Source organism: Lathyrus oleraceus, chromosome 3, assembly GCF_024323335.1.
Source record: "Lathyrus oleraceus cultivar Zhongwan6 chromosome 3, CAAS_Psat_ZW6_1.0, whole genome shotgun sequence".
Classification (NCBI taxonomy): Eukaryota; Viridiplantae; Streptophyta; class Magnoliopsida; order Fabales; family Fabaceae; genus Lathyrus; species Lathyrus oleraceus.
In genome coordinates, this window is record NC_066581.1 from 436,999,050 (window position 1) to 437,071,138 (window position 72,089).

General features: G+C 39.3%; 2 protein-coding genes and 2 pseudogenes across 2 annotated transcripts; all 4 read left to right on the plus strand.

Moving 5' to 3' along the window:
• Positions 1–25,363: 25,363 nt before the first annotated feature.
• On the plus strand, positions 25,364–26,300 carry LOC127131600 (probable disease resistance protein At4g33300; annotated as a pseudogene).
• A 7,298-nt stretch (positions 26,301–33,598) lies between these two features.
• LOC127131601 (uncharacterized) lies at positions 33,599–34,729 on the plus strand. Its single transcript, XM_051060512.1, has one exon. The coding sequence runs from the start codon at positions 33,599–33,601 to the stop codon at positions 34,727–34,729; it is 1,131 nt and encodes a 376-aa protein (XP_050916469.1).
• A 92-nt stretch (positions 34,730–34,821) lies between these two features.
• Positions 34,822–35,223, plus strand: LOC127131602 (proline-rich protein 3-like). Its single transcript, XM_051060513.1, has one exon. It carries the CDS (start codon positions 34,822–34,824, stop codon positions 35,221–35,223), a length of 402 nt encoding a protein of 133 aa, XP_050916470.1.
• Positions 35,224–47,345: 12,122 nt separating this feature from the next.
• Positions 47,346–48,913, plus strand: LOC127131603 (probable disease resistance protein At4g33300; annotated as a pseudogene).
• Positions 48,914–72,089: the final 23,176 nt, after the last annotated feature.

A 72,089-nucleotide genomic window follows, 5' to 3' on the forward strand; every position in this document is an offset into this window, starting at 1 on the left:
TAACCCAACTTGGCCTATTTAGGACGTAGTGTGGAAACTGTTTAGTTGTGGACCTGATAACAGTTGTTACACGATAGTACACTCAGATGAGTTTCTCTTGAGAATATTATGGGTTGATGAGTCAGTCATCCTAACCTATAATATCCGATATATGGGATTAAGACTCTGGGAACTTCTTAGAACATGATCCATAGGTTTTTATCCTTAGTAAACTCCTTTAGGATGGTTCTTAACCTGATTCCATGCTCGTGACTCACAACAAACCCTTTGTTTCTCGGTTGATTCGATCAAGTCTTTTCAATATCAATGGAACTTAGGTGTTGATAAGGTGAAAACCATAATCCACCAAAATGGATGATTGGTCTTGATAATGACTTGATCCATCCCTTGACCTTTGTTTGTGTTTACCTTGTATGTGATCCTTTGTTTGTGATTGTTGCATTCATGCATAAATGCACATCATAACATTCATCACAGAAAAATAAATTTCAAGAAAAATGAGGTCTTGTTTGCAAATGTTTTCAGACCATGGATTATGGACGAAGGAACACTAAGAAGTACAGTTTCAGATGTCCTGATTTGAAAGAGCTAAGGAAGTTGTCATCCTTTGTACTAGATCCCTTAGACTTCAAGCAACGTCATGGGAAGCTTTTGTCAATATTATCTATTGATATGGTTAAAGGACTGCTGAGTGTTTTGGTTCAAGTCTATGACCCTCTCTACCGGTGTTTCACTTTTCCTGATTATCTGCTTGTACCTATGTTAGAGGAATATGTCCATCTCTTGGGAATACCCGTATCTGACAAGGTAGCTTTTAGTGGATTGGAGGAGATTCCAAGATCTCATGTCATAACTGAAGCTCTTCATCTGAAGAAGTCTGAGATTGATGCTCATTGGGTAAAGAAAGGAGGTATTCTTGGGTTGATTTCTGAGTTCCTCATTGGTAAAGCTACTGTTTTTGCTCAAGCCGATATCATGGATGCTTTTGAAGCCATCTTTGTATTGCTCATCTATATTTTAGCTTTGTTCCTAACATTGACGGTTTTATTGATGTTAACGCCATTACAATCTTCTTGATTGGGAATCCCGTTCCTACTCTGTTGGGTGACATGTATTTCTCTTTGCATTGGAGGAATTCTAAAGGTGGTGGGACTATTGTATGCTACGTTCCTCTTCTGTACAAGTGGTTTATTTCGCACTTGCTTTAGACGCCTGCTTTCTTGGAGAACAAGCAATGTCTACAGTGGTCTCAGAGACTTATGTCTCTCACTAATGATCATTCTCATTGGTATGATTCTCATTGGTACACAAGGAGGAATCAACTACAACCCTTCTTTGGCCCATCGTCAACTCGGGTTCCCCTTAAGAGATAAACCTAATAACACTCAGTTAGAAGGTATATTTTATTAAGAAGGTAAAGATCCCCAACATTTGAAGCAGAGGATGATACATGCCTGGCATAATGTGCATAGGAAGGGAAGATCCGAGCTTTGTCCATGCAACAGTGTAGCTTTGGAAGCTTACACTATTTAGGGGAAGAAGAGAGCTTTGGAGCTGAAGATGTCGTACGCTTGTGAAAGACCTATGTATTTGGTTGTGGCTGAGCCATCAACTCTCCTTAACCAAGATGTAGAGGAGTTGAAAGACGCACTTGCCAAGATGAAGCAAGAGAGAGATATGTGGGAAGAACGGTTCCATGCTTTGAGCTGAAAGCATGAAGAGTTGCAGCTTGAGTCGAAAGACAAGGATACGCTTATTGAGATTCTTGAAGACTGAGCAGTGAAGAGACAGAGAGAGCCAAATGGTCTATCTTCCTCTAGTATGCCTCAACCTTCTGGTGCTTGGAAGAAGATTGTTGATCAGCTAGTTCTTGAGAAGGCTCAGATGAAGATATCCTTTGACTCCGAAATTCAACGCATTCGAAGGATGTCTGCACCCACATCTAGATCATCTGATGTAGTCGCTAAGGGATCCTTAGGATAATAGTTTCCTTTTTTATTGTATTTATATTTTGGTTTCTGAAATTGTACTCAGTGTAATCCTTCCAAAATTTTATGAATAAAAAGAGATTTTTATCCAATTGTCATTATGGTTATTATTTAATATATATTTGCAAAGTGTACTTCGTATGTTCCTTGAAATAAAACAATCAAAAACATCGAATCTCATGCATCATTTGCATAACAAGTTTTTTTCCGCCAGATGTCTTATCGGTTCTTCTTCTGTGCATCAGCCAAGCTGACTCACCATTACAATACTCGTGCTAACCAACCAAGGATCATGGAGCATCTAGAGCAAGAGAACTGAGAGTTAAAGGACGAGATCACCAGATTAATAATTTTGATGGAATCTGTGATTGCTGCCCAAAACCAGTCATCACAAACTCCTGTAACTCCTCCCTAGAGGACTGTTATTTTTGAGGTTGCTACCTCAACTATTCCTGTTGCTGCTACCAGTCAATCTATTCCCTCTATGCCTGCTGGATTCCCTTAGGGGATGCCATCAAATTTTATGCCATAAGGGTATGCGCTCACATTTGTTTCTCTGTCGGCATGTAGCCCTGTCATGTTAGTGCCACCTCCAGGTGTTCACACTCTGCCTCGTGTTGAGGACACTATCTACCACTTTGAGCCGTCTAAGGGTCCATATGTGTATGATAAGATGGATGAGATGAAAGATCAATTCCTTAAGTTGCGTAAAGAGTTGAAGACTCTGAGATGGAAAGATTTGTTTGGGAAGAGTCTTGTCGAACTCTGCTTGGTCCCCAATGTTAAGATCTCGATGAAGTTCAAAGTCTCAAACTTTGAAAAGTACAAAGGGAATAGTTTCCCTCTAAGCCATCTTGTGATGTATGCTAGGAAGATGTCTACTCTGACTGATAATGATCAGTTGTGGATTCACTATTTCCTAGACAGTTTGACTGGAGTTGCCTTGAGGTGGTATATGGGTTTGGGCAGTGCAAGCATCCGTACCTTCAATGACTTAGGCAAGGCCTTTGTCAAGCAGTATAAGTATAACGTGGATATGGCACCTGAGAGAGACCAATTGAGGTCTATGTCTCAGAAGGATAAAGAGACATTCAAAGAGTTCGCCCATAGATGGAGAGAGCTGGCTGCCCAGCTAAGTCTACCTCTTGAAGAGAAGGAAATGACGAAGATCTTCTTGAAGACACTGAGTTTGTTTTATGATGAACACATGATTGTGAGTTCCCCCATGATTTTATATAAATGGTAAACATGGGGATGAGGCTAGAAGAAGGAGTCCGTGAAAGACGTTTGTCTAAGGAAGAAGCATCAGCCAACAAGAAATATGGTGGGAGTTTCTCCAAGAGGAAGGAGGGAGAAACTAATTCAATGTCAGTAGGGAGGCAGAAGAGGCCTCATGTCAGAAAGAGTTCTCAACCCCGTCAACATCAACATCCAGCCAAGAAATCCTCTACAAATTCCTGAGCCACTTTCATGGTGGTTCAAACCTGATTTAGACTGTGCTTTTCACGAGGGAGCCCCTGGCCATGACATAGAGAACTGATATCCATTGAAATACGGGGTTCAGAAGCTTGTGAAGACTGGTATGGTGTCCTTTGAGGATAGAGCGCCAAACGTAAAAGCCAATCCATTATCTGCTAATGGTACCGCTTCTGTCAACATGGTGGACGACTGTCCAGGGAATTTTAGATTTTTTGATGTGAGGCGTATTTAGACGTCTCTGGTAGAAATGCATAGAACTCTGTGTTTAATCAATGATTGTGAACATGACTATGATGGTTGTGTCATTTGCAGTGTGAACCCCCGTGGGTGTATGATTGTCAAAAGACATATCCAGAAGTTGATGGATGAGAATGTAATCCAGATTCAACAGTCAAGGGATATGGGATATGTGAATGTGATTGTGCCAGTGTTCAAGACCCCTGAGCGGGTAGTTGTTCAGTTTGATAGTAGTAGCAACAACAATGTTAACAGATCAGTATCAATGTTAGTTATACGGTTAGCGGGCCCTATCCCCTATTCATCCGATAAAGCTGTGCCATATCAATACAACGCCACTATAATTGAAGATGGTCAAGAGGTTCCTCTACCAGTCGCAAACTTAGTGGTGAATATTGCAGATATTACAAAGGTGACCCGTAGCGGTTGTGTGTTCGGTCCTGTATTCCCAACAGAAGTAGAAGATGTTTCCGTAAGTAAGAAGGCAAAGATTTTAGTAGTGAATCCGGTTTGTACTCCAATATGTCAGTCTGGTGAATCCAGTAAATTGAAGGCTAACGATGATGATGAGGTGTTAAGGTTAATCAAGAGAAGTGAAACAACGTTGTAGAGTAGTTGCTCTAGACTCCATCAAATATCTCCGTGCTGTTACTACTGATGAATTCTGAAGCACATAGGAAGGCATTGCAGAAAAATGCTACAACATGCTTATGTTGAGCATGATGTTACTGTGGATCAGTTTGACCATATTGTTGTCAACATTACTTCTTGTAATCATCTGAGCTTTTATGATGAAGAGCTTCCTGAGGAAGGCAAAAATCACAATTTGGCGTTACATATTTCTATGAATTGCAAGGAGGACGATTTGTCCAATATGTTGGTTGACACTGGTTCATCTTTGAATGTGCTTTCGAAATCAACTTTGTCAAGACTCTCTTACCAAGGCGCCCCCCAATGAGGTACATCGGCGTGATTGTCAAACGTTCGACGATTCTCGTAGGACTATCATTGGTGAAGTGGAACTTCCAGTGAAGATATGTCAGAGTGATTTCCAGATTACTTTCCAGGTAATGGATATCCACCCAACCTACAATTTCTAGTTTGGAAGGCCATGGATTCATGAAGCTGGAGCTGTGACGTCTACTCTACACCAGAAGCTGAAAATTGTGAAGAACGACAAGCTTTTCGTTGTTGGCGGAGAAAAGGCATTGTTAGTGAGCCATTTGTCATCTTTCACGTACGTTGATTCTGAGGAGGAGGTTGGAACGTTGTTCCAAGCCTTGTCTATTTTTGATGAGTTGGAGAAAACTGGGACACCCATGTCTTCTTTGAAAGATGCACAAGAGGCTATTCCGGCTGACAACACTGACAAATGGGGTCGTGTGGTAGAGATTGCCGAGAATAAGAATAGAGCTGGATTGAGATATCAATCAGGGCCATTCAGCGCCAGAGTCAAAGTTATACAACCAATTTTTCATAGTGGAGGGTTCATTCATGAGAATGATCAACATTCAGCTGCCATTATTGAAGACAATGATGATGAAGATGAAGCTTGCACCAGCTTTGTGACGCACAACCAGACTTGCAACAATTGGGTTGTTGTTGATGTTCCTGTTGTCATTCATCATTTTAAGTATTTTTTTTTTATTATTTTAGAAAAATCCTTGTCCTATGCCTAAGGGAGAAGTGAACATTGTTGGGCGTTTTTATTACTATCATCAATGAAATACAATTTTATTCATCCACATCTATGATGTTTATTTTTACTTTTGGATTTTCTTGAAAATGGTAATCACAAAAAACATAAATAAATAATAATCTTCCATTTGCATAATATGTGTTTGCACTGCACTTCTCTAAAATCAAAATATCAAATCATTATGTAGGTTGTCCTTAAACCCATTGAATATAATGATCCTACTCCCTCTCAAAGTTTCATTTCCCTGTATTTGAAGTTGAAGAAGAGGATGATGATGAAGAAGTATCTAATGAGTTATCTCATTTACTTAAGCACGAGGAAAAATCCATTCAGCCGTTTGAAGAGCAGATTGAATTAGTCAACTTAGGTTCCAAGGATGATGTGAATGAAGTCAAGATTGGGTCTCAACTGTGTCCAGAAGTTAAGAAGAGGTTGATTGATCTTTTTCGAGAATATTCTGATGTGTTTGATTGGTCCTATCAAGATATGCCTGTGTTAGATTCTGAGATTGTGGAGCATAGATTGCCGTTGAAGCCAGAATGCCCGCCAGTCAAGCATAAATTAAGGAGAACTGGTCCTGATATGGCAGTTCAGATCAAAGAGGAATTGCAGAAACAGATTGATGATGGTTTTCTTGTAACCTCCGAGTATCTGCAGTGGGTGGACAACATTATGCCTATTCCTAAGAAAGATGGAAAAGTCCGCATGTGTGTTGAGTATAGAGATTTGAGAAAATCTAGTCCGAAAGGTGATTTCCCTCTGTCACACATTGATATGTAGGTAGACAATACAGCTAAATTCAAAGCCTTTTCATTTATGGATGGATTTTCCGGTTATAATCAGATCAAGATGGCACCTGAAGATATGTAGAAGACCATTTTCATTACACCCTGGGGAACATTCTGTTATAGAGTGATGCCTTTCAGTTTAAATAATGTTGGTGCAGCTTACCAGAGAGTTATGACCACTCTTTTTCATAATATGATGCATAAAGAGATTGGAGTTTATGTTGATGATATGATTGCCAAATCAAGTGATGAAGAAGAACATGTTGAGCATTTGTTGAAGCTATTCCAGTGTTTGAGGAAGTATAAACTCCGCTTGAATCCCAATAGGTGTACTTTTGGTGTTCGTTCTGGTAGGTTATTGGGCTTTATTGTCAGCGAGAAGGGTATTGAAGTTGATCCTGCCAAGGTCAAAGCAATACAAGAAATGTCCACGCTCAAAACTGAGAAGCAAGTCAGAGGTTTTCTCGACCGCTTGAATTATATCTCAAGATTCATATCGCATATTGTCGCAACCTAAAAAAAGGAATGCGAAAAAACAACCGGCGAAGAAGGAAATGACAGAAGAGTCGCCACCGTGCATTATTTATCCCAAAGGAGGGAAAGGAAACGCTCGAAGTAAACCTGGAAAAAAAGGAAAGGAAAAGACAAGGTCTCGCAACCAAATCTCGGGTTCGAGAGTCGATTATGCGAAGGGAAGGTATTATCATCCCTACGCATCCATAGTACTCTACGGGATCCACTTTTGTTGTTCTTGTCTAAAGGGTGTGGGTTATCTAATGTACTATTTACTAAAAAAAAAGGTCAAAAGGAAATGACTCGCACGGATGTCGCATCCACTGCATACGTATCCCATCTGAATATAAGAATCAGAGTCTTCGTAGCTCGGCTACCTATGGGTTAGGGGGGAGTGTGTGCTCGCTAAGACGTCGTGTCTTATGCCTACGTATCTCATCTGGAATGAGAATCAGAGCAAGCCGTAGTTCGGCTAACTACGGGTTAAGGGTTGTGTTTTGGGCGAACGATGTTACTAGGCAATCTACCAGATGCTCGACCTTTGGAGACTTACTCACCTGTAGTAGAAGGAGTAAACATGTTCTTAGGAGAAGAAAAATCAATGAGTTGTTTGGGTTTTAGGGATGCTCATGCAAAAAGGCAGTCCTAGACGAAGGAACCGCGCTACCTTAATTGTCATGCAAACGGGAGACTATACGAAGCCTAACAATCCTATGGGGGGACGATCACATCACACAAAACATGTATCATAAAATAAACACACCAACAAGGGGCTCAAACATACATGGGTAGGGCTTTAGTCAAGAGGGGTCATATCAACCTCGACAAACAAGCCATGGAAGGGTAATCAAACAGGGCTCTTAACCACTGACATTGAACGTCAGGGTGAGCAGATTAGAAGGGTAATGAGGATAAGACCTCATAGCTCTTAACCCTGGACCGGGTGAGCTCATGACAAGGCGTGGGGTTCAAAAAGATGGAACCCTCTCCACTGACCGACCGGACAAAAGATCTTGGGCTTTTGTTCTGAAGCATCGACACGTAGTGTGATCTTAAAGAACGACGCACTGAATAACGGGGGATTGACTACTAATCTCTTTTATCCGCCAATTGCCTCTACATGGAGGTCTTTGGGCACAAAAGTAAACAAACAAAAGAAAACATTACCTCCTATTGAGGTCTTCCAGCTAAGAAAACGGTAAAATGCGGGAACAAATAAAGGGATCAGGAGATCTACCGCACAGATAAAGATCTGAAGCAACAACAATTAAGGAAATAAGAAACCCGGAGATCTCTCAAGCTAGCACCATCAAAGAAAGAAGGTTAATACAGGTAATCGGAATAAACCTCCAAATGGTATCCCATAAATAAAGTGGAACACCAAGCAAGCTATCTCTACAAGAGTCATATGAGCCCTCACAAAACAAAACTCAACAAACAGGTTAGAGAAACAAGATAGGGTAATCAAGAGTTGCCCCCAAATCAAAATGTAACCACATGAATCATGCCATTAAAATTCACAAAAAGCTCACAAAAAGCAACCAAGGGTAGGAGGCCTAAACCTCTTGTCAAACACATGCATCAAAAGGGTATCAAATTCACCCATAATACCTCATACATTCAGAGCATTCAAATTAAAAGCATAAAGTAATAGGAATAAGGAAAACCTGACTGGAGAGATCGAATGAAATTGAATTGCCCGGTTGGGTTTGCAAAGCAATCTGAGGGTTTATATGAGATGGAATTGGTTCTTTGCAGATGAGTTCCCTTCAGTCTCTGGAGGTTGCTTTGAACTCTGTTAGCTCTTCTCTCACTATCTTTTTCCCAGGGTTTTTTAGGAGATGGAAGTCTAGAATTTATAACCTGATTTTTGTGACTTTGTGGGCTCAAAAGAGAGAGGTCCAAGTCCAAGATTTTTCTATTTATTTATTTATTTATTTATTTATTTTTATTTTTTTTCGTTATTTTTTTTCTTTTTTCAAAACGTGTGGGCTTCGCCTAGCGAGCATGACAGTTCAAGAAATTCCTCTGAGCGTAGGTGATTCTGGTGGCTTTTCTTGGGACTCGCTAGGCGACCCATTCTGCTCGCCTAGCGAGCATGACAGCTCATGAATAAACTTTTGCTCCTTCAAGATTAATGTTTTGACTGACGAATAGACCCCTGTTGGACGTGTTGGAAGTATCTCAAGCCATTCCCTTGTGTTGATTGATCATCTAAATAGAACCCACAAAGTGTCCTGGATGATGTTCAAGGTTCTTGGAGCTAATCCCGATTGACATGATGAAATGCAATGTATATAATTCTGATTGATAATGATGAAATGCAATGTGAAATGTTAAATGACCTAAAAATGAATGCATTAATGAGGAGGGCAAATTTTGGGGTGTTACACATATGACAGCCACATATGCGCCTATTTTCAAGCTTCTTTGGAAAGATTAGTCTTGTGATTGGACCGAAGATTTCCATAAAGCTTTTGTCAATATCAAAGAATATCTACTTGAGCCTCCAATTTTGTCTACGCCTATTGAAGGAAGACCGTTGATCATGTATTTGATTGTGCTTGAAGAGAGTATGGGTTATGTTCTTGGTCAACAAGATGAACCTGGAAAGAAAGAGTATATAATTTCCTACCTTAGTAAGAAACTCACCGACTGTGAGACTCGGTATTCTATGCTTGAAAAGAAGTGTTGCGCATTGGCTTGGGCTGCTAAGCGTCTACGCCAGTATATGTTAAATCATACTACTTGGGTGATATCCAAAATGGATCCAATCAAGTACATCTTTGAGAAACCTACTTTAATTGGGAGAATTTCCCGTTGGTAGATGTTGTTGTCCGAATATGATATTGAATACTGATCTCGAAAAGCTATCAAGGGTAATGTCTTGGCTAACCATTTGGCTCACCAACCGATTGAAGATTATCAGTCAGTGCAATATGAGTTTCCTGATGAAGAGATTTTGTACTTGAAGATTAAAGATTGTGATGAATCATTGCTTGGAGAAGGGCCAGAACCTAGTTCCTGTTGGGGCATGGTATTTGACGGAGTTGTTAATTCATATGGTAATGGAATTGGTGCAGTGATTATTACTCCTCAAGGAATTCATTTTCTGTTTACAGCTAGATCTTCCTTCAAGGGTACGAACAATATGGATGAGTATGAAGCTTGTATTATGGGGCTTGAAGAGGCCATTGATCTCAGAATTAAATATCTTGACGTCTATGGAGATTCAGCTTTAGTTGTAAATCAAATCAAAGGTGAATGGGAGACGAATCAACCTGGTTTGAGACCATATAGAGATTATGAGATGAGGATATCAACTTTCTTTACAAAGGTTGAGTTTCATCATATCCCTCGAGATGAAAACCGGATGGAAGCCGCTCTTGCAACGTTTGCTTAAATGATTATGGTGAAATTTTAGAATGAAGTTCCCAATTTGACTTTGATGCGTCTTGATAGGCCATCTCATGTGTTTGCTGTTGAAGAAGTCAAAGATGAAAAGCCTTGGTATTTTGATATCAAATGTTTCCTCCAAAGTCAGATTTACCCGTCTGGGGCATCTTTGAAAGATAAGAAGACTTTAAGGAGATTAGCCGGCAACTTCTACCTGAATGGTGATGTGCTTTATAAGAGAAATTTCGATATGGTTTTGCTCAGATGCGTGGATAGACACAAAGTAGACCTGTGGATGACAGAAGTCCATAAAGGTTCCTTTGGTACTCATTCCAATGGACATGTGATGGCTAAGAAGATGTTGAGAGCAGGTTATTATTGGCTGACAATGCAATCTGACCGTTGCAAGTTTGCGAAGAAATACCACAAGTGTCAAATTTATGCACACAAGATTCATGTTCCTCCGACACTATTGAATGTCATTTCCTCTCCATTGCCCTTCTCCATGTGGGGAATTGATATAATTGGTATGATTGAGCCCAAAGCATCGAACAAACATCATTTCAATATGGTGGCTATTGATTACTTCACATAGTGGGTTAAAGTGACATCATATGAGAATGTAACCAAGCAAGTTATTGTAAGGTTTATCAATAATCAGATTATATGTCGTTATGGTGTGCTGTAAGACCCCAATTTTGATCCTAAGATCCCTCATGCAATCTCATCATATGCATTAGCATTGGGATCATACCTTGGCATCCTCCTTACCCCTCTTTCATTAGGTTTGTTTGGGGAGAGATCACCAAGCACCATGTGATTGTATCATACTTGTATATTATCATTTCACTAACCAAAATACCAAAAATATGTCTTTGCATTTTCCTAACTCTTTTGTAGGTAGGGCATGATCACCATTGATCTATCAAGTTCATATCTAGGGTTTAAGACCCTCATAGATAAGAGCACAACCAAGGAATTATCCATAATGTCTCTAAGCATAATATATGAGTCCTAATGATCTTTTCATGTTATTTTGATCAAGATTTCTTCAAGAGTTTGGAGTTGGTTTGCCTTGGAAACCCTAGTTTGTATGGGTATCTTGAGTAACTTCTTCAACAAGCTTCCACATCAATTGATCAAACTTCTCAAGGGGCACTTCAAAATTCATCATCTTATGCATATATGATCTACCATGAGCCTAAAAAGTCAAGAGAATTGCAAGTTAGCAAGTTGGTTGATGGTGGTTGGCCAGATGAATTCATCTGATCAAAACTGGGTCTCCCTAGACCTCATCTCCTACAACTTTTATGAGCATGTGATATGAGGATACATTATAGGTCATTTTGGACCAATACCATTGAACAAGTGATTTTCCTAAACTTCAAAAATGCATAACTCTCTCATTCTAAATCCAAATGATGTCAAATTGGTTACCATTTTGAAGGTCTTTGAAAGCACTACAACTTTGATGAAGGCACTTTTCACATTTGGAGCTCACATAAAAAGTTTAGTAAGATGGAACATTGAAGTATATGACTTGACACTTAGAAACTTTTCAACATGTTGAAATTTCAAAACTTCCACCTCAAAATTCACCATGATCCAAGTTCCAAATAGAAAAGTGTTCAACATACGAGTTGCTCCTCTTGATCTAAGCTTTCCAAAGAGTACTAATTCATTCATTTTGGATCAAGTTTTCTAGGTCTGTGCATGGTGTTAACAGACCTGCATCAATTGGTAAAATCAAAACTTCAAATGATCATTTCACATTGCCTTGCCAATCAAGCTTTATTCATACCTCATTTCAGTTGGTTTTGGACCATAGTGTATTGCTTCATGGGCCTGTATACGCCTATGCAAGCTTGAACATGACATTGCCAAATTTGGAAGAAAATGCAAGTGTGCAAATAACACTTGAATTTGCTATAAATATAGACCTTCTGAGCTCATTTGAGGGGATCCTTGCTGCCAACTTCGCCTCCACTCTTCAAACCCTCACAACTCAAAGGAAAAACTGATAATTTTCACTTGAAAATTGAGTTTGAATCTCACTGGTTGGAGATTCAAAAACTCCAGGATCCAAAGCTTCTTACCATTCCTAATCCACTTCTACAAGCTATTGGAGCAAGATCAAACAAGAATTGTAGCAAGAGAGATCAAGTTCTGCACAGCGTTGAAGGTATTTTCCAGATTTTTTCTTCTCTTCGATTCTCACTCAGTTCTCATCAATTCTCTTGGATCTTTGGTTGTCTGAAGTCCTACCAATGTAGGCAAGAAGATTGAGTTTCTTTGAGGTCAAATCGAAGCAACTCAGTTGACACACCTCAAAATTCAACTTCTCATATCTTTCTATATATTTGGAGTTAGTTAGAATTGAGGTCAGATTCGTGTTCTACGCCATTTTTTCTTTCAGATCATGTCCTCCTTTTTCATTTATGTCATGGTAATGATTGGACCAGTTCAGCCAAGGTCGCCTGAGAAGACGACCGACGCTTTGCTTCGGCAATGATGTGGCGTGGTCCTGAACCATTGATCCACTTTAAAATGTTTTAATCACAAGCGTTGGTTTGGATGACCAGTTGTGTGGCGCGCTGACTAAGTTCCATCATGGAACGCGCATTTGTGTCCACTTGATCTTCCACCTCAATTAATGAGGGAGATCAAGTGGTCCACGTTTTTTTGTATTTTCTGATTTTCATTTTATTTCTTTGATTTTTATTAATTCATATTAATTTTAATATTGATCCAAAAATTATGAAAGTTTCACCTAAAATTTTCAAATAAAATCCTCTTTCATATTTTGAATTAAAATTATTTTTTGGATCATTATTAATATTTTTTATAATTTAATTGATTTTATGATTATTTTTAATTGTTTAAAAATACTTTTAAGTTTCCCAAAATTCTGAAATTTTTTCTCAAAGGTCATTTGACCTTGTTTGGCCTATGATAAATCTCATGGCCATTTCTTTGGTGTTTTGATGAGGTTTTAGGAAATTGACCAACCATATTTAGTTTAATGCATTATTTTTGAGAATTTTTAAATTGAATAAATGCCAAATAATTGTGTTTAGTCATTTTGGTTGACTTTGTAAGTTTGACTTGTGTTGTTAGTCCTTGGTCAAGGTTGATTTGACTTTGCTAGGTTAAGATCATTGGATTTAGGGGATTGATGGAATGTACATTCCATCTCCCAAAATGAATGAATGATCTTAATTACGTAAAAGTCCTCCTTTGTCCAATTTGAGTTTGATCTATCTTCCCTCCCTCTTCATCTCATTCTCATTCTTTATGCATTCATGTCATGGACCTATGATATCTCTACTTCCTAAGGTTAGTTGATTGCAAAATCAACATAAGTATGGATGAGATTAGGACACCACTTTTGCATATTATTTTTGTGTGTGGTATGTTTCATGAGCATAGTCAATTATACTATGTCTCTAACATGCATTAACACCAAAATTCTATTGCCAGACTTTAAATAGTTCTGACTTCTACATAAGTCCAATTACGATTGCTTAACATAGCGCTAAATTTTGACACAAAAGGCATAAAATTCTAGTTAGTGAGATTGTAAGTCTCCCCTCTTTCATGGTATTGTGTGGAAACTTGACCTTTTTTTGCTTCCTTTGGAAGATGTCTTGGTTCAAGAATCCATGCTTGTGGTAAGTGGGTTGAGTGTTCTCAAAAGAATGACTTAAAAAAAAAGCAAAAGCAATACTAACTTCTGACTCATTAACAACTAACATTTAATTTCAAGTCATTTACTTTAATGCACTTTATTTTTTAAGCCTTATTCATTTGCCATTATTCATACCATTCTAATTGTTTATCTTCTGTCTATTTTTCAATTAACACAAACATAGTCATATATTCAACCTCGGGACCTAAAAAGTCAAGGGGGACCATTTTGACTTCTTAGTTCCTCTTAGGAGTTGATTTTAGTTTAGAGGTATTATTTAGACTTTTCAAAATAATATAATTTGTAGGATTATACTAAAAAAGGGTTTATAACTATTAAAATTAATTTTTAGAAAAAAATAGATATGATTAGTAATTATAATAGTATATCTTATTAAATTACAATATTTAAAAATATAAGTATTATATTAGGATGTTAATTATTTAATAAAATTGTAGATTAATAGTTTAGGAGGTTTTAAAAAAAGATAGGTTAAAAATATAGTTATTATTTGCTATGAAAATATTTTTGTTATCTAAGTATTTAAATAATTTATTTTTTATTTAAGTATTTAGAAGTGTTATTTTATTATGAACAAGTGTAATGGTCTAATGGAGGATAGTACAAGGGTAAGGAGTCATAAGTGTAAGAGGTCATGAGTTAAATTCTCAAGTTACTCACTTTTACAATTTTTCTCGCCTTTTATATTTTACTTTCACTAAACATATTTTAGAATTAAAAAATTCACTTTTTACTTTTTATTTATTATTTTCAATTTTTTTATTAATTTATTTTTAATAAATATTACAATATTCATTTTTATATTTTTAATGGAAAAATCAAAATTAAAATATTTTTTATCATTATTATTATTAATAGTCTATTTTATTATTTAAAATAAGTTATTTAATTTTTACTCTAATTCACCCAATCATGAATCCATCAAGATTCATTGACTTGGGCTTTAAGAAAGAGAAAAAAATCAGATTAAATTAACTCATTCCAAAAATAGATAATCTCATTCAATTTTTGACCTAATTTTTTATCTATAAAAAGTGCACATGTCCATACTTTTCATTTATCCATAATTTACAAACTTACTACCCTAAAGTTGGTGCTCTTCATATCGAAGGACAACAACAAATAAAAACCTTAATCCAATCTTCAACAGTCCCTTTAACTAAAGAAAAAAACAAGAAGAGGAGTCAAAAAAGAAGGAGAAAAACAGAGAAAGTGGAATTCTTCCCCCCGATAACTTTCGGGCTGATAATTTCTTAGCTTATTATCCTTGGTATTGTGGTGTACTGTATGATTTATTTTTTCTATAAAATTATAAAACTCTCATATTTATGCACAATCATAAATACTTTTTACTAGTATTATAGGACTTTTTAAAAAAAAAATTCAATGTTTCTTAAACGCAAATATTCAGCTTTTGTTTTAAATAGTTAATATTAATGAATACTTGTTGTAAAATTAATCATAGCCGCAAATTATTAAAAAAAATCATAATTCAAAAATTTGTTTTAGATTAAAAACATACTCAGGGTATCCCAATAAACCAGGAGTTTTTATGAAATACATGTGCACACAGTCAATACCATGTCCAAACAATATGAGTTCCAAACCAAATTCAAATTAAAATCTATAGATTTTTCGGTACAGAGAAGAGGTACAAATAAGTCAAACCATATTTAGAAAACCAGTATCATAGTAGTTCAGCAACATAACTAAGTTAGAGTCCAAAACAAAATGCTACAGTACCAAAATTAAAATTCATTCGAAATCCAATAGGATACAAACTGAAACCAAATATAAAAACATGACCAGATTCAGGAACTACAATTGAAACAAGGTCGGACATATTCAACCAAATACAAAGTCATAATAGAATTTAAATCGCGGCCAACATCATATCAAAATGCAACCTAATCGGAACTGAAGCAAAAAAGAATCAGAAAATCCCGACGAAACCAAAGCGAATCGAACCTTGCCTGAGTTCGTGAACCAGTTGAGATCGACCGTTCCCATCTCCATCTCCAGCCGCGGTGATTCTTGCTCCGACCGGGATGCGCCGTTGCACAGTCGTTTGAGCAGACCCTTCTGTCATCGTCGGATCCGCTGTCACCATGCATCACTGCCATTGTTGTTGTGTTGAGAGTGGAAGAGAAATATCAAATACCCATGTATGGAGAGATGAGGGTTTGAAGTAGGATATCTTTTTAGTATGCTTTTTAATTATTCATGTTGTTTATTTTCATTAGAAACATAATTAGAACATTTCAATTATGTTTGATTTTCCAAATTTCCACCTCAAAATTAATCATGATCAAAGCTTCAAATGGAAAGGTTTTCAACATGATATTTGTTCCCCTTGATCTTACCTTTCTAAAAAGTCCAAAATCACCTCATTTTGCCAAGGAGGAGTCGCCAATTGAATTAGGAAAATTTTACCCTATACCCCTACAATTGTACCCATACCCCTACATTAATTTTTTTTTGACCAAAATACCCTCATTTCTGTAAAAAAAAAAATTAAAAAAAAAATTAAAAAAAAAAACATACCGGAAGACTTTAGGAAAGACTTCCGGAACACACATAATGCATACCGGAACACTTCTCCAAAGAGTTCCGGTATGCAAATTTTTTTGAATTTTTTTTTATCTGAACCGGAACTCTTTCCTTAAGTGTTCCGGTTTCCAAATTTTTTTGAATTTTTTTTTATCTGAACCGGAAGTCTTTCCTTAAGTGTTCCGGTTTGCTTTTTTTGTGTTCCGGAAGTCTTTCCTAAAGTCTTCCGGTTTAGAAAAATACATACCGGAAGTCTTTTTGCAAGAGTTCCGGTGCGAGGGGTGTGAAAGTGTAATTTTTGCAATTTTCAACTGAATGGTAAAAATGAAATGGTAAATTAATTAAAACCAATTAAGGGTAAAATGGGAATTTTTAAATTTTTGTAGGGGTATGGGGTTAATTGTAGGGGTACAAGGTAAAATTTTCTTGAATTAGAGACTCCTCTTAAAACTTGAATGAAGGCGCCAATTGGATTGGCTAGGGCAGGTGCCCTAGCTAATCCAATTGGCTCCCTTGTGTAGGTTTTAAGAGGAGTCGCCAATTCAATTGGAGACTCCTCCTAAAATGAATTTTTTTTTGTTATATGGTATACGTGATAGATAAATTTGATATAGGACCACTTGATATTAATAAAATTTTCCGTTTACACAAATAAACCTAATGGTGATGACCGGGATCACCTAACCGACCTCCGGTCCCACATCCTCTAGCTACCCTAACCCGTGGCCCTAACCCATGTTGACGATTCAGTACCGGTGTTTGAGCATCTGAGGGGCCAGGATCGTCACAACCATCTACAGGAGAAGGTTTGTTGAGGTATTCAGACAAGTCGGCATAGTCTTCAGTATGCATCGATGGTGTACCGTCGTAGTTGAGCTCATGACCCATGTCAGAGAAGTTGGGATGTGGTTGACTCATTGATGGGCGACCAGGACGGTTGAAGGGAGACATGGGTGTGAACGATGCGTCGAGGAAAGGTTGGAAAGGTTGTTGGGGTGTTTGGTAGAGATAGGGTTGTTGGATGTTTTGGTTTTTTGATGTTTGGGCTTCTTGGCTACGGTAGGAGGAGGGGCGGTTGGTGTTGAATGACCGTTGGGTGTTCTGGCTTAGGTGACTTTGGTAGGGTGATGGGGTGGGTGCGAAGCGATGTTGAGTCTCAGGTTGATGGTCAATTTGTTGCTGGTGATATGGGGTATGCTCTTGGTATTGGGGTTAGGTGTATGTAATGTTTTGGTTATATGTTTATGTGTTGGTTGAACGGAACGTTTGGCGGACAGGGGGTTGTGTGTATCCGATCTAACACTGTTGTTGGGGATTTGATGTTGAGGTGTCAGGTGTGTAAGTCATCTGGCGTGGGTCGTACAAGTACATATCATCGACGATGAATTGAAAACCAACCGATCTGTACCAAGCCATATAAGTACGACTTGGTTTTTCTTCAGTTGGCATGACTGCGTCAGTTAACACATGGTCATGGCGGTGCTTCCATTTGCGACACTCCGATCTTGCGAAGCTTTGCCATGGATTGAAGTTCCATTGGTCGTTAACTTTACGCATATGCCATTCTCCTAGGCTAGCTGGGGGATCTGGGATATTTTGGAGCATACCGAACTGCAGCTTCACACAATCACTGTTGTGCATCTCCATAGTTGTGAACCGTATTATCGGTGTGCATGCAGTCCATACGGCCGCGTCTTCAGCATTGACCTCATGGTCATGATCCAAATTAAGGTATGGACGCCAAATGAACTGAAATATGAAAGAAGATAGGATTATAGTCAATGTAGAAGAAGTTAACAAAATATAACGAAATAATCAAGTTATTTTCCTTACGTCTGTTGGTCAAAGGTGATCCAACAGGTTGTGATATTGAGTAATACAATGTCTTGGACCTCTGTTGTAACTCATACCACGTGCAGACCATCTACACCAAAAAGTCAAAAAATATTAGTTAGAGGTAATAATCTTTAAAAAAGTAAGTAAAGATATAGCAATTTAAACAACTTACTTTTGTGCATATGGAAATGTGAAAGGGTTGTTATTGACGGGTGCTAGAGACGGTAGTCTTGACCAACCCCATGCTTGTAGCAAAACAGCACATCCAGAAAATGTAGATGTGTCTTTGTGCGATTTTTTGCACAAGGAGCTATAGAGATAGGCTAGACAAGCAGATACCCAACTGTAACTTCCTATTCTATCTATATGTCTAACTAGAGGTAAGTACATAATATGCATGCTAGAACCACTATCTTCGGGAAATAAAAATGAGCCAATTAACAGCATAATGTAACACCTAGTTTTTATTATTCGAGCATCTTCGGTAGAATGCTCATCTAAGTGTAAACTATTATAGTACGACTTAAGGCGTGAGAGCAGTATACTTTGACCTCTTGCATTATCATCTAACAAATCAGTCTCTAAGAGCTCCATGCAAATTGAATTTGCATAGTTGGTTTTACCATTAACAGCCTTACCTTTAATGGGTAGTCCCAAAAGCATGTAGATGTCTTCTAACGTCACAGTACATTCACCGGTTGGGAACAAAAATGTGTGTGTCTCTGGTTTCCATCTTTCGCATAAAGCTAGAATGAATTTGTTATCTATGGACCAAGACAAAATATTGCTTATATGACCAAAATTGGCGAGTTCAACATAAGGTTGAATCATCGGGTCCATATGGATATATTCGTGGACCCGAGTTCGGAACCTTGATACATCCTATAAAAGAAAGAATAAAAAACTTGACTAAGTTGGTATGTTAAAATAAAAGGGGGTTGGTGAAGATGAAAGATGAAAAGTTAACAAAAGAAAAAACTTACATATGTTGCGATGTTTGCAACCGTTCCTCTATGTGCTTCGCCCATTGTGAGGATAGACATTTTGTTGGGGGGTTGGTGTAGATGAAACTACAAGAAGTTGTTGCAGATGAAATTGTAGAAGAAGTATTATAGAAGAAGTAGTGAGAGTGATGGTGTGGAAGAAGTGTTGATGAAGTGGATGTATTTATAGGCAAATGGATGGGAGCATGAAAAGTTATGCTTTCATGGTGTCTCCACTTGAATTGGCGACAATGTACAACCTTTAAGAGGGGTCGCCATTCAAATTGGTGCCTCCATAGGGACATGCATGCAAGACCTAGGTCTGATTGCTTGGTTACGAGGTCTGAATGCATGGTGTCTCCACTTGAATTGGCGCCCATGTGCAAGGAATGAGTGGGGGTGCCAAATCATTTGGAGTGTGTGTCTGCATCTCTGACACGTGGCTGTCTTGTCTCTTACATGCTGAACATGTCACTTCTTAGTAGCTTGCATGGTTGACACATCATTTCGGAGTAGCTTGCATGTGCGACACGTCATTTCGGAGTAGCTTGCATGTGCGACACGTCACTTCGAACTAGCTAGCATGTGAGACACTTCACTCCTCTATTTAAGTGTCTTACTATCAACATCCAAGACACTTCACTCACATTCATCTGCAGTAAGAAAATATTTTTCATCTGCACAATGTCATCTTCATCATTATATAGAGTCAACGTTCACTGCAACGGTGAAACTTACAAGTCTGAGCTATATGGTTTTTGTTTTCGAAACACCGATACCATTAGACTCACGATCAAGAGAAACGCAACCTTCTTGCATTTGAAAAAAAGAATACAATCCGTTATAGGATCGGGTATTGTGTCAAAGATCACATATCAAAATCCAATATTTTTTGAGAATAGTCAATGCAAGTATTTCCCCCTTAAGGCACGAGACGATGAAGATGTTGAATACATGTTTGTTAGTCATGAACATTTAGGCTGCAACTGTATTGAGTTATACATTACTCTTCAACCATGTATACCATCTCAACAGTCTCAACTAACCGGTCAGGATGAATCTGGTGAAGATGATCCACAATGGTCAGATGAACTCAACCCAGAAGCAGAAGCAGAAGTGGACGTCGTTGATGAAGAAGAAGAGGAGACCGAGATACAGGTTGATCACATGCTGAACAACGACGATGAAGATGATGATCAACCACCACCAATACCTCCTAGTCATGTCTACAATCTGCCTCAACATATGACAAATATGGATCTTCACGACGATGAAACATCCAACACTGTTTTCTATAATCCGTATCCGAGATCAGAAGGAGAATTAAAGGTGGGAGACATGTTTTGTACCAAAGAAGAATGTGTTCTAGCTATCAAAAAATTCCACATGAACAACTATGCTGACTTTACAGTGAAACGCACTGATTCTAGAAGGTATGTTATCGAATGTCGTAACATGCTTTGTAAGTTTCATTTGGCTACGTTTTACAAGAAGAAAAACGACTCTTGGGAGATCGGTTCAATAGACCCACCTCACAGTTGCATTGCAACTAACGTTGAACAAGATCACCGTAAACTAAGTGCAACATTGATATGTTAAGACATTCTGCCATTGGTTAATAACGACCCATCAGTGAAGGTGATTATAATTATATCCCATATCAGATCAACATATAATTATACTCCATCTTACAAGAAAGCCTGGATTGCGAGGACAAAGGCTGTTGAACAAGTTTTCGGCAACTGGGAGGATTCATACAAGGAATTGCCATGGTTTTTATGGGCACTAAAAACATATGTCCCAAGAACTGTGGCAATTATGGAGACATTGCCAGCGATGATGCCAGACGGAACCTGTGCTACAGGTAATAGAATTTTTCACCGTCTCTTTTGGGCATTTGACCCGTGCATCAAAGGTTTCGCATTCTGCAAACCTATTATTCAAATTGATGGCACTTGGTTGTACGGAAAATACAAGGGTACTTTGCTCATGGCGGTTGCACAAGACGGAAACAACAATGTCTTTCCCATTGCCTTTGCTCTTGTTGAAGGTGAAACGGTTGGTGGATGGGGTTTCTTCCTTCGACATCTCAGAACGCATGTGGCTCCACAAGCCAATCTCTGTTTGATTTCTGATAGACATGTTGCCATTGAGAGTGCCTACAACAACCATGACAACGGATGGCATGATCCTCCTTCTACCCATGTCTACTGTATCAGACACATTGCACAAAAATTCATGCGTGCTATAAAAGATAAGAATCTTCGCAAGAAGTTGGTGAATGCTGGGTATGCTCTAACTCAGCCGTCATTTCAATATTATCGTGATGAAATTAGACTGTCTAATAAAGATGCAAGGAGATGGCTAAATAACATACCAATAGAGCAGTGGACAAGGGTATTTGGCAGAGGTTGTCGATGGGGCCAAATGACAACAAACATTGTGGAATGCATGAACGGGGTATTCAAAGGAATTCGAAATCTGCCGATAACCACCTTAGTAAGATCAACCTATTATAGGTTGGCTTCTATGTTTGCAACCAGAGCTGAAAGATGGAGTGTGGTGTTAATGTCCGGGCAAGTATTCGGTGAGTGTTGCATGAAGGTCATGAAAGAGGAGAGCATCAAAGCTAGCACACACGCTGTAACAGTCTTTGACTGTCATAGGCAAAAATTCAGGGTCCAGGAAACAATGGACCACAACGAGGGGAGACCAAATTTAGCCTACGCTGTTAGACTAAACAAAAGTTGGTGCGATTGCGAAAAATTCCAGGCCTTCCGCATACCTTGCTCCCATGTCATTAAAGAATGCTGTCACACCCCGATTTTGACCCTGATATTCATATCATTATTTCATTCATTATTTGTTCCTCATGATCTTGTTCCTCTAATATGGTACTCCTTTTTCATGAGCATCAAGTGGTCTCCTTTTTTGTTATGGGTGCACCTTGTTGTGTTGTGCGCATTCAAGGCGAGGTTCTACCGTCAACATGTTTAGATGCATAGGCGCATTCCGTGTCGGTGGTAATCAAGGAATTCGAGGATTAGTGTGCTTGCATTAGAGTATATGGTCAAAAATATTAGTCATGAAAAGCTTTGATGAACATTATTTGATTCAAGGAAATTCCAATGGTTTACCATGTTTTAAGGGAGAATCATTATCATGTGAGTTTTTCAAGAGGGACCAAGCATGGTTATCATCGGAATCAAGCTAGTGGACGAAGGCCATCCTTTATTTGCATGGATTTTAATAGATAATTGAAGGGAAACACAAAAGGAGTCTCAATCATGTTCTATAATTTGGTTTTGATATTGGGATTTAAATCTAAAGGGAACATTAGGGTTTTCTGCCATTGTCGACCATTGAATAAGGTTGAAATGTCAGTTGGATGTACAACATTTATGGATTTTGATGAGGCAAAGGATGGATGCCTTGGAATTTTGACAACTGACAGCTCTGCTAAAAAAACATTCAGATTTGACAGGGTTTATACACCAAAAGATGATCAAGTTGATGTTTTTGCTAATGCACCATCGATGGTAATCTCCGTGTTGGATGGCTACAATGTTTGTATCTTTGCCTACGGACAAACAGGAACAAAAAAAAACGTTTACAATGGAAGGAATATAGCAGAATCGAGGAGTCAATTACAGGACTCTTGAGCATTTGTTTAGAAGACCTATTGGCTATAGGACCAGCATCAAAAAGATTGGAGATAAAACAAAGTTCTGAAGGATATCATCATGTCCCTGGTGTCGTAGAAGCCAAGGTTGACAACATATGTGACGTGTGGAACGTACTGCAGACTGGGAGTGATGTCGGTTCCGTTAAAGCTTCTATTGATGGGCTGAAAATTACTCACAGTGCACATGATGAGAAACAGTTAATGAGCCCTACTAGGATGACACCACCAACAAGTGTTATATCTATAACGCAAGCATGCAAAGAGAGTCAGAACAATGATTTCATTACTTCTCCAGGTCTGTTGCATGGGCAGCAGTATACATATGTGAATTCACCTGCTCTTTGTCTTTCTTCATCTAACGTTCAGAAGCATGTTGAGGAACCCTCTAGAATATCTGTTAAACTAAATTCAGGGAATGCAACTCCCATTGTTAGATTGCCAAGTCTGACACGTACTGCTGGTGATGCAAATACTGCTAGTTTTAGGTTGGTAAAGCCAGAGCTAGTCGATGATAACTAAAAAAAAGAATTTGAAAGTAGTTAATGTTGTTCCTGTAGATTCATTGGACAGTGTTGCTGTCAAACAAGAATTTATTCAACATTCAATTATCAAGCCATCTAATTCAACTGTTAGCAATTCAAAGTTGGTTGATTCTACAGTCATTAAATTTGAACCGTGTCACGAGGGTAGTCAAGAAAGATCGAAAACAGCAAAGAGTACTGCTACAGCTCAGTTGAGTAAAGTGTTGCCACAAATATCATTAAGTTCTTCTGCTTCCATGACAGGGTCGATTGTGATGAATTCTACACAAATTTCTGCAAAGGGAACTCATCCTGCTGTGAAAGCTGTATGTACACCATTATTAACTTCCAGTAATATAATAGGTCAACCGGAAAATTGTAGTCGCGCAGGAGTTAATGTTGAGAAAGCATGTGAGAAAGTTTCGTCAAATCCTGAGCATGTTCCTCTGGTAACAGTTGCTTTTTCTATGGTTGGTACTGATTTTGAAATGGGGAGGGTCAGTTGGAAGTTAAAGTCTTTCGATAGTTAGTCGCATTGGTTACATGTCACTGTATGGATATAACTTGAATGAATTTATTGTTGCACTGCCGTAGGTGACGAAAGGTTTGATGCATACAAGTTCTGCAGGTTTTGCTGCCGTTGTTGGCCTGCTACATACGGCACTGTCGAGCTCGGTTGTGACAGCAGAGTTTGATGACTACAGGATAATTCAATATTTAATATCAGGTTGCCAGTTCTGTTATAGGGTGTTAACACATGACCTGCTTGTTGGATGGAAATGGATTGTGTTGGCTAGGCTGCAGACTAAGATTGGTTTTTGCAGGTGGATGTTATCTTGTCACGTATATTGCAGGTTGAATGTTTTGGTCCCATCGTACCCGCTATGATGCTATGTAGTGGCCTAACACAACACCGTTAGCAAATGTTTCCTTCGGTTTCCCACTGTTTGGTAGTGGGTAATGGTACCATCATTCAGCATGATAATAATAAGTACCATAAGGGGCGGAAAGTCGAACTTTCGTATCAGAGCCAACAACATGAAACCAAGCACGATACAAAGTGTAATTGAGACTGCATAAGTCACATAATTCTTTACTCTTTGAAAAGCAACACTTATGACAACCCTAAGGCCAGGTTTGGTTCAAATAATATCCGATGCACTTCGAGCTGCATCAGTAGCATCTGCAACAACTATCAATGTCAGCCTTCTTAAGAGCAGCGTTCAAAATTCATCCAAATCTGAATTCTGCTCCACCTATTTGTGATTTCGCGATGCACTTAATTTGTAGGTTGAGTTTGATTCATGCGAATCAATGGAGTGGAGTACATTGTAGCATCTAGATCTACGCCATATCGGGCGTGGCGTTAGGCCTTTGCAGCCTCACACTGCTTCCTTCCATCTTCATCAAGCTTTTGTTGCTGTCGCCATTGGAACCTACATTGTCGAATTTGATGCATTAACTGGAAGCAAGATTTCCGCTCTTGACATTGGTGCGCCTGCTGTTTGAATGTCTTACAGTCCAACGAGTGGACACACTGTGATTGCAATCCTCCAGGATTGTACAATAAGATTTTGTGATTTTGACTTGGAGCAAACTTCTGTACTGCATTCACCTGAGAAAAAGACTGAGCAAATTTCTTCTGACGCAGAAGTTCACATGGCTTTAACCCCACTCCAACCTGTTGTGTTTTTTGGGTTCCCTAAGAGAATGAGTGTGACAGTTGTTGGAACTGTTGAAGGCAATCGGACACCTACCAAAATCAATCCAGAGCTTTAAGCAGCATTGCAAATGATTTCCTGAGTTCTGTATAAGATCTAGTGAAAGATCCGGGATAGTGTAAAATATGTGAAGACATCAGATTTGCATGAGGAAAAATTCCTAGACCTCAAACAGCATGCCAGTTGGATCCGCTCGATCATGGTCCTGCAGTGGCCCTTTTCCATCATTTCGCGCAATTGAATCACAACAGCTCATACATGCCTGATAAAAATCCTGTTCGCGAGATAGTGAGAGGTTGTAAGGGTTCGCCGCTGGCGCTTCAGGTCATCGCTGGATCACTTTGTCAACAGCCTTTTGAGAAGTGCTTGGATATATTGGAGGATATCAATCAGAAGGGGTGCTTCATGGATATGGGACTTTTTCCTGAAGACCAAAGGATTCTTGTTACCGTCCTCGTCGATATGTGGGCAGAACTGCATGACTTAGACGAAGACGGTACAAAAGAAATGGCCATTGTCCATGATTTAATCACCAGGAATTTGATTAATCTCATAGCTACAAGGAAAGTTGCAACAGAAACAGACAAGTACTACAATAACCATTCTGGCATGATGCACAGAATTGGCAATTCATCAAAGCCAAGGGGAACCAATTGAAAATAGAAAAAGGCTGATCATCGACTTAAATGGAGATAGTCGTCCTGATTGGTGGGTAGGACAGAATCAGCAAGGAATCATTAGTCGTGCGTACTCGTTCATCTCCAGAATGTTTGTAAAAACCGAAACAACTAAAAGTTGATGCGCGTGTGTTGTCTATATCAACTGATGAAGCATTTTCTTCGGATTGGTGTGACATGCAACCTGATGAAGCTGAGATTCTGGTTTTAAATCTTCGATCTGACGAGTACTCATTACCAGATTTCACAAAGAAAATGAAATAAGGTTGGAGAAGGTTTCAGTCCCTTGTCTATGCAGACTGAAGAATCTGCGGAAATTATCCATTCATATGTGCAATACAAAGAATGCTTTTGAAAGCTGTTCTATTCAAGTTTCAGATGCTATGCCAAATCTAGTGGAGTTGAGCATTGACTATTGCAATGATTTGATTAAACTGCCCGATGGATTTTGTAACATTACCACATTGAAGAAGCTTAGTATCACAAACTGCCATCGATACCCAAGGCTAATTCGTTGATTAGCAGTCACTCAAATTTGTATGGTATGCAGTCGGCTACTCATATGAAATCTCAAGCAGTCAATCAATTGGAAAAGTTTCGGTCTTCATCGGCTTCAAGAGATGCCTTTCTGCATTCTCAACAACAGTATCAACAAAAACCCGATTAGTTCGTCGTATCTTCTTGGTACTGTTAAAACTATGTTGCCTTCAAAAGCATGGAATAGCCTATCTCCTGATCTTTATGCAACATTTTGGGGTCTAACATTATATGATCTGTACGTTCCAAAAATCGTTATGAGGCAGAAATAGCCAAGCTTCATGCTAGTCTTAAGTCTTTGGAAGAGATTTCTGACAATTCAAGCTCAGCAATCACCAAGAGGAAGAAAGAAAAGGAAAGAATTCAAGAATCTCTTGACCGCCTGATTAGTGAACTGCATAAACAAGAAGAAAATGCCGCATCTGTCAGCAGACAACTCTCTTATGCAAAAGACAAATGGTTAAGTTCCTGTCCTGATACCTTGAAGATTAACATGGAGTTTCTTCAGCGTTGTATATTTCCACGCTGTACTTTCCCCCCTCTTACTTCAGCGTCGATCTCTGGTTCTTGTCAATGCAGATGCACCCTACATTAAGATGGTCAGTGAACAGTTTGATAGATGCCATGGAACTCTTCTTCAATATGTCGATTTTCTATGCAATGCAAGTTCACTAGTGTCAGCATTGAATTTCTGCCTGGATACTCTACATCTGGCCGTTGGTGATGAAAGTGGTGTTGTTCGTCTATATGGGCTAATAAGGAGTTTAGATGACACAACTTTGCATTTTATGACAGAAAATGGAACTAATGTTCATAATGTGAATCAAGGGGACGAACTTTATTGCAAAGCAGTGTTTTCCCTTCAAAACTCAGCTGTATGTGGATTACAGTTTGCAAATCTTGGAGGGAATCTTGCAGTTGGATATGAACATGGGCAGGTGGCCATGCTTGACACATTACATCATCAATTCTGTTTCTTACAAATGATGCATCAGGAAGAGTTCTGCATGAGTCCAGTGCCTGCATTACAGTCATGTTGTCTAAGTTGCTCAGGGGCTTAAATCATCTCAAATTTCAATCTCAGAGACACTGAACGAAACAGCTAACAGAATTATAGAGCATGCAGAAACATTTGTTTTAATTGACCATTTGTGCTCGTGCTTAGCGACTTCAGGTTCGGGTCTTATTGCAGGTTTTTCCAATATGCTACGGGCTGCTTCTGAAGCATGCAGGGCTGCGTGGTTGTTGTTTAATGTTCTGAATGTCTTTATTAAGAGAAATAGTGCCATTTTCTTTCCCATCAGTGCATTGCGGAGGACAGAAATTATGGATCACCGACAAGATCCCTTGTTTGATGAAGAATCAACAAAAAATAACCGATGTAATCACAAGAGCATTCCTGAGATCCGAAGCTGTTCATGTTGTCGTTTACTATTGTTTTCACCAACGGATTGAGTCTGCAATGATTTGTGGTCTTCAGCTTTTGTCAAGTTCCTCTCTCAGCAAAGATGCACCCACATTGCAACCATACTTCAGATTATACTCACCTCCTTCCTGCAAGCATCAAACAATACATATCATAATCAAGTGAATTCGCGGCAGTGAATAGCTTTTTTACCGGCGGTAAAAATCCACAAGCAAAAGGGAATCAAAATATTTTCAGAAGAAGGTACAAGGTACATGTTACCTTTTTCAGAATAAACACCAAAACAGGGTAGACAAACTGGCGGCACCAAAAGCACTTCCAAGTTTGACATCCCTTTGATCTTAACGGCCAAGGAAAAACCCTAACAGTGGGACTATAAAAGGAGCGGATACTGTTCACTAAGGGGGGAGAAGATTAACGGCTACTGAGAGAGCTGAAAAACCCTAGTTTTTGGAGAGGATTGGTAGCTACCATTTAGAAAAGAAAAGGAGAGATTTGAAGGCAACGCTTACTCAGATTCGTCGGTCGAACTCGCCGCAACCGGTTAGCTTCCTTTCTGAACTTTATTTCCATGTTTCGATTATGCTTTGAACTTCATGTTTGATTTAGCAACACCGCTGCCTGTTTGATTGTGATGTTAACTTGCTGTTAAGACTTTGATTTTCAAAATGGAAAGAAGACTTAGCTTGGTCATTCGTTCGTTACTGTTTTCAACATGAGCTTTGGTTATTCGTAGTTACTGTTTTCAACTTTGTGTTTTATTTAAAAGGTTTGGTGTGTCTTTTGTTATATTATGTATTAGTGTTTGAAACTATATAACAAGGATGTCTATCTGGTTGAGTTGGTAAAGAGGTGCTTTGGTAAACTCTAGGTTCTGGGTTAAATCCCTGGTTTTCAACATTTCTCATTTTTAATATTTTTTACTAGTTTTTATTATTATTATTACCATTTTTTTTATTATTTTAAACCTTTTATTTATTTATTTTTATTTTTTTCTCCTTTTTTTTAACACTTGTTGATTTTAATGTTAAACATCGATTTTTAATTTATGGATTTGACAATTTTCTTGTTATTTATCCATGATTATTTTTATCGATATATTGATAGTATTTCGTCGCGTTTTGACTAATCGCATATGACATTTCAATTATTGTCAACATGCACAAACCGGCTTTGAGCACATTATTTAGGTTTTGTGTGTCCCTCAATTTCCATCTGTGCGAAATCCCGATTTTACTTTTTTTCGATTCAATTTTTAAGTGTGTTGGAAATATAATTTATTGTGTTATTTATTTTCTTCACATGGCTTACTCTTGGGCCTTCTTACAATGAGACAGTTCTCTTGCACTTACACTCATAAATTGCATTATTTGTTGTTTGGGCCCGATTTAATTATTCCAGTATTTTGAATTCCCATTTGACAAAATGTACCCCACTCCCCCGATGTGTAATAATTTTACTGTTTTATTTCTTTGACTGTTTAGTTAGCTACTAACACAAGAATAAAATCAACAATTTCCAAAAGATCAAAAATAAGACTCGATCCAACGTCGAATATTTTCTCAATAAACAAATCAATCCATTTCTCCCTCTTATTCTATTCCATTTCTTTCAAACTTTCATCAAACGCTTGATTCAACGTCAAGCCATTTTTCTAATAAAAACTCAAAAAATATTAATTCATAATTAAAACCTTTTCAATAAAGATGGAAGTGGAACGCGGTGTATACCACGCACTCCTGAGACTAGGATTCGAGATGTATATCTCGCCAATCCTAGCTCTCGCCATCATCCAAATTTATCCACTTTGTTTTCTCTCAAACACTCATTCAAATTTCTCTTAAACGTCCATCAATACTTGATCTAGTGTCAAGTCATTTTTCACAACAAAACTCAAAATACCTAATTCTTATTTAACACTTTTTTAATAAAGGTGGAAATGGAACATGGTGTATACCGTGCACTCCTGAGATTAAGATTCGAGACGTATGCCTCGCCTATCTTAGCTCTCGCCAATTGTCAATGCGATTTCTTCAAACCCTTTCTCAATCAAATTCCAAAATACTTAATTCCTATCTTAACCTCTTTCAATAAAGATGGAAGTGGAACATGGTGTATACCGTGCACTCCTGAGGCTAGGATTCGAGATGTATATCTCGCTCATCCAAGTTCTCGCCATCACTTAAAATACACCAAACCAATCAATTTCTTTTTTCTCGCCGCCGTGCGATTGACTCTTAAACCTTTTTCAAACGAAAGGTACTTTGTTTCAAAACAATGCATGGCAATGTTTCTCCACCTGTTTTGGATAGTCCAACAATGTTTTCGTCGATTTGACACAAAGTAGCTTTCGCTAAAATCGACCAACAAACAAACATTTTTCTACCCAGAACTACGTAAAACACTTAGGTTTAGTCCTTCGTTAAGAAATCCAAAAATATTCTCCTCTTTTCTTTTCTTTCCCACTTAATAACTTGAAAAGCCTAACATTTCAAACTAATATTAATGCACACAACTGACCTAATGGTTCCCGTTGAGTACAAAGGACGTGAGGGTACTAATACCTTCCCCTTGCGTAATCGACTCCCGAACCCTGATTTTGTTGCGACGACCAATAATCATTGTTGTTTTGTCTTGGGTTTTATTGATATTTTCCCTTTCCTTTTTAGGAATAAATAAAGTTCGGTGGCGACTCTGTTCAGTCCATCATTGCGAGCGTGCGATCGCGCTTCGCTTTGAAGTCGTATCCCCATTTTTCCATGAGGTGCGACAGATGGCGACTCTACTGGGGACATACCCAACTGTAACACCCCAAAATTTTCCCTCCTCATTCATGCATTCACTTTTTAGGTCATTTAGCATTTCATACCACATTGCATCATGTCAATCGGACTTAGCTCCAAGAAGCTCGGACATCATCCAGGACACTTTGTGGGTTCTATTTAGATGGTCAGTCAATACAAGGAAAAGACTTGAGGTACTACCAACAGGTCCAAATGGGGCCCATTCACCGTGCAAATCACCAAGTCTGAAGAAGCAAGAATCTGTTGCTGAGCTGTCATGCTCGCTAGGCGAGCAGATGTTTCGCCTAGCGAAGAGTACTGACTCGCTAGGCGAGCAAATCCTTCGCTAGGCGAAGGGCGCGTATTGCAGAACATAACAGAAAAGTTTTGGGCTTGAGCTGTCCTCATTCAAATCCCACAAGCTGCGAAATTTGGTCTATAAATACCAGAGTGGTCAATGAAATAAAGGGTGAACACTGGCTGAACAGAAAAGACCAGAGACTAGAGAAAGAGACCTAGGAACTACTCTGCAGCAACCTTCAGGCAACTCTGAGAAGTTCACTCCGCCTCACACAAACCCTAGTATTACTTTGCAGATCCAGCCGTACCATTCAATCTTAATCAGTCTCTCTCATCAGGTATGCCTTTGTTCCTATTACTTTACGCCTTGAATTTGAATATTATGAATGTATGAGGTAATATCAGGTTTTGCCCACGGTTCGAATAAGCATGAATGTGTAACAATACCTAGAATGTTTTAATCGTTTTCGTTTATGAGATGGATACCACAGGGTTTCGGATCATAGAGATCGAACTGTTATCAAGGAGGAATCCAAAACCCGCAGGCCTTCGCTAGCCGCTTCGCTAGGCGAGCCTGTAGCGAAGCTTCGCTAAGCCTTCGCTAGGCGAAGCATCGCTAAGCCTTCGCTAGGCGAAGCAGTCGCGAACGTGACAGTATTTGCTTTTTGTTCTGTTTTGTTCTAACCTATCTTGTGCTTCCATGGCATTGTTTTTCCTTGAATTTCATCTTGTTTGTCTAACCTTTCTGTTGAGTTTTCGTGAGGGCTCATATACTCTTGCAGGGATACCATCCGGAGGTTTATTCCGATTACTCGTATTGACTGATTTTCTTTGATGGTCTAGCTGGAGAGATCTCAGGGTTGCTAATCCTTTAATTGCTGTAACTTCGGATCTTTATCCGTGTGGTAATTTTTTCCCTTTCTCGTACTTTATCGCTTTCTTAGCTGGAAGAGCTCGATAGGAGGCAATGTTTGAGCCCCTTGGTGGCATTTTACTTTAAGATACATGTTTTGTGTGGTGTGATCGCTTCCCCATAGGACACGAGGCTTCAGATAGTCTCCCGTTTGCATGCCAATTAAGGTAGCACTGTTCCTTCGCCTAGGACTTCCTTTTTGCATGTGCGTTCCTACAATGCGAACAAACCCTAAAACCCAAAGCAACATGTTATCTCCTTCTACTACAGGCGAGTAAGTCTCCAAAGGTCGAGCATCCGGTAGATTGCGTAGTAACGTTCTTCGTCCAAAACTCAATCCATAACCCCGTAGTTAGCCGAACTACGACTTACTCTGATTCTCATTCCAGATGAGATACGTAGGCATAAGACGCGATGTCTTGGCGAGCACACATCCCCCCAACCCATAGGTCAGCCGAGCTACGAAGACTCTGATTCTCATATTCAGATGAGATACGTATACAGTGGATGCGACATCCGCGCGAGTCATTTCTCTTAACCTTTTTTAGTAGATAAACACATTAGGTAAACCCACACCCTTTAGACAAGAACCACAGAAGTGGATCCCGTAGAGTACTATGGATGCGTAGGGGTGCTAATACCTTCCCTTCGCATAACCGACTCCCGAACCCAAGATTTGGTTGCGAGACCCCGTCTTGTCCTTTCCTTTTTCAGGTTTACTTCGAGCGTTTCCTTTCCCTCCTTTGGGATGAATAACGCACGGTGGCAACTCTTCTGTCATTTTCGTTCGTCGGTTGTTTTTTTTTTCGCGCACTGTATTTTTCAGGTTGCGACACCAACCCCTAAGTGAGTCAAGCCTAGTTAGGACGTTTGTGTGCCTCTGTTTGTTTAATTGTGTGGCTTTTCCCTTATTTATTGCTTTTAATATCTTTATTGTTATATTGATATTTCTGTTATATATTGGTTCAACTGTGTTGGGTACTTGGATATTTGATTGCAAACCATGTGGGAAAGACTCTACACCCGAGTCTAGAGTGAAAAAAAACATAAGATAGGACGATGGTTGAGTAGTACGGACTCCCGAGGTGAATACTTCGTAAGAGTCAGTACGAGAACCTCACTTAGAGTAGATTCTTTTGCAAATATTATCGCCCGAGGTGTATACCTCGTAAGCTTCGATGTTTCAAAGGGGTCCATGACTCTAAGGACCTTTTAGAACATTGAACCTTTTGCCAACTAGAAATGATGGTTGCGTAGTATGGATTCCCGAGGTGAATACTTCGTAAGAATCGATACGAGAACCTCGCTCAGAATAGATTCTCTAGATGGAGTTGACGATCGGAAAGTATTTTCTGTAAGCGTCAAACAGTCTTTTGAATCCATGACTCTGAGTACCCTGTCTAGAACCCAGTCGATGGTTGCGTAGTACGGACTCCCGAGGTGAATAATTCATAAGAGTCGGTACGAGAACCTCACCCAGAATAGATTCCCTTGATGGAGTTGACGACCGGAAAGTATTTCCCGTAAGCGTCAAACATTCTTGTAAATCAATGACTCTGGCGATCCTTTGTAACAAAGCCCTGGATCACACCCGGTGAGAACCCCTGTTTTGGAAAGCAATCAAATTTATCCATACCTCGGACCTTTGAACCTGTACCAAAAAAAAAGAAAAAACATTGCATCCATCCATTCATTGCATATGCATAAAAAGCAAAACTCTTGGTTTTTATCAAACAAATGCATCCATACATGCATTCATACATTTTCAAAATAGAGTCTCATTCCGCCCTTTCTTCCTCCAGTTTCACGCTGAATCTTCAACACCGGTACAATACTCGTGCCAAAGCAAGACAGAGAATGGCTGAACAAGAACAAGAGAGCGTCCGAGTTAGAGCTGAACTAGACGAAATCAAGGGAGGCATGTCCCAGATGCGAGAGATGCTGCAAGCTTTAACCTTCAGGTTTGAGGTTCCACAAGCGACCGTTATTTCAGAGACCACGGGCCCAGCAGTAGAAGTCCCACCTCAGAGGACGTTACCCTCAACCCTTCCTCCATATGGGCTACCCTATGATTTCGTCCCCCGAGCGGAGGTGGTGCATGAAATGGGGCAATCTGTCCAACAAGCTGTGCCATTACCAGTTTACACCGACGCACGTCCATTGATCCATATTGTGGTTCCACCATCCGCCTATGCTAGGCATGTTCCTCATTATGAAGATCAAAACCACATGTATCAGACTGTTGACTCAACCGTTGCTGGTGACGAAGTAAGGTTTGAGGACTTCAGGGAGGTAAAGCAGAACATGCAGCTCCTTGAGAAGAAGTTCCGAGATCTAGAAGGAGACCACGTCTTTGGATCTGCCGCCAAAGAAATGTGCTTTGTATCCGGGTTGGTGGTTCCAGCAAAATTCAAAACCCCGGACTTCGACAAATACAAGGGGCATACTTGTCCAAAGAGCCATCTCATCATGTATTACCGCAAAATGGCTGCACACGTGGAGGACGACAAGCTGATGATTCACTGTTTTCAGGACAGCTTGAGTGGGGCTCCTTCCAAGTGGTATCTAAGTCTGGATCAGAACAGGATCAGGTGTTTCCAAGACCTGTCAGATGCGTTCATAAAACATTACAAATACAACATGGACATGGCGCCTGACAGAAGACAGTTGCAGAGCATGTTCCAGCATGACAAAGAGTCCTTCAAAGAATATGCTCAGAGATGGAGGGAGCTGGCTTCTCAAGTTGAACCACCTCTTGCTGAAAAGGAATTGGCTGAACTGTTCATCGACACTGTCCAACCCCAATTCTACGAGAAGATGGTTGGAAGTGCTTCTTTGGGATTCTCCGAGCTTGTTGCTATAGGAGCTCGCGTGGAATATGGTGTAAGGAATGGCAAACTGGCGGTTGTAGCTGGAATTTCAAGTGCTAATCCAAAGAAGTTCTCTGGAGGGTTTCCCAGGAAGAAAGAGGGGGAACAAATACCGTGACTGCTGGTCAAGGAAGAGCTCCTCCAAGAAGGATACCACAACAATATCCACCTCAACAATATGTTCAACAACCAATTCCCTATCAACAACCCATGTATCCCGTCCAGTATGCTCCGCAACCATATGTGGCTGCTGTGACGCCTGCATTCAATCAACAACCTGCTCAGGCTTATCAAGCGCCTCCGGTTTATCGACCAGCTCCAGTTCAACAACGTGCTGCGGCTCCTCCAGCTTATCAACAAGCACCAGCAGCTCCTGTTTATCAACAACCGAGAGCTCAAGCGCCAAGGCAAAATGCTCAAAACCAAAACAGAAGGCAAGGGGAAAGGACGACCTTCAATCCAATCCCAATGTCGTACACTGAGTTGTATCCCTCCCTATTGCAAAAGGGGCTGGTGGTTCCCAGACCTTTGGGACCTCCACCTGATCGTCTTCCTCCATGGTACAACCCTAATGCACACTGTCCTTTCCATGAAGGTGCCCCCCGGGCATGACCTAGAGGGTTGCTACGCTCTGAAGCATAGGGTCCGTGAATTGATTGAGAGCAAGGTCTTCTCTTTTAAGGACATGGGACCGAATGTGAAGAGCAATCCTCTTCCTCCCCATGGAGATCCTGCGGTGAACGCCATTGAAGATGCATCTACTGTTGTTATGGTTGAGAAGGTGGATGATGTAAAGACTCATTTGGCAGCATTCCATGCCCGATTGGTGGAAGTTGGCCTGGTTAATGTTGATCATGACAATTGTGAAGAGTGTGCCACATACCCAAAGGAATGTCAGGTGGTACGGGACAACATTCAAGATTTGATGGATAAAGGAGTGCTTCAAATATCCAGTGCTATGAAGAATGAAGATGCGTTGGTAATTGAACCTTGTTTCAATTTACCTGAACCAGTTGAAATCCCTTACTATAGCAGAAGGGTGGCGCTTGAGAATAGTCATCCGTCGCATGTGGAAATATGTATGCCCACGTCTTTTCCATATGAGAGCACCAAGGCCGTGCCTTGGAAATATGAGATTATTGTTGTGGATAAGGTTGTTGAAGGAAGTGCAGACGCTGAAGTGATAGAAGTTGTAAGTGAAGATGTCACCAATATTGCAGGAATGAGCAGAATGACCCGTAGTGGTCGAATCTATACGCCCGAATTCAATGTGACTCCTCAAGGGCCAAACAAGGAATCAACGGTTGCAGCTCCCACTAAAGAACCCGAAGTGGTCCAATCCGAAGATGTTGTTGAATTCTTGAAGTTAATCAAGAGAAGTGACTACAAGGTTGTGGACCAGTTGCATCAAACACCATCTAAGATCTTTATTCTGTCTTTGCTACTGAACTCCCAAGCCCATAGGGAGGCTTTGTTGAAGGTGCTTGCTCAAGCTCATGTAACACAAAGCATAACAGTAGACCAATTTGACGGGGTAGTGGCAAACATCACAGCTTGTAATACTTTGAGCTTTAGTGGAGAGGAATTACCTGAGGATGGACAAAATCACAATCGTGCTCTCCATATCTCGGTAAAATGCAAAGATGATGCTTTGGCAAGAGTGTTGGTTGATACCGGATCTTCTCTGAATGTTATGCCAAAAAGAACACTCGCCAAGTTATCTTATCAAGGACCAGCTATGAAGCCCAGTACCTTGGTAGTGAAAGCTTTTGATGGTTCCAGGAGAACCGTGATTGGAGAGGTGGAACTGCCCATATTGATTGGCCCTCATGTATTCCCGATTAATTTCAAGTCATGGATATTAATCCAGCGTATAGCTGCTTACTGGGACGTCCCTGGATTCATGCTGCAGGGGCAGTCACCTCCACTTTACACCAAAAAATGAAGTTTGTGGTGGACAATCAACTGATTATTATTTCTGGGGAGGAGAACTTTGTGGTTAGTCACCTTTCATCCTTCAGATACATTGAGGTTGATGAGGACGCTTTGGAAACTTCTTTCCAAGCTCTTGAAATAGCCAATGCCACTTTTGTGGAAACGAAGGACCCTGTTGGGAAAGCTTGTTCATCTTTCGCGTCTCTGAAAAGTGCAAAGTCTAGTATTGAAGGAGGAAACCCTGAAGGTTGGGGTCAACTTATTGATATTCGTGAGAAGCATGATCGCTTTGGTCTGGGATATGTGCCTTCCGCTGCAAAAGGAGCCCGAGTCCCTACAAAGGACAACACCCGAAGCATCCAGGAAGTATTCCTCAGCTCAGGATTCATCCATGGAGATCAAGTCAATGCAGTTGAAGATAGCACCGCGAATGAAGATGAGCCATGTTTGGTTTACCGGTGTGAGACAACTTTGAACAACTGGAAGGCGGTTGAGATCCCCGAAATTTTTCCTTTGTCAAAGTAATAATTGTTGTATTTTTCCTTTCAAATCCTTAGCTCTGCCCAAAGCTAATGGATCATGTTGTATGGGCCCCTTTTTCATTTTCAAATAATCATTATCAATGAATGAAAGGCATTTTGTTAAATTCTTTTTATTCATTTACTTGGATTTCTCATAAGAAAATGGCAATCTTTTCAAAAACAAAAAAAATATTTCATTTATGCATTTTTTATTTTTACTTTTCTAAAAGAAATCAATCATTCAAACATGCAGAATAAACGATAACCTCGTTGAATCCAATGACTTTACTACCTCTCATAACTTTGACTCCCCTATCTACCAAGCGGAATAAGAGGGTGAAGAAGATTGTTACATCCCCGACGAATTGGCAAGGCTGCTCGAGCACGAGTCCAAAGCCCTTCAGCCACATGAAGAACCGGTGAAAACAATCAACCTTGGCACAGAGGAAGAGAAGAAAGAAGTCAAAATCCGTACCACGCTTGAAGAAAGCATCAAAGAGAGATTGGTTAAGCTGCTACAAGAATATGTGGATGTATTTGCATGGTCATACCAGGATATGCCAGGTCTAGACACCGACATCGTTGAGCACAAGCTGCCGCTTCAGCCAGACTGCCCGCCAGTAAAACAGAAACTCCGAAGAACGAGACCAGATATGGCTCTGAAGATTCGTGAAGAAGTCAAACGACAATTTGACGCTGGTTTTCTCGCAGTAGCAAAATACCCACAATGGGTAGCTAACATTGTACCTGTGCCTAAAATGGATGGTAAGGTGAGGATGTGTGTTGACTATAAGGATCTAAACAGAGCTAGTCCAAAAGACAATTTCCCTCTACCACACATTGATACTTTGGTAGACAACACTGCAAGATTTGCTGTCTTCTCCTTTATGGATGGTTTTTCTGGATACAATCAAATCAAGATGGCTCCATATGACATGGAGAAGACCACTTTTATCACCCCTTGGGGCACTTTTTGCTACAAGGTAATGCCTTTCGGTCTCAAAAATGCTGGGGCAACTTACCAAAGAGCTATGGTCACTCTTTTCCATGATATGATGCACAAGGAGATAGAGGTCTATGTTGACGACATGATCGCTAAATCTTAGAATGAAGAAGATCATATGAGCCATCTTAAGAAGCTGTTTGAACGCCTCAGAAAGTTTAGATTACGATTAAACCCTGCAAAATGCACATTTGGTGTCCGTTCAGGGAAGTTGCTTGGTTTCATTGTTAGTCAACGAGGGATTGAGGTAGATCCTGGCAAGGTCCGAGCTATACAAGAAATGCCTGCTCCATGCACCGAGCGAGAAGTCAGAGGTTTCCTTGGACGTTTGAATTACATCTCACGGTTTATCTCACACATGACGGCCACGTGTGAGCCTATCTTCAAATTGCTTCGAAAAGACCAAGATGTTGAATGGAATTCTGATTGTCAAAATGCTTTTGAGAAGATCCGTCAATACTTGCAAGAGCCTCCTATTTTGATTCCACCTGTCCCGGGAAAGCCATTAATCATGTATATGACTGTGCTTGAAGGATCAATGGGATGCGTGCTGGGGCAACATGACGAAACTGGTCAGAAAGAACATGTTATTTACTATCTGAGTAAAAAGTTTACCGATTGTGAAAGTCGATATTCACTTTTGGAGAAAACTTGTTGTGCGCTAGCATGGGCCGCTCGTCGTTTAAGGCAGTACATGATTTGCCATACTACTTTGTTGATCTCAAAAATGGATCCAATAAAGTATATCTTTGAGAAACCTGCCTTGACTGGAAGACTTGCCCGTTGGCAGATGCTTTTGTCAGAGTATGACATCCAGTACGTAACCCAGAAGGCAATCAAAGGAAGTGTGTTAGCAGATTATCTTGCTCACCAGCCAGTTGAAGACTATCAGCCATTGAAGTTTGATTTCCCCGATGAGGATATAACGGTGATAAAGGATTGTGAGGTCCCCGGCCCAGATGAAGGACCAGAACCAGGATCTCGATGGAAGCTCGCATTCGATGGTTCTTCCAATTACAGTGGTCATGGTGTGGGAGCTATTTTGATGAATCCAAATGGTGGCTTTACCCCTTTCACAGCAAGGTTGTGCTTTGATTGTACGAATAATGTCGCTGAATATGAAGCTTGTATCCTTGGTCTTGAAGCTGCAATTGATCTCCGAATCAAGATCCTTGAGGTGTATGGAGATTCAGCCTTGGTGATCTATTAGGTCAAAGGTGAATGGGAGACCCGCGATGCGAAGCTGATCCTGTATCACGCTCATGTTGTGAAGATGATAGAATACTTCGACGATATCACTTTCCATCATATCCCAAGAGTAGAAAATCAAGTGGCTGACGCTTTCGCAACATTAGCATCAATGTACCAAGTCAGATTCCATAATGAAGCTCCACTTATTCGAATCGAGCGAAGGGACGAACCTGCTTACTATCAGCTGATTGAAGAAGAAACTGATGGTAAACCATGGTTTCATGACATCAAGCGATATCTTCTAAGTCAAGAGTATCCAGAAGACGCTACATTGTTGGATAAGAAAACTCTGAGGAGGTTATCGTCCAAATTCTTTTTGAGCAATGATGTGCTTTACAAGAGAAACCATGACACGGTTCTGCTCAGATGCGTGGATAGACACGAAGCATACATGTTGATCAAGGAGATTCATGAAGGATCTTTTGGAACCCATGCTAATGGACATGCCATGGCCAAGAAGATTTTGAGAGCTGGCTATTACTGGTTGACCATGGAGTCCGATTGTTTCAGCTATGCAAGAAAATGTCATAAATGCCAAATTTATGCTGATAAGGTGCATGTACCGCCAACATTGTTGAATGTTTTGACATCACCTTGGCCTTTCTCAATGTGGGGCATCGATATGATCGGTGCTATAGAGCCGAAAGCTTCCAATGGTCATCGCTTCATCCTGGTTGCCATCGATTACTTTACAAAATGGGTAGAGGCTGCTTCCAACACCAATGTGACGAGACATGTGGTTGCTCGTTTTATCAAGAAGGAGATTATTTGCCGCTATGGAATCCCAAGCAAGATCATCACCGGCAACGGTTCAAACTTGAACAACAAGACAATGACAGAATTATGTGAGAGTTTCAAGATTGACCACCATAATTCTTCTCCATACCGTCCAAAGATGAATGGTGCTGTTGAAGTTGCCAACAAAAATATCAAGAAGATCCTGCAAAAGATGGTGAAAACTTATAAGGATTGGCACGAGATGTTACCCTTTGCTTTGCATGGATACCAGACCTCAGTTCGCACTTCAACAGGGGCAACCCCATTCTCCTTAGTATATGGGATGGACGGAGTCCTCCCAATCGAAGTAGAGATACCTTCAATGAGAATATTGATGGAGGCCAAGCTGGATGAAGCTGAATGGATCCAGAACAACTATGATCAACTTAATCTCATTGATGAGAAGCGGATGACCGCACTGTACCATGGACAATTGTACCAGCAACGAATCAAGAAAGCCTTTGACAAAAAGTTCCGTCCTCGAGAGTTCAAGGAAGGAGATCTCGTGCTCAAGAAGATCTTGCCAATACACAAAGATTCACGTGGGAAGTGGACTCCCAACTATGAAGGCCCATACGTTGTAAAGAGAGCGTACTCTGGAGGTGCTCTATTTCTCACAACTATGGATGGCGAAGAGCTCGTTCACCCTGTGAACTCTGATGCAGTCAAAAGATACTATGCCTAACAAATCCCGGTGGACTGAAAACCCGAAAGGGCGGTCCAGGCAAAAGTTAGGGATAAAAAAAATGGTAGCTCGCTAAGTTGAAAACCTGAAAGGGCGACTTAGGCAAAAAGGAGCGTCCCGGTGGATTGAAAACCCGAAAGGGCGATCCAGGCAAAAATTAGGGACAAAAGGCATAAACTGCATCAGTTTGTCACTAATCAACACAGAAGAGCTAAAAATGGAAGATCAATCTAGTTACTCCCTTCAGAAGCGAGGTCTCGTGGAGTCATTGTTATTAGGGATAGTAGTAGTCATTGCGATTCAATGTAAACCTTTCCCTATTGCCATTTTCAAATGTGTAACATTCCATGGAGCTACACCATTTGTGTGCTACCATTCTTGAATAAATACAAGTTTGCCTATCAAATTCTATCATTTGCTGTTTTTCTCTGATTTTCTTTGTTATACAAAATGTCATTTATTTGTTAATAATGAATTTTGAACTCAAAAAGAATTTTTCAACATATTGAGAAACACAATTTTGCTTTGACATGTGAAAATATTAAAAGGAAATCTTTCGTCTTTCCCCGCAAGTCTCAAGTTGCAAGACTCCTCTTGGATGATCAATATCTATCTCTAGAGAGCACACATTTATCATTCTCTGGAAGGATTATTGGGCCAGTTGTAATTCTTCAGCTTGATAGATCCTCCTTTGATGCATTTACTCACTCCTTCGGTTGAGTTATTGATGTTGAGGATTCAGTACCTCCATAAAACTTTCCCTAATTGTCAGTCTGTATATTGTCAGCATTTGCATTTCATGATCATTCATACATCATGCACATAAGAAAAATCCAAATCATGCATAGCCCGAAGTGCTTCGCGCTCATTTGCATAATCTCAGGTCTCGTTGTTGATTGTATCCCTTGACCTCTGAGACCAGTTGTTACTGGCATCGTCTGTTAAGTCTGGTTGTCACCAGTGTCTTTGACCAAATCCAGTTGTAACTGGTATCCTTTAAGGTCTGGTTGTGACCAACATTTATTTTAAACCCAATTGTCGTTGGCATCACTGTCAGTCTGTTTGTAAATACATTTGTGATTGATATATGAAGTTTGGTTGTCGCCAACATCATTCCAAGTCCAGTTGTTGCTGGAAAACTCCGTTGTAGCCGGTAATGGTTTACTAATGGATTTCATCAAGTCCAATTTTTGTTGGCAAAATCCGTTAAAGAATCTGGTTGTAATCCATTGCTTACGGTCAAAGTCCAATTGTTGTTGGCACGTACAGAGAGTTTGAATACCTTGTCCTTCCTGATGGTTCCGTGAAAGTCATGTATGACTCATCATCTTGAGGAGTTCCCAGAAACTTGGAGGTTTTTCGTGTTAGAAAACTCCAATGATCTTGGTTTTGTTTGATTTCTCTGTAAAGAATCATTGTAGCCTTTTGCGTGGATGATCTACTTATAAGAAAACTCCCGCTTATCTTTGTTTTGCATAAATTCCCTTTTAGGAATCTCCAAAATTTATGATTGGATGAATTTCTTGTGAGAAATCTCCAGAACCATCACATGTATTCTAAAGTGTCAGGTCATGTATGAACCTATTGATGAAACTTGCTTTGTATGTTTTCCAATATTCTCAGGTCATGTATGAACCTATTGGTAAAACTCCCTTTGATTTTTCCCAAGTGATGTCAGGTCATGTATGAACCTATTGATGAAACTTGCTTTGTATGTTTTCCAATATTCTCAGGTCATGTATGAACCTATTGGTAAAACCCCCTTTGTTTTTTTCCAAGTGATGTCAGGTCATGTATGAACCTGTTAATTAAACTCTTTGAATAGTCAAGTGTCGTCAGGTCATGTATGAATCTGTTGTTGAAAATTCTTTGAATGCTCTTGTTTTTTCATGTCACGTATGAATCTGTTGTTGAAAATTCTTGGTATGTTCCAGCATTGTCAGGTCATGTATGAACCCGCTGCTGTTGAGCTTTTATTCCAATATTCCCAGGTCATGTCTGAACCTGTTTTTGAAGAATCTTTCCAATGTTGTCAAGTCATGTATGAACTTGTTATGGAAATTTTCTCAAAATGTTCAAGTTTGTTATCAGGTCATGTATGAACCTGTTAATATACTCTTTTGGAATTTTTCTGAGTTTGTTAGGTCATGTCTGAACCTGCTGTCAGAACTTCTTGATATTCTCCAGCATTGTCAGGTCATGTATGAACCCGTTGTTGTTGAGCTTTTATTCCAGTATTACCAGGTCATGTATGAACCTGTGGCTGAACCTTTTATTCCAGTGTTGGCAAGTCATGTATGAACTTGTTGTGGAAATTTTCTCAAAGTATTCAAGTTTGTCATCAGGTCATGTATGAACCTGTTGATATACTCTTTTTGAATTTTTCTGAGTTTGTTAGGTCATGTCTGAACCTACTGTCAGAAATTCTTGATATTCCCCAACATTGTCAGGTCATGTATGAACCTGTTGTTGAGCCTTCATTCCAGTATTACCAGGTCATGTATGAACCTATTTTGAAGAATCTTTCTCTATGTTTATTTCAGTGTTGTCAGGTCATGTATGAACTTGTTGATACACTCTCTTTGATTTTTCTGATGTTGTTAGGTCATGTCTGAACCTGCTGTCAGAACTTCTTGATATTCCAGCATTGTTAGGTCATGTATGAACCTGTTGTTGTTGAGCTTTCCTTCCAGTATTACCAGGTCATGTATGAACCTGTTTTGAAGAATCTTTCTCTATGATTGTTTCAGTGTCATCAGGTCATGTATGAACCTGTTGTAGAAAGTTTTCTTATTCCGATTTTAGTAGGTCATGTGTGAACTTACTGCCGAAATCTCTTGTATTCTAAGTGTCGGTCATCGAATTTCACTTTGAGTACTCTCTAGTGTGTGTCTGATTCTCCAGCAGGATTGTTTTCCCCAGCGAGTTGGTTTTTACCATTTGTTTGTCTCCTTGTGGACCATCAGCATTCCCCACAGATCGGTTTGTTCAGTAGCATCTCCTGTTAAGGATTCACTGTGTCCCTAACAGATAAATTAAAAAAAAATAAAGAGTCTTTCACCCATGCATATCACATCATAGCATTTTCATTTCAGGATCAAATTCGGGTATTCTTAGTATTTAATTATCTCCCACTACGATCACATGAAGAATGTCATACTTCATGTTCCCTGGTTGAAGATACTTAAATAGGGGCAACTGTCACACCCCGATTTTGACCCTGATATTCATATCATTATTTCATTTATTATTTGTTCCTCATGATCTTGTTCCTCTAATATGGTACTCCTTTTTCATGAGCATCAAGTGGTCTCCTTTTCTGTTATGGGTGCACCTTGTTGTGTTGTGCGCATTCAAGGCGAGGTTCTACCGTCAACATGTTTAGATGCATAGGCGCATTCCGTGTCGGTGGTAATCAAGGAATTCGAGGATTAGTGTGCTTGCATTAGAGTATATGGTCAAAAATATTAGTCATGAAAAGCTTTGATGAACATTATTTGATTCAAGGAAATTCCAATGGTTTACCATGTTTTAAGGGAGAATCATTATCATGTGAGTTTTTCAAGAGGGACCAAGCATGGTTATCGTTGGAATCAAGCTAGTGGCCGAAGGCCATCCTTTATTTGCATGGATTTTAATAGATAATTCAAGGGAAACACAAAAGGAGTCTCAATCATGTTCTATAATTTGGTTTTGATATTGGGATTTAAATCTAAAGGGAACATTAGGGTTTTCTGCCTTTGTCGACCATTGAATAAGGTTGAAATGTCAGCTGGATGTACAACATTTATGGATTTTGATGAGGCAAAGGATGGATGCCTTGGAATTTTGACAACTGACAGCTCTGCTAAAAAAACATTCAGATTTGACAGGGCTTATACACCAAAAGATGATCAAGTTGATGTTTTTGCTAATGCACCATCGATGGTAATCTCCGTGTTCGATGGCTACAATGTTTGTATCTTTGCCTACGGACAAACAGGAACAAAAAAAAACGTTTACAATGGAAGGAATAAAGCAGAATCGAGGAGTCAATTATAGGACTATTGAGCATTTGTTTAGAAGACCTATTGGCTACAGGACCAGCATCAAAAATATTGGAGATAAAACAAAGTTCTGAAGGATATCATCATGTCCCTGGTGTCGTAGAAGCCAAGGTTGACAACATATGTGACGTGTGGAACGTACTGCGGACTGGGAGTGATGCCGGTTCCGTTAAAGCTTCTATTGATGGGCTGAACATTACTCACAGTGCACATGATGAGAAATAGTTAATGAGCCCCACTAGGATGACACTACCAATAAGTGTTATATCTATAACGCAAGCATGCAAAGAGAGTCAAAACAATGATTTCATTACTTCTCCAGGTCTGTTGCATGGGCAGCAGTATAAATATGTGAATTCACCTGCTCTTTGTCTTTCTTCATCTAACGTTCAGAAGCATGTTGAGGAACCCTCTAGAATATCTGTTAAACTAAATTCAGGGAATGCAACTCCCATTATTAGTTTGCCAAGTCTGATAGGTACTGCTGGTGATGCAAATACTGCTAGTTTTAGGTTGGTAAAGCCAGAGCCAGTCGATGATAACTAAAAAAAAGAATTTGAAAGTAGTTAATGTTGTTCCTGTAGATTCATTGGACAGTGTTGCTGTCAAACAAGAATTTATTCAACATTCAATTATCAAGCCATCTAATTCAACTGTTAGCAATTCAAAGTTGGTTGATTCTACAGTCATTAAATTTGAACCGTGTCACGAGGGTAGTCAAGAAAGATCGAAAACAGCAAAGAGTACTGCTACAGCTCAGTTGAGTAAAGTGTTGCCACAAGTATCATTAAGTTCTTCTGGTTCCATGACAGGGTCGATTGTGTTGAATTCTACACAAATTTCTGCAAAGGGAACTCATCCTGCTGTGAAAGCTGTATGTACACCATTATTAACTTCCAGTAATATAATAGGTCAACCGGAAAATTATAGTCGCGCAGGAGTTAATGTTGAGAAAGCATGTGAGAAAGTTTCGTCAAATCCTGAGCATGTTCCTCTGGTAACAATTGCTTGTTCTATGGTTGGTACTGATTTTGAAATGGGGAGGGTCAGTTGGAAGTTAAAGTCTTTCGATAGTTAGTCGCATTGGTTACATGTCACTGTATGGATATAACTTGAATGAATTTATTGTTGCACTGCCGTAGGTGACGAAAGGTTTGCTGCATACAAGTTCTGCAGGTTTTGCTGCCGTTGTTGGCCTGCTACATACGGCACTGTCGAGCTCGGTTGTGACAACAGAGTTTGATGACTGCAGGATAATTCAATATTTAATATCAGGTTGCCAGTTCTGTTATAGGGTGTTAACACATGACCTGCTTGTTGGATGGAAATGGATTGTGTTGGCTAGGCTGCAGACTAAGATTGGTTTTTGCAGGTGGATTTTATCTTGTCACGTATATTGCAGGCTGAATGTTTTGGTCCCGTCGTAACCGCTATGATGCTATGTTGTGGCCTAACACAACATCGTTAGCAAATGTTTCCTTCGGTTTCCCACTGTTTGGTAGTAGGTAATGGTACCATCATTCAACATGATAATAATAAGTACCATAAGGGGCGGAAAGTCGAACTTTCGTATCAGAGCCAGCAACATGAAACCAAGCACGATACAAAGTGTAATTGAGACTGCATAAGTCACATAATTCTTTACTCTTTGAAAAGAAACACTTATGACAACCCTAAGGCCAGGTTCGGTTCAAATGATATCCGATGCACTTCGAGCTGCATCAGTAGCATCTGCAACAACTATCAATGTCAGCCTTCTTAAGAGCAGCGTTCAAAATTCATCCATATATGAATTCTGCTCCACCTGTTTGTGATTTCGTGATGCACTTAATTTGTAGGTTGAGTTTGATTCATGCGATTCAATGGAGTGGAGTACATTGCAGCATCTAGATCTACGCCATATCGGGCGTGGCGTTAGGCCTTTGCAGCCTCACGCTGCTTCCTTCCATCTTCATCAAGCTTTTTTTGTTGTCGCCATTGGAACCTACATCGTCGAATTTGATGCATTAACTGGAAGCAAGATTTCCGCTGTTGACATTGGTGCGCCTGCTGTTTGAATGTCTTACAGTCCAACGAGTGGACACACTGTGATTGCAATCCTCCAGGATTGTACAATAAGATTTTGTGATTTTGACTTGGAGCAAACTTGTGTACTGCATTCACCTGAGAAAAAGACTGAGCAAATTTCTTCTTCACATGGCTTTAACCCCACTCCAACCTGTTGTGTTTTTTGGGTTCCCTAAGAGAATGAGTGTGACAGTTGTTGGAACTGTTGAAGGCAGTCGAACACCTACCAAAATCAAGCCAGAGCTTTAAGCAGCATTGCAAATGATTTCCTGAGTTCTGTACAAGATCTAGTGAAAGATCCGGGATAGTGTAAAATATGTGAAGACATCAAATTTGCATGAGGAAAAATTCCTAGACCTCAAACAGCATGCCAGTTGGATCCGCTCGATCATGGTCCTGCAGTGGTCCTTTTCCATCATTTCGCGCAATTGAATCACAACAGCTCATACATGCCTGATAAAAATCCTGTTCGCGAGATAGTGAGAGGTTGTAAGGGTTCGCCGCTGGCGCTTCAGGTCATCGCTGTATCACTTTGTCAGCAGCCTTTTGAGAAGTGCTTGGATATATTGGAGGATATCAATCAGAAGGGGTGCTTCATGGATATGGGACTTTTTCCTGAAGACCAAAGGATTCCTGTTACCGTCCTCGTCGATATGTGGGCAGAACTGCATGACTTAGACGAAGACGGTACAAAAGCAATGGCCATTGTCCATGATTTAATCACCAGGAATTTGATTAATCTCATAGCTACAAGGAAAGTTACAACAGAAACAGACAAGTACTACAATAACCATTCTGGCATGATGCAGAGAATTGGCAATTCATCAAAGCAAAGGGGAACCAATTGAAAAGAGAAAAAGTCTGATCATCGACTTAAATGGAGATAGTCGTCCTGATTGGTGGGTAGGACAAAATCAGCAAGGAATCATTAGTCGTGCGTACTCGTTCATCTCCGGAATGTTTGTAAAAACGAAACAGCTAAAAGTTGATGCGCGTGTGTTGTCTATATCAACTGATGAAGCATTTTCTTAGGATTGGTGTGACATGCAACCTGATGAAGCTGAGATTCTGGTTTTAAATCTTCGATCTGATGAGTACTCATTACCAGATTTCACAAAGAAAATGAAATAAGGTTGGAGAAGGTTTCAGTCCCTTCTCTATGCAGACTGAAGAATCTGCGGAAATTATCCATTCATATGTGCAATACAAAGAATTCTTTTGAAAGCTGTTCTATTCAAGTTTCAGATGCTATGCCAAATCTAGTGGAGTTGAGCATTGACTATTGCAATGATTTGATTAAATTGCCCGATGGATTTTGTAACATTACCACATTGAAGAAGCTCAGTATCACAAACTGCCATCGATACCCAAGGCTAATTCATTGATTAACAGTCACTCAAATTTGTATGGTATGGAGTCGGCTACTCATATGAAATCTCAAGCAGTCAATCAAATGGAAAAGTTTCGGTCTTCATCGGCTTCAAGAGATGCCTTTCTGCATTCTCAACAACAATATCAACAAAAACCCGATTAGTTCGTCGTATCTTCTTGGTACTGTTAAAACTATGTTGCCTTCAAAAGCATGGAATAGCCTATCTCCTGATCTTTATGCAACATTTTGGGGTCTAACATTATATGATCTGTACGTTCCAAAAATCGTTATGAGGCAGAAATAGCCAAGCTTCATGCTAGTCTTAAGTCTTTGGAAGAGATTTCTGACAATTCAAGCTCAGCAATCACCAAGAGGAAGAAAGAAAAGGAAAGAATTCAAGAATCTCTTGACCGCCTGATTAGTGAACTGCATAAACATGAAGAAAATGTCGCATCTGTCAGCAGACGGCTCTCTTATGCAAAAGACAAATGGTTAAGTTCCTGTCCTGATACCTTGAAGATTAACATGGAGTTTCTTCAACGTTGTATATTTCCACGTTGTACTTTCCCCCCTCTTACTTCAGCGTCGATCTGTGGTTCTTGTCAATGCAGATGCACCCTACATTAAGATGGTCAGTGAACAGTTTGATAGATGCCATGGAACTCTTCTTCAATATGCTGATTTTCTAGGCAATGCAAGTTCACTAGTGTCAGCATTGAATTTCTGCCTGGATACTCTACATCTGGCCGTTGGTGATGAAAGTGGTGTTGTTCGTCTATATGGGCTAATAAGGAGTTTAGATGACACAACTTCGCATTTTGTGACAGAAAATGGAACTAATGTTCATAATGTGAATCAAGGGGACGAACTTTATTGCAAAGCAGTGTTTTCCCTTCAAAACTCGACTGTATGTGGATTACAGTTTGCAAATCTTGGAGGGAATCTTGCAGTTGGATATGAACATGGGCAGGTGGCCATGCTTGACACATTACATCATCAATTCTGTTTCTTACAAATGATGCATCAGGAAGAGTTCTGCATGAGTCTAGTGCCTACATTACAGTCATGTTGTCTAAGTTGCTCAGGGGCTTAAATCATCTCAAATTTCAATCTCAGAGACACTGAACGAAACAGCTAACAAAATTATAGAGCATGCGGAAACATTTGTTTTAATTGACCATTTGTGCTCGTGCTTAGCGACTTCAGGTTCGGGTCTTATTGCAGGTTTTTCCAATATGCTATGGGCTGCTTCTGAAGCATGCAGGGCTGCGTGGTTGTTGTTTAATGTTCTGAATGTCTTTGTTAAGAGAAATAGTGCCATTTTGTTTCCCATCAGTGCATTGCGGAGGACAGAAATTATGGATCACCGACACGATCCCTTGTTTGATGAAGAATCAACAAAAAATAACCGATGTAATCACAAGAGCATTCCTGAGATCCGAAGCTGTTCATGTTGTCGTGTACTATTGTTTTCACCAACGGATTGAGTCTGCAATGATTTGTGGTCTTCAGCTTTTGTCAAGTTCCTCTCTCAGCAAAGATGCACCCACATTGCAACCATACTTCAGATTATACACACCTTCTTCCTGCAAGCATCAAACAATACATATCATATTCAAGTGAATTCGCGACAGTGAATAGCTTTTTTACCGGCGGTAAAAATCCACAAGCAAAAGGGAATCAAAGTATTTTCAGAAGAAGGTACAGGGTACATGTTACCTTTTTCAGAATAAACACCAAAATAGGGTAGACAAACTGGCGGCACCAAAATCACTTCCAAGTTTGACATCCCTTTGATCTTAACGGCCAAGGAAAAACCCTAACAGTGGGACTATAAAAGGAGAGGATACTGTTCACAGAGGGGGGGAGAAGATTAGCGGCTACTGAGAGAGCTGAAAAACCCTAGTTTTTGGAGAGGATTGGCGGCTACCATTCAGAAAAGAAAAGGAGAGATTTGAAGGCAACGCTTACTCACATTCGTCGGTCGAACTCGCCGCAACCGGTTAGCTTCCTTTCCGAGCTTTATTTCCATGTTTCGATTATGCTTTGAACTTCATGTTTGATTTAGCAACACCGCTGCCTGTTTGATTGTGATGTTAACTTGTTGTTAAGACTTTGATTTTCAAAATGGAAAGAAGACTGAGCTTGGTCATTCGTTCGTTACTGTTTTCAACATGAGCTTTGGTTATTCGTAGTTACTATTTTCAACTTTGTGTTTTATTTAAAAGGTTTGGTGCGTCTTTTGTTATATTATGTATTAGTGTTTGAAACTATATAACAAGGATGTCTATCTGGTTGAGTTGGTAAAGAGGTGCTTTGGTAAACTCTAGGTTCAATCCCTGGTTTTTAGCATTTCTCATTTTTAATATTTTTTACTAGTTTTTATTATTATTACCATTTTTTTTATTATTTTAAACCTTTTATTTATTTAGTTTTATTTTTTTCTCCTTTTTTTTTAACACTTGTTGATTTTAATGTTAAACATCAATTTTTAATTTATGGATTTGATAATTTTCTTGTTATTTATCCATGATTATTTTTATCGATATATTAATAGTATTTCGCCGCGTTTTGACTAATCGCATATGACATTTCAATTATTGTCAACATGCGCAAACCGGCTTTGAGCACATTATTTAGGTTTTGTGTGTCCCTCAATTTCCATCTGTGCAAAATCCCGATTTTACTTTTTTTCGATTCAATTTTTAAGTGTGTTGTAAATATAATTTATTGTGTTATTTATTTTCTTCACATGGCTTACTCTTGGGCCTTCTTACAATGAGACAGTTCTCTTGCACTTACACTCATACATTGCATTATTTGTTGTTTGGGCCCGATTTAATTATTCCAGTATTTTGAATCCCCATTTGACAAAATGTACCCCACTCCCCCGATGTGTAATAATTTTACTATTTTATTTCTTTGACTGTTTAGTTAGCTACTAACACAAGAATAAAATCAACAATTTCCAAAAGATCAAAAATAAGACTCGATCCAATGTCGAATATTTTCTCAATAAACAAATCAATCCATTTCTCCCTCCTATTCTATTCCATTTCTTTCAAACTTTCATCAAACGCTTGATTCAACGTCAAGCCATTTTTCTAATAAAAACTCAAAAAATATTAATTCATAATTAAAACCTTTTCAATAAAGATGGAAGTGGAACGCGGTGTATACCACGCACTCCTGAGACTAGGATTCGAGATGTATATCTCGCCAATCCTAGCTCTCGCCATCATCCAAATTTATCCACTTTGTTTTCTCTCAAACACTCATTCAAATTTCTCTTAAACGTTCATCAATACTTGATCTAGTGTTAAGTCATTTTTCACAACAAAACTCAAAATACCTAATTCTTATTTAACAGTTTTTTAATAAAGGTGGAAATGGAACATGGTGTATACCGTGCACTCCTGAGATTAAGATTCGAGACGTATGCCTCGCCTATCTTAGCTCTCGCCATCGTCTAAAATTGTCAATGCGGTTTCTTCAAACCCTTTCTCAATCAAATTCCAAAATACTTAATTCCTATCTTAACCTCTTTCAATAAAGATGGAAGTGGAACATGGTGTATACCGTGCACTCTTGAGGCTAGGATTCGAGATGTATATCTCGCTCATCCAAGTTCTCGCCATCACTCAAAATACACCAAACCAATCAATTTCTTTTTTCTCGCCGCCGTGCGATTGACTCTTAAACCTTTTTCAAACGAAAGGTACTTTGTTTCAAAACAATGCAAGGCAGTGTTTCTCCACCTGTTTTGGGTAGTCCAACAATGTTTTCGTCGATTTGACACAAAGTAGCTTTCGCTAAAATCGACCAACAAACAAACATTTTTCTACCCAAAACTACGTAAGCCTTGACTTCTCTATTGAGATACGTAGGAGCAGGATTTGTAAATCTTGTCAGGCCCACTAATAAAAAACTTAGGTTTAGTCCTTCGTTAAGAAATCCAAAAATATTCTCCTCTTTTCTTTTCTTTCCCACTTAATAACTTGAAAATCCTAACATTTCAAACTAATATTAATGCACACAACTGACCTAATGGTTCCCGTTGAGTACAACGGACGTGAGGGGTGCTAATACCTTCCCCTTGCGTAATCGACTCTCGAACCCTGATTTGGTTGCGACGACCAATAATCATTGTCGTTTTGTCTTGGGTTTTATCGATATTTCCCCTTTCCTTTTTAGGAATAAATAAAGTTCGGTGGCGACTCTGTTCAGTCCATCATTGCGAGCGTGCGATCGCGCTTCGCTTTGAAGTCGTATCCCCATTTTTCCATGAGGTGCGACACATGCGCTTATACTCGTCAAGATGCTTACAGCCATTTATCTGATGTGTACAAGGCCAACACCATCATGAATGTATATAATCAAAGCTTCTCAGTACTACCAATGGAGGATTACTGGCCTCCATATGAAGGTGATATTGTTTGGCACAATGACGAGATGCGTAGAAAGAAAAAGGAAGGCCAAACAGCACATGTATCAGAACAGAGATGGATTCCACAGATAAAATGATAAGATTATGTAGTATATGTCGCCAACCAGGACACAACAAGAACAACTACCCCAATCGATGAACATCATCTAGGTCTTAAGCTTTTTGTAACATTGTATTTCTGTAACCTTCAATCATTATATATCATTAAGTTTTTGTTACAATGAGGTTCACAACAAACATCAGTACAAAATAAGCTATCTGAAAACATAAATATTTCTAACTGATTACAACAATCAAATTGCTGTCGACTCGACCGAACATCATTTCCCTAACATCCTTATCAGTCTTCATTCGCACCCAACCAAAGATACTGTCAAGTCTCTTAATACTTCTAATTTTTTTCCCTTCTGGTATTTTCCCATCTAACCAACGAACCAGCTCCCGCTTCAGTTGATCGAACATAGTGATGTTCCAGAACAACATCAGCATCTGAGGTTCGTCTCTCGAATAAATCACCTTACCGTATCGACGACGAACACCAAAACATGATTTCCAAATGATTGTGTGAGATGTGGAACATTTACTCACACAACGCATCTATTTATAACACAAAAATTTCATTTTAGGAGGAGTTTCCAATTGAATTGGCGACTCCTCTTAAAACCTACACAGGGGCGCCAATTGGATTGGCTAGGGCACCTGCCCTAGCCAATCTAATTGGCGCCTCCATTCAAGTTTTAAAAGGACTCTCCAATTCAATTGGCGACTCCTCCTAAAAGTGGGGTAGTTTGGGATTTTTTTTTGAAACCAGGGGTATTTTGTTAGGTTATGGAAATAATAAGAATTAGGATAAATAACCACGTCAAAATAACAAACAAAAATAAAGTAAAAATAAAAATATTATAACTTAATTAGGATATTTAATTTAATATGATGATTAGAGTAATCTAAATTAACTCAAGAATATATATAGGATAAAATCTAAAAAATATAACTAGGGATTTAAATTGGGATTATGATTAATTTTTCATAATTAAGTATAATTAGACCAATAATCAATTATAATGATTAATATGTCTCTTTAATAAAAAGTAATAAAAAAAGAATAAAAAATATTTGGGAATATTAATTAAGGAATTAGGCTTAATCTATGGGATAACTTTAGGGATAATTTTTTGGGATAATTATGGGATACAAATTTGGGGATAATATGGAAAAAAATTCTAGGACAAATTCGAAGGGTTTTCAAGGGATAAAAATTGGGGTATGGAATATGTTATCTAAACGATAAATTATTATTCATTTCTTAAATAAATTAAATGTTATATTTTTGAATCAAATAATTGGGATAAAATTGATCGAAACCCACCTCAAACTATAAGGCCTTTGTCTTGGTGCATTAAGGCATTTTTCAAAATAAACATCCTCTCCGCCCCTGATACGTGAGAATTATTTTGGGATAAAAACGACAAAACAAACAGTTATCTTCTAGAAGAACTACGACACTCTGATCCTTCGCCTAATGTGATGGTACGTAGGCATAGAGTTGTAAACTCTAGCGAGTACAGTTATAAAAAAAAATTTTGGGCCTCCCCATTAATTATAATGAAATGCTTTGGTGAATATAATAAATAATTAACTAGTAATAATTAATAAAGCAAACACCTTAGAAACACACACTAGCCCTAGAATTGTAGGAGGATCCCATTGAGTACAATGGAGGTAAGGGGTGCCTAAGACCTTCCCCTTACTTAACTGACTCTCGAACCTAGTCTCTCACTCTTAAATATTAAGTTTTATCATTATTTCCCTATTCCTTAGGAACGAATATAGGATGGTGGCGACTCTGTCATTTTTCCAGCCGCGACAATGACATCAAGGGGAACAACTTTTATGTTGAACACTTTTCCATTTGGATCTTGGATCATGATGAATTTTGAGGTGTAAGTTTGAGAAATCAAACATGGTTAAAAAATTTCTAAGTACAAAGTCAAATGATCACTTCTTCCACCTTGAATAACTTTTGCTATGAGCTCCAAAGGAAAATGGTTTCTCCACCAACGTTGTATATCTTTCATTCCTATTCAATTTGGTCACAAATTTGACATCATTTGGATTTGGCATGAAGGAGTTATTCATTTTAGAAGTTGAGGAAAATTGCTTTTTCAATGATGATGGCACATGCTCTTGAAAATTGAATTTGACATTTATCAAAGAATCAAAGTTGGAGAAGACATCTTGAAATTGATCATGAAACTTGGATGTCCTTCATATAATAAAAATTGAGCAAGTTATGGTACTTGGAAGTTTACCTCCTAAATAGGGCACAAACAAAATGACCTATAATATTTCACCATAAAAAATGACTTTCCAAGCACAATTATCTCTTGAGGTATTGAACCTTGGACTACTGAAGTATATCAAGTAATCAATGTTGCAACCTTAGCGGAAGTGATCAGAATGACATTTCGAGGGAAGTAGTAACTTGTTTGGATGATGGGGGTGGAGAAATCTACCTGATCAGAAGTAGCACAAGAGAGTTTTTCGATGGTATGGCTCAGCTTAGGTGAGACTTGGAGAATGGGAGTTAGGTGTTTGGAATTCTTGAGTGATGTTTGGTGAAGGTTTTTGGATAGTTGTTTGGGGTTGAGGTGCTCTGAAAATGAAAACCCGATACTCTATTAATGAAGGTTTAGCACAAATGTTCAGAATGAGTTTAGGGCCTTTTTCAGCGTCGTCCTAAAGTGGAACACCTTCACCTATTTATAGGGAAGGTGTGTTGATGGTTTTGGAGGAAGATTGTGGAGGTTTGCTTCAGATTGGCATGTTACTTGAAGCATGATTGGTATTGACTTAGGGAACAATGAAATGGCTATATTTTGCGCTTGTTTGCACCACAGATAAATTGGTTTTGGTCCCTAGCATGGATTTGGAACAACCAAAGGCAATGAAATGGTCTGGTGTAGGATTTGCTTTTTAGCATTTTGGGAAAATCAAAATTTGCAGATGGGGTTGAATTTTATGATTTGTAAGGTTTTGGCTTGCAAGTTGACCTTAAATCACACCAGAATATGATATGTAATATGTTTGTGGACCATTGAGATCATAAGGAAAGAGTTTGAGACCTTGGTGCATTGATTTGCAAAATCTGGCTGATGTGCATCATGGCAAGTCTGCAACTTTGAACCAAAGCCAAATAAAATTGACTCGTGCATTTTGTCTCCATTTTGGGCCATTTGTTCTTTGCCATGAACTTGATTGAATTCAAAAATAACTAAGTCAAAAGGGTTTATGGTTTGTAAATTGCAATGTGTCAAAGTAGTGGTCATGACATGATTTTAGGGCATGGTGGGCATGTTGGACCAACTTGGCCAATAGCAAAATTGAACCCCTTCCTCAATTATTTAGGTCTTGGACCTTGAAAAAAAGTTGTAGATGAAGTTATTTAAGAATTTTTTCTCGAAATGGAATTTAAAAACCTTGAAAAATGAGAAAGTTATGGTCTTTGGAACTTCCCATAGGCCATTTTTGCCAAAATGTGACCAACCAACATGACCTAATTTGGTGGTTTTGTGATTTCTTGATTCCCATGACACAATTATGGATGTTTTGAGTTTAAATGATCATAACATGATGCGAAATTAAGTTTGGACCTTTGTGGATTGGTTTTAGGTCAAATTGTCAAGTCATGGAAAGTTGAAAAATCATGTATGAACCAAACACTTGTAACATGGATTGAATTGATGCTTAAATGGTGGATATTGATTTTAATGGAAATGAAATTATATTGAATGAATGTTAGGGTGACTGTATGACCAAAAATGATCAAGGTCAATGACCAATGGATCCTTAAACTAGGGTTCCTTGAGCCACAAGTTTCATCAAGAACCATGGTCAAATGAATTAGGGTTTGAGATATAGGGATCAAATTGAGATGTTTAAAGGGTATGAGCCATGAAAAAACTTTGGATTTTAGGGGTCCTTAATGGCATGGTCAAGATCCATGGTGAACCATGACTTGTACAAGCCAAAAGGAGGGTCAAGAGTTAGGGTTTGGTCCTTGGGTGACCAGATGAATCTTGAAGCTTCTTCAAAGGGGACTCATCAACAAAATTGGACATGGGGAATGAGTGAGATGTCTTGAGTGATCCTCCAAGCTTTTTGGGGTGCGTGAAGATAAGATTAGGGTTAAGGTAGCTTGGTAACACCTCAAGATGATAAGAGGATCTTGGGGCTTTGCAGATGAATCCCATGCCCCGAGCTTATGGATTATTGTGATCATTAAATTCACATGCATATGAAATGATATGTATGGGATGTATGCTTAAGGTTTAGGGATCAAGAGAGTGATATGGGGTAGGGAAATTTTTTAGGGTATGACAATCTTCCTACTTCCGGTGTTTGGAAAGGCATTGTAGACCATCTCGTGATAAACAAGGACGCCATGAAAAGCAACTATGAAAGAGAGATCAAAAGATTTTGCAAGAAGTATCATCTTGGACTCGAGTTCTCATCGGATATGATTCCATAGACCTAGTTTCTTTCCGTTTATGATCATTGAAATTGTATTTTTGATTGTAATCCTTCACATTATTAACAAAATGAGATTTTCGGTACTTCAAAATATGTTATTCCCTTTATGATGTTTGTAATTTGTCTTATGTCTTAAAGTTCCTTGAAAACTTCACATTTTGATTTTCATATCATGCATCATGTTGCATTTTGGTCTTTCTTTGAGTAAGCTTGCCAAGGGTCTTATTTCTTCCGTTCTTAGTGTTCGTCTAGACAAGTTGTCTCACCAGTACAACACTCGTGCTAATCAACTAAAGAAGATGGATCATCTAGAGCAAGAGAATCATGAACTCCGTGAAGAAGTGACTACTTTAAGGGACGGTTATGAAAGGCTCACTAATATGATGGAAACTCTAGTGGCTACTCATAATCAACCTCTTCCTCCTCCTCAGACTCCACTTCAGAGGACTATGATTTCTGAGGTCATATCTACCCCCATCTCGGTGGCTCCAATCAGTGCTCCATAACACCATATGCCTTATGGTTTACCTTGGGGAATGCCTCCTCACTTTATTCCTTAAGGGTATCAACATGTTATTGAAGTTCTTGTGGGTCAACCAGTTATGTCTATACCACCTCTCGCGGTCCATGCTGCTCCTTATGTTGAAGAACCTGTTTTCCATGCTGGCTAGAGTGAAACTTTTGGTGTCTATGAAAGGATGGATGAGTTTCAAGATCACTTTCAAGCTATGCAGAAAGAGATTCAGGCCTTGAGGGGAAAAGATTTGTTTGGGAAGAATGCTCATGATCAATGCTTATTTCCTAATGTAAAGATTCCTCATAAGTTCAAAGTACCAGATTTCTAGAAGTATAAGGGCAACTCTTGTCCTTTGAGTCACTTGGTGATGTATGCTCGCAATATGTCAACTCAAACTGATAATCATAAACTGTTGATTCACTACTTTCAAGATTGTTTGACTGGTACTGCTTTAATGTGGTACATGGGACTTGATAGCACCCAGATCCATACTTTCAATGATTTAGGTGAAGATTTTCTTTGTCAGTACAAGTATATTGTAGACATGGCACCAGATAGAGATCAACTCCATGTTATGTCCCAAAGGAATAAGGAATCTTTTAAAGAGTACGCGCAAATATGGCGCGAGATTTCTGCGCAAGTCAGTCCTCCATTAGAAGAGAAGGGAATGACAAAGCTATTTTTGAAAATATTGGGATCGTTTTACTATGACCGGATGGTTGAAAGTGCTCCTAGTGGTTTTACCGAGATGGTGAACATGGGAATGATATTATAAGAAGGTGTCCTTGAAGGACGATTGAAAGAGAGTGGTTCATCTGACAGTTCCAGAAGGTATGGGAATGACTTTCCAAAGAAGAAGGAACATGATGCTAATGTTATTTCGCAAGAGAAGCGTAAGAGATCTCCGAGAAACAATCAGCGTCACCATCATGTGGAGTTAGTTACTCTGGTTACTAATCTTGCTTTGGTTGTTCAAATAGCACCAAGTTATCAACCATGTTTTCAACAACGTACCAATCAACATAATCAACAACATCAACAGAATCGTATCCAAAGACCTACACAATTTGATCCAATTTTGATGTCCTACACGAAATTATTTCCTGCTTTAATACATAAGAACTTGGTACAAACATGAACCCCACCAGCTATTCCGAAAGAGCTTCTGTGGTGGTATAAACCTGATCATCATTGTGCATTCCATCAAGGAGCACCTTGTCATGATATTGAAAATTGTTTCGCTTTGAAAGCCAATGTGAGAAGATTAATGCAAAATGGTATTTTGTCTTTTGAAGAATCTGGTCCCAATGTATAAGCAAATAAGTTGCCTAAACATGGTAGTGCAATTGTAAATATGTTCAAAGGATGTCCTAGAAAGTGCCGCATTTTTTATCTTAATTTGATAAGAAGATCCTTAGTGGATATGCACGTAACATTGTGCGAGTTGAGGTATTATGAGCACGATCATGCTTCTTGCCACATCTATTCAAGAAACCCTCGAGGGTGTGTTGTGGTAAAAAGAGACTTACAAGAGATGCTGGATCAAAATATTATTCAAATTACGAGGGATATGGATGAAGATGAGCATGAGGTAAACGTCATGGTTCCCCATTTTAACATCCCATAACCAATTGTGATTGCTTACAATAGTAAGAAGTTTGTTGTTTCTCCCTTGGTTATTTGTTTGGAGGGTCCTATGCCATATGAGTATGATAAAGTTGTTCCTTACAAGTACAATGCTACCATGTTGGAAGATGGTAAAGAAGTCCCCATTCCTTCCTTTTCTTCTGTTGTAAACATTACCGACGTAAGTGGTGTGACCCGAAGTGGTCGAGTATTTGCTGATGCAGCTCCTAAAAAACTGAAGATGTTATGGTAGGGAAGCCAACTCAAGAGAAAACTCATGTTATGCAGTTTGTTCAGTCCAATGGTGTGGATCAGAATTATGATTAGGATGAAGTGTAAAAATTGATTAGGAGAAGTGATTTCAATGTGGTGGATCAGTTATTGCACACCCCGTCCAAGATATCCGTCTTATCTTTGCTGATGAATTCAGAAGCTCACCGAGAGGTTTTGCAGAAGGTCCTGAAGCAAGCCTATGTGAATCACTATGTAATAATTGATTAGTTTGATGGCATTATGGCTAATATTACCGAATGTAACAATCTGAGAATCAGTAATGAAGAGCTTCCCGAGCAGCGGAGGAACCATAACTTGGCTATGCACATCTCTATGAACTGTTAAGAAGATGTTATATCCAATGTGCTGGTGAACATTGGCTCTCCTATAAATGTTATTCCCAAGTCTATTCTGTCCAAGTTCTCCTATCAAGGTGCTCCGATGAGATTTAGTAGGGTTATTGCGAAAGCATTTGATGGCTCGAGGAAGACCGTAATTGGGGAGGTTGATCTTCCAATGAAGATATGTTCGTGTCTATTTCAAATCACTTTTAAAGTGATGGATATCCGTCCCGCCTACAATTATCTCTTAGGTCGTCCATGGATTCACAAAGTTGGGGCAGTGACATCAACTCTCCATCAAAACTTAAAGTTTGTGAAGAATGAGAAGTTAGTGATCATGGGTGGCGAGCAAGCCATGTTGGTGAGTCATTTATCTTCATTTTCATACATTGATGTTGACGAAGTTATGGGAACTCTGTTTCAAGCCCTTTCTGTTGATAATAATATTGTTAAGAAGAATAGGTCATCCATGACTTCTTTGAATGACGCACAACAAGTGGTGGAAAATGGTCAATCTTCTAGATGGGTGTAAGACCCTAATTTTTTCCCTAATATCCCTCATGGAATCATAACATTGCATTTGCATTGCCTCAAGGATCATTAGCATCTTGGGTCCCTTTACCTTTGGGTGGGACTTCTTGTGAGTAGATTAAGATCACCAAGCATGCTTGAATTGCATATCCTTGCTTTTCTCATTTTATTTACTAACCAAAAGCACAAAAATATGTCACTAACATCTTTTGTTTGTAGCTTAAGCAATCACCAGGTCAAGAGCTTCAAGGAGATCCTTTGTGCAATGATATGGTCAGGAGAAGATGATAGCAAGCATGGTAATGGTTCCCAAAGCTCTCATCCATCAAATATGCCTCCCTAGAATCTCAATTCATCATTTTTATCAAATAAAGTGAAAGGGTTTGAGGTTTGTCCCCCCAAAGAAACCCTAATTCATCTGTGCACCACAATGCCTTGCTCTTGAAGAAACCTCAGCCCATGGTCAAATACAATCAAGGGAAGTTATTTAATTCATCATTTCATGCATATTTGAACTTATTTGAGTATCCTCAATCATCAATTAATCAAGATATGAGTCATGGACTTGAGAAGTTGATCAGTCAATTCATCTGACTATTTTGAAATGCACTAAGACCTAACTTTTTATGTGTTGGTCAAATGGAGATGGTTCCAAAAGAAATAATGTTCCTAAGGATAATATGAACAACCTTCATGTTCATCAAAAATTTATTTGAATCTTGGAAGGTCATCTCCCATTCCAAGACATTATAGGTCATTTTGACTGAAACCCTAATTTTGGGTCAACTTCTCAAGGACATAACTCATTCATTTTTTATGATTTTGAGGTGGGATCAAGTGAATTGGAAAGATTAAGATGACTATTTCAAATGTTATGTTGAACAAAATTTCAAAATCTCAAAGGAAATACATGTGAAATGCAAGACATTATAGGTCCTTTTGGGCCAAATGCATTAAAAGGCAAAAAAGTCCAACTTCAAATGCCCATAACGCTTTCATAAAAAATCCAAATGATGCAACATTTAAGTCCATTTTGATTATCTTGAAAAGATATACAACTTTTATGTTGGAGGTTTTTTCATTTGAAGCTTGCATCATCAAAACATAAGGGCTTGAACATTGGCCAAATTTGGAAACCTTGCATTGACATGTTTTGCACATCACACTTTAAACTCAAAATTCACTAATTTCCACACTTCAAATGGATTTTTCCCAACATAAAAATTGTTCCTTACATCAAGACCTTTCCAACCATTAACCACATGCTTATGTTTGAATTTTTTAATTGGCATTTTCGAAGAGGTGAATGTTTAGGTTCAATTTTGGAATGCACATGAAATCTTGATACACAAGCAAATTCAAAGCAAATCACACGTCCATTTCAGTCCAGACTGAGCTCGGCTTGCATTTGGCATTGTTTTTGGGCCTTGTGCATGGTCATGCAAGCCCATGCAAGGATTATCCATGTTCATGCACACTGATTAATTCATCATTTCCTTGCCATTCCCTCTATAAATAGAGACTCTATTCCATTCAAAATTCATCCCTGATTCAACCTGTTATGCTGCACAAATCTCTCCATAGCCATCACCAAAGGAATTTCAATTTTCTTCTAAAAAATTCAGATCTGAATTTCAACTACCTTGGTTGATTTTCAGACCTATAATTCCTCAGCCTTGCTTCCTTTTCATCACTAGATCTCATTACAAGATTTGGTTGTGAAGGATCGTGCTCTCCATACCTGCATTTCAAAGGTGGATATCAGAACTTTTTCTCTTCAAAACTCTTTGATCCTTGCTTATTTCTTGAGTTCCTTGGTTTGGCTGAAGTCCTCTCAATAGAGGCAACTGATTTGTGCTTTCAATTTTGCAAAAACATGAAATTCATGATGAACACCATCATACTTCCATCTCTGATTTCTCCATTTATAGGAATCCAGAGTGGAAGTGAATGGTATAGGAGTGATGTACATCACTTCCTCTTTCGATTGATGCCTAGATCGCCTCAGTTGGTTAATATTTTTTCTCTGCAACTCTGGCCAAAATTATGAGGCTCACCGGAGAAGAAGGTGGCTCTGGTGGCCGTGCCATTGCCAGATGTGTTGTGGATCGTTGGATTGAATTTCCAGATCTAATCCTGGCTCTTGTTTGTTGTGACTTGTTTTAATACATTGTGCAGCGCATTTGACTTTGGCCTATGGTGGGAGCGTGCATCTGGAGCGTGTGATCTGCCAGCTCAATTAATGAGATCAGATCTAACGCTCCTCATTTTTTCTAATTTTTATTTTTTCTAATTTAATTTCTTTTATTTCCATTTATTTCAAAAATTCATAACTCTTTCATTTTTAATCCAAAAATTATGGGACCAATTACATTAGTCTCCAAATAAATTCTAGTTTCTATTTCTGATTTTTAATATTTTTTATTTCATCATTTGATATTTTTGGTGAATTTTCTCTTTTCTGGTTGTTTTTAATTCATTTAAATAATTTTTGATATTCAAAAAATACAAAAATATTTTCCTAACCTATTTGAATGATGATGAATCTATGAAAAATAGTCTCATCAATTTTTTAATTGATTTGAGATTTATTTGAGATTTTAGTTCAATTAGGTTATTTTTATTCATTTTTAATTGATTAAAAATAGTTTCTGACTTTTAAAAATGCTGAATTTTTTTGTCAAACTTAGTTTGACCTTGGTGAACTTGGGATAAATTACTTGGAACTTTCAAGGTTGATTTGAAGTGATTTTGAAGTTTGACCTTTCCATTATTTTTAATTCAAGTTTATTTTAATATTGAAAATGCCAAAAAATATTTTGCTTATTGTTTGACCTTCAATCTTCATCTCATTTCTGATTTATCATTGTTTGACTTTGACTTTCAATGTCATTTGGTCAATACATATGGATTGGTACATCTTATTGCACTTCATGCATTTTGATCTTTCCATTTTCATTATCCATTCTCCATCTCCTTCTTCTTCTTCTTCTTTCTTTTTGATCAATGAGTTGAAGGTTGATAAGTTAGCATTGATTAGGGAGACTTAATCTTCCTTGATTCAAATCTAGTTCATCTTGATCAATTGATCAAGTGAATGGCTTTGCATTAAGGATAGGTTGTTTTCTAAATCAGGCAAAAGGCTTAAACCAATACAAGATCAATTCTCATTTTCTTTTTGGCATGGCAAGTTGTTGGAACTTGGTTCACTAATCAAGACTTCTAACTTGTGTTGTTGCCTATATTATTATTGACCGGCCTCAGATAGTTGTAACTTCTACATAAGTCCAATTACGATTGCTTAACATAGCGCTAAATTTGCCTTATGGCACACTAACTACTAACACTAACTATTGACAATTAACATTTACTTTTTGCTCTTTACTTTTATGCAATTTACTATTCTTGCACATATTATCCATTTGCTTTTTCTATTTGCTCATTTGAGCACATGTTTATGTTAATGCCATTTGCCTTTTGCTCACTTGAGCATATAATTGTGTATATACTATTGTGTTTGTGTTTTGTTTGATTGTTGAGAACCAAATGCAAAGAAATGGACTTAGATTCTAGGACTTTCCTTATGCAAAATTGGAGTAAAAGGATCCTAATATGAAGATGGATTGGAAGGACCAAATCTCTAAACTCACTCTTGTCCATTTTTGGTTTACTTCATGAAACTTTTGATGTGTGTGCTTTTGTGCTAGGGGATTCTATGAGCTCAAATTGAAGAACCATTGCTATGTTCATCCTAAGTGAAAGATACAAGATACATTGAGGATCTCTTAAGAGGCTTGTTTGATGATTGCTTATGCTTTTTGTGATTGCCTATTCCAAAGGATGGGAGCTACTTGGATCATCGATATGATCTCAAGAGAGGAACCCCATTGTGGTTTTGTTTCTTTATCCCTCACCTTTTGTTTTGCTTAGGACTTAGCCCTTCTTCTTCTTCTCTCCACTCTAACCCAAGCCAAAACTTTTGTGCAAACATTTAATATTTGTTTTCAACATTAGAAACCTAAGCCTTATGCTTTTGTTTTTCAAACTTTCTTTTCATAACACTTATTTTGAATTGAACCTAAATCAACTTTGACCATTTTTGTATATACTTCTAATTGGTAAATATAACCCATTCAAATGTCTTTTGTGGTTCCAATGGCCACTTTCTTAATCAAATCTTTCATAACCTTTAGCTATTAGGTTTGAGTTATCCTTATGGTAGATATAATACTCACCTATATCCTTAGTGATGGACAATGAGTCTTCCTTGCTTATTATAGGGTTAACCCCTCACTAGCATGTTGAAGTTATCCTCACATGGTGGATTTGTGGTTTTGGTTGAGTTTTCTCCCTTTGATAACAAAAGACCTTAAGGCTTTTGGACCAATCAATTTACCAACTCATTTTTGAGATTTTTACCCCGAACTACGAGGTTTTGATCCTAATCTCTTTATAAGATGATATGTAGGCAATGGGTTTATCCATTCAAACACAAAATGTAAATAAATTTGTATATTCTCTTCTTATCTCTTCAATCATGTTTGCACAAACAAATTCTCACAAAACAATAACCTTACAACAAGTATGAAAAGGGCTCCCTAGGAGTACCTAGGCTCCACTACAGAAAAGTGGCGACTCTGCTGGGGATCAAAGATACCTAGTGGGTTTTGCCAACTTTTCACGCTTGTTGTATTGTATTGTCTTGTGACATATTTTGGTGCAATTTGGGATTACTGTATTGTGTGTAATGATTGATTTGCTTGATATTAATTCCTCGTATGCTTGGTGATCTTTGTGAGATGAGTTCTATACCCGGACTCGAGTGCACTTAGGATAGGAGAATGGCGTAGTCTTGTTGACTTGTGTGGAGTTATTCCTTAGCAAGTTGACTTGCAAGTCCATTCACTTGGTGGAGGTCATGTTGGGATCAATAATGTCACACAACTAAGTTGTGTATAGACATTACTCTTTCCAATATAGACCTTAGAAGCCAAGGACCTTAGTTTACCAAGCCCATCTTGGCCTATTCTTAGGATGTAGTGCGAAAGTCTTTCAGATGTAAGATTTGATACGATTGTTACGCGATACTACACTCATAAGAGTCTCTCTTGAGAATATTTTTGGAATACGAGTAGTCGTTTCTCTGATAATATCCGAAAGATGGGGTAATGACTATGGGAACCTCTTAGAGAACATGTTTGGCAGGTTTAAACCTTAGTACATTCCCTTTGGGTGGTTCTTAACCGAGACTCCATGCTCGTGACTTGCAACAAACCCTTGATTCGTGGTTGATTCGTTCATGTATCCTTAATATCAATGGAACTTGGGTGTTCATAAGGTGTAAACCATAATCCACCAAAATGGATGATTGATATTAAGGATAATATGATCCATCCCATGACCTTTGTTTGGTGTGCTTTGCTTGATCCTTGAGTGTGATTGTTGCATTCATGCATTCATGCACTCATTTGCATCCATATCATCATTAATGAAGAAAATTATCAAGGAACTTAAGGGGTTTATTTGCGAAATCTTCAGACATGGAAAGACAAAGAAGGAATACGAAGAAGTACAGTTTCAGACAACCAGATTTGAAAGAGTTAAGGAACCTGACATCCTATGTATTAGATCCTTTGGGTTTCAAAGCTCATTTTGGGAAGCTTCTTCCTCTTCTGACTACTCAAATGGATGAAGGGTTGATGAGTGTATTGGTGCAGTTTTATGATCCTTTGTACCATTGCTTCACATTTCCGGATTTTCAACTTTTGCCTACACTTGAGGAGTATGCCTACCTTGTGGGTATACCTATTCTAGACCAGTTGTCGTTCAGTGGCTTAGAGAGTATTCCTACTTCTCAAGAGATAGCAGACATGTTGCACATAAATGAATCTCTGGTTGGTGCTCATATGACTACCAAAGGTGGAATTCAAGGTCTCCCTTCTGAGTTCCTCATTGCTCAAGTTATTGTGTATGGGAAGGCCATGAGTGAGGATGCCTTCGAAGCCATATTTGTACTTCTCATCTATGGATTGGTATTGTTCCCCAACATCGACAAGTTTGTGGATGTGAATGCTATTAGGATCTTCTCTACTCTTAATCTCGTTCCGACTCTGTTGGGTGATACCTATTTCTCTTTGCATATGAGGAATGCAAAGGGTGGTGGCACCATTGTATGCTGTTTGCCCCTGTTGTATAAGTGGTTTATTTCTCACTTACCGCAGACGGTCGCCTTCAAGGAGAACAAGGGATGTCTACGGTGGTCCACGAGACTCATGTCTCTCACTAATGATGATATCTCTTGGTATAACCGTGTGTATGATGGTGTGCAGATTATTGACTCTTGTGGTGAATTCTCCAATGTACCTCTTCTTGGTACATGTGGTGGGATTAACTACAACCCTGTTTTGGCACGTCGTCAGCTTGGGTTCCCCCTAAAGGATAAAACCAATAACATTCTGTTAGAGGGTGTGTTCTTTCAGGAGGGTAAAGATCCCCAAGGCTTGAAGGGAAGAATGGTCTGTGCTTGGCGCAAGATTCATAGGAAAGGAAGGAAAGAGTTGGGTCCTAAGAATTATGTTGCTATGGAGCCATACACTGCTTGGGTTAGGAAGAGAGTGTCTGAGTATCTCATGCCTTACGAGTATCCGAGACCTACACCTTTGGTTATGGCTGGGCCTTCAACCCTCCCTAACCAAGGAGTAGAGGAGTTGAGAGACGAAGACCGATCACATGCTTGTATCTGTGAAAGGGAGGAGTTACTTCAGAAGATCAAGGAGAAGGATGCTTTGATAGAGTTCCTCGAACATCAGGTTATTGATGATCCTGATGATGCATGGACTTCCCTACTTCCTCAGTCTTCCAGGTTTTGGAAGAGGAAGTATGATCAACTCGCCAAAGAGAAGGCAGATATGGAGGCAGCCTACGAGAGAGAGGTGAAGAGGCTTCGTGCATCCTATCTTCCTGTGTCCCGAGCTTTGGATGATTGTTTCTAGGGATCCATAGGATGATTATTTTCCTTTTCTCTTGTATATGATTGACAATGATGTACTTCTTTTCCCCAATATTGTTGGATGAGATGTTTCCATATGTGATAAATGTTTAATATTTCCAAAAAAATTTGCAAATAGAACCCTAAAAGTTCCTTTGAAAATAAAATAAAAATCATATGCACGAGCATTGCATGCATCATGTGCATAAGCAGGTTTTGTTCCCGGCTTCTTGTCTTACGGTCTAACTCTGTGTTCTTCATTTATTTCAAAGACAAGTTGACTCACCGGTACTACACCAGAGCCAACATTTCAAGACTGATGGATCATCTGGAACAAGAGAATCGCGAGCTGAAAGAGGAAGTGGCCAGATTGAGTGCCTTGATGGAATCATTCTTGGCTGCCCAGAGCCAGTCTTCTCCAACACCTTCAACTCCTCCCCAGAGGACAGTCATTTCTGAGATTGTCTCCTCAACCGTGCCTGCGGCCAATGCACACTTTGCTCCAACGGCCATGCCAGCCGGATTCCCGTGGGGGATGCCTCCCAATTTCATGCCTGAGGGTCCTGCTCCTACCTTTGCTTCTATGCCGGCATCTAGCCCGGTCCTTGTTGTTCCTCCTCCTGTCGTGCATATTATGCCCAGGGTAGACGACACCATCTATCATTCTGAGCCGTCTGAGGGTCCAGATGTCTATGAGAAGATGGACGCTATGAATGATCAATTTCTTGAGCTCCGCAAGGAATTGAAAACTCTCAGAGGAAAGGATCATTTCGGCAAGTTTGCTGCCGAACTCTGCTTGGTTCCTAATGTGAAGATTCTTGTGAAATTCAAGGTCCCTGACTTTGAAAAATACAAGGGGAATACTTGTCCTCTCAGCCACCTGGTCATGTATGCCAGGAAGATGTCAACTCAGACCGACAACGACCAATTGCTCATCCACTACTTTCAGGACAGTTTGTCCGGTGCCGCTCTACGTTGGTACATGGGTTTAGACAGTGCGAACATCCGATCCTTCAACGATCTTGGCGAGGCCTTCGTCAAGCAGTACAAGTACAATGTGGATATGGCTCCCGATAGGGATCAATTGAGAGCCATGTCCCAGAAGGACAAGGAAACGTTTAAAGAGTACACCCAGAGGTGGCGAGAGTTAGCAGCACAGATCGTGCCCCCGCTGGAGGAGAAAGAGATGACCAAGATCTTTTTGAAGACCTTGAGTTCTTTTTATTATAAGCGGATGATTGCTAGCGCTCCTTCTGACTTCACCGAGATGGTGAATATGGGGATGCGTCTAGAAGAAGGGGTTAGAGAAGGACGTCTGGCCAGAGAAGAAGGCTCTTCTACCAAACGATATGGGGCGTTTGCGAAGAAGAAAGATGGAGAGGCACATGCTGTGACTTCCCATGTAAAACCAAGAAGACCCTCTGTGAGGAGGAAGACCGTGCATCCTGCCGGTAACCAGCACCAGGTGGCTCATATAGCACCTGTTTTCAGAGATAATCAACAGTATCAGCAACATAACAACAATCAGCAGCCACATCCGTAATATCAGCATCAACAACACCGTCCGCAACAGCAGGCCTACCAGCCCCGAAACAGTAATCAAACCAGCACGAGTTACGAGAGGAAAAAGGTCACCTTCGATCCTATTCCAATGACGTATGCAGAATTATATCCCTCTTTGATAGAGAGGAAGTTTATTACTCCAAGAGACCCACCGGCTATACCTGCTAATCCCCAGTGGTGGTATAAGCCTGAATTACACTGTGTTTACCATTCTGGTCCTCCCGGCCACGACGTGGAGAATTGTTACCCTTTGAAGACCAAGGTTCAAGACCTTGTGAGGTGTGGAATTCTGTGTTTCGAGGACGTAGGTCCTAATGTGAAGAAGAACCCATTGCCCGAGCATGGGAAATCTGTCAACATGGTCCAGGGTTGCCCTGGCAAATACAAAGTCAAATATGTCAGTCATATTCGACAATCTCTGGTTGAGATGCATCGTTTGCTATGTGAGTATAGTCATTAGGAGCATGACCATGATAGATGCTGAGTTTGTTCTGTCAATCAAAGAGGTTGTCGCCAGGTGCGCAAAGATGTTCAGGAAATGCTGGATGAAGGAGTTATTGAGATCCTTCAAAACAGAAATGTTGACGAAGATGCTGATGAGGTCAACGTAATTTCTCCAGTATTTCGGATCCCCGAGCCCGTTATTATCAAGTATGATAGTAGCAAGCAGAAGGTTTCTCCTGCCTTGACCATCAAGCCAGCTGGACCAGTACCATACTCTTCTGAGAAAGCAATTCCCTATCGCTGCAATGCTGTTGCGGTAGAAAATGGGAAAGAAGTGTCCTTACCATCTTCCTCTGTTGTTAACATTGCGGATGTTAGTGGTTTGACCCGCAGTGGTCGTGTGTTTTCAGCACCTCCCAAGCCCCAGGCTAATACTGATTCTGTCGAACGCCCGATTGGGAATGCTGTGAGTGCTCCGAATCCGGCACATGTTGTTAAGCCCTCCTCTACAATGGGAACTCCTGCTTCTGTTGGCCCAAGCGGCAATGTGAAAGAAGACTGTGATGAGATGATGAGGTTCATCAAGAGGAGCGAGTACAATGTTGTAGACCAGCTTCTACAAACGCCATCCAAAATATCAGTGTTATCATTGCTCTTAAATTCAGAACCACACCGAGAGGCTCTGCAGAAGGTTTTGGATGTGGCATATGTGGATCATGATGTCACGATAGAACAATTCGATAGCATTGTTGCAAACATTACCGCTTGTAACAACTTGAGTTTCTGTGATTCTGATCTCCCCGAGGAGGGAAGGGACCACAACTTGGCATTACATATATCTATGGGTTGCAAAGACGATGCCATGTCCAATATGCTGGTGGACACTGGGTCATCATTGAACGTATTTCCAAAAACCACTCTTTCGAAACTGTCATATCAAGGGCCTCCCATGAGGCAGAGTGGAGTAGTTGTGAAGGCTTTCGATGGGTCTCGCAAAACTGTGATTGGGGAAGTTGATCTCCTAGTCAAGATCGGACCAAGTGATTTCCAGATTACCTTCCAGGTTATGGATATTCACCCATCGTATAGTTGTCTCTTAGGCAGACCGTGGATTCACGAGGCAGGCGCCGTGACATCCACCCTACACTAAAAACTGAAATTTGTGAAGAATAAGAAACTGGAAGTGGTAGGGGGAGAAAAGGCTCTTCTGGTTAGCCATTTGTCTTCTTTCTCATACATAGATGCTGAGGATGAAGTTGGAACTCCTTTCCAAGCTTTATCTATTGCTGAACCTATTGAGAAGAGAACTCCTTCATTTGCTTCCTACAAAGATGCAAAGTTGGCCATTGAGCGTGGTGCAATTGCTGGCTTAGGCAAAATGATTGAGCTAGAAGATAACAAGTCTCGGGCTGGCATAGGTTACGCATCTGGGGTTTTCAACATGCAAGGGTTGTTCAAGAGTGGAGGATTCATCCACACTAGTCAAGATGAGGAAGCTGCTGCCATTCTGGAGGAGGACGAAGAGGATTCTGGCAACTTCGTCATCCCTGGGGGAATCTGCAATAATTGGGTCGCTGTGGATATTCCAATAGTTATCCATAAGTCAGAGTAATGTTCATTGTGTTTAGAAAACCCTCCTCCTATGCCAAAAGGAGGGGTGATGACATTGTTGGCACATTAGTAGAATGATATTTTCATTCAATAAATTCATGTTAAATGTTTGTTTTTCCAATTATTTTCCCTTTTTTGCTTTTTGCTTGAAATTGGTGATCACATAAAACCTAAAAATAAAACAAAATCGATCTTTCATTTGCATAATGATTTGCCTTGTTTGAATTCTAAAGCTTTTCATATCCAAAATCCTTATGTAGGTTGATCAAACCCATTGAACATAATGACCCAACACCATCTCCTAACTTTGAATTCCCTGTATTTGAGGCGGAAGAAGATGATGTTGAAGAGATTCCTGACGAGATTACCCGTTTACTTGAGCATAAAGAGAAGATCATTCAGCCGCATCTCGAGAATCTAGAAACAGTCAACTTAGGGTCTGAGGATTGTGTGCGAGAAGTGAAGATTGGGGCACTCCTTGAAGAATCTGTTAAGAAGGGGTTGACTGAATTGCTACGAGAATATGTTGACGTCTTTGCTTGGTCATATGAAGACATGCCAGGTATAGATGCTGATATTGTGCAACATTTCTTACCCTTAAAGCCTGAGTGCGTGCCTGTGAAGCAGAAGCTCAGAAGAACTCATCCTGATATGGCAGTGAAGATCAAAGAGGAGGTTCAGAAGAAAATGGATGCAGGGTTTCTGGTGACTTCTACATATCCTTAATGGGTGGCCAATATCGTGCTCGTGCCTAAGAAAGATGGAAAAGTCCGGATGTGTGTGGACTATAGAGACTTGAATAAAGCTAGTCCAAAAGATGATTTCCCTCTACCACATATTGACATGTTGGTAGATAATACAGCTAAATTCAATGTCTTCTCATTTATGGACGGATTTTCCGGATATAATCAGATTAAGATGGCACCCGAGGATATGGAGAAGACAAC

What these genes read in the sequence shown, in the direction of transcription:
- LOC127131602 (XM_051060513.1), top strand. Translation starts at nt 34,822, where the DNA reads ATGTATCCCGTCCAGTATGCTCCGCAACCATATGTGGCTGCTGTGACG.
- LOC127131601 (XM_051060512.1), top strand. Translation starts at nt 33,599, where the DNA reads ATGGCTGAACAAGAACAAGAGAGCGTCCGAGTTAGAGCTGAACTAGAC.